The 72089-nt window shown below is 36.4% G+C and overlaps 3 protein-coding genes across 4 annotated transcripts in view; 2 read left to right on the plus strand and 1 right to left on the minus strand.

Annotated features, from left to right (window-relative positions):
• Nucleotides 1-3488: 3488 nt before the first annotated feature.
• LOC129247329 (uncharacterized) lies at nt 3489-6759 on the plus strand. The gene is given in 2 exon segments (XM_054886421.1): nt 3489-3596; nt 3652-6759. Coding segments are annotated over 2 exon segments (3216 nt in total).
• A 723-nt stretch (nt 6760-7482) lies between these two features.
• Nucleotides 7483-59333, plus strand: LOC129247330 (uncharacterized). Its single transcript, XM_054886422.1, has 7 exons — nt 7483-7858; nt 10768-12089; nt 13038-13630; nt 13694-13903; nt 38001-38296; nt 49165-49377; nt 57506-59333. The coding sequence occupies exons 1-7, from the start codon at nt 7483-7485 to the stop codon at nt 58963-58965; spliced, it is 4470 nt and encodes a 1489-aa protein (XP_054742397.1). The 3' UTR covers nt 58966-59333.
• Nucleotides 59334-69209: 9876 nt separating this feature from the next.
• The window catches only part of LOC129247864 (zinc finger protein 226), a 5804-nt gene continuing 2924 nt past the window's right edge, over nt 69210-72089 (minus strand). For both annotated transcript variants that reach the window (XM_054887222.1, XM_054887223.1), the window contains exons 4-7: nt 71342-72089; nt 71097-71282; nt 70700-71025; nt 69210-70554 (exon numbers count right to left, since the gene is read on the minus strand). The exon at nt 71342-72089 is cut by the window's right edge and continues 160 nt beyond it. In XM_054887222.1, coding sequence (XP_054743197.1) covers nt 70418-70554; nt 70700-71025; nt 71097-71282; nt 71342-72089 — 1397 coding nt within the window. In that variant the 3' untranslated portion in view covers nt 69210-70417. The remainder of the gene's footprint in view (nt 70555-70699; nt 71026-71096; nt 71283-71341) is intronic.

The raw sequence follows: 72089 nt of genomic DNA on the forward strand, positions 1-72089 counted from the left end.
CTATTTTCAACTACGCCGACTAATTTTTTTATTTATTAAGTCTACGGTTTAAAACGATTGCAAAAGTAATTATAATACGAAATTGTTACAACTAAGCATTCAATAAATTTGAGATTTAAAAAACAATTACTTTTGGTAGAGAAAGGTGAACGAGTAAGGACAATCTAACATCATAAGTAAAAGATTCGCTGTCTTGCTTAGAGGAGGCTTATAGCACTCCTCTGATAGCATTTTCTCTGTGAGTGTCTTGCCTTTGCTAGAACAAGGCTACGAATTTTGGGGGCCGATCTCATGAGACTTAGTAAAATTCGTTGTCCCAAACTGGAGGATATTTTCAAATTTGCCAAAGAATCTGGAAAATTCTCATGGGATTAGCTATCTCTGTCTATGTCTCTGTCTATGTCTCTGTCTCTGTTCTTTCTTATCTTTTTCTCTCTGTCACTTCTCTCCTTTCCTCCTTGACTATCTACCCTTTAACTTTCCAGAGCTTTGAATACAATGGCATGAGTGTTTAAGCAGTTACCATTCTCTCGGTGCTTCTTGGCACACCTTTTTCAAATTTGAAATTTCAAAAGGTTGGCACAATACGAATCTGTGGCAAGAGATGTAAAATCTAAGCGTAAGAAAGGGAGAGAGAGAATGTGCAAAAGGATGAGAACTTTGACCTCCTAAAATAAGCTCAGATGTTAACTTCAAAATCACGAATACACGTATATTTTTTTGGTTTGCCCACTGTACCAGAATCCATTATCGGAACTTTGTTGTTTTATTTTATTTTTTGATTTTTTTTTCTTTTTATTTGATTTCTTTTTCTTTTGTTTAATTTTTTTTTTAATAATTTTTTTTTTTTTTAAATAATTAACCTAAATTGGGGAATTCAGAAGCAGCAAAATTCAAAACTACAATAATGATAAGGAAATTTAAATTGAAATTCTACTCTACATCCATCTGCGCTACGTATTGTTTTTTCAAGTTCTTAACCTAGTGAGTTACAAACCCCAATTGAGCTGTGCGAGTCCGAATTTCGCCAAGCCAAACAAACAAACAAAATGCGCATCCGCTGTTGTAATTCCATTGGTGAAACAACATCAAGACGCATCCGACTAATAGGAGGAGAAGCTCGGCTAAACAACTAAAAATGGTGTAAACGCCAGTTATATATTTATATAGTCTGTTCTCAAAGCTTTTTTAACTATTCGGCTAGGCCAAGTATGTATGTATCCTAATTCATGCTACCTTCTTCCCGGGTTTCTACTGGCAATACTTAGCGTGGAAGAATAGATTTTAGATTTGTGGGGGGTTGGACAAGTCCAAGCACTCAGTCAGTAGACCATTGTACTACTGGAAGAATAGAGGAATCCAACGTAGTTGAGACACATTTTTAAACAATTAGCAACCTTGTGGACTATTTGTAGAATATGATGTTATTTATAATACGGAATATAATTTTGGGTTAATGAACGCCGACGCGATTCCGCTGTACTTAGATGGCGCTTTGTAAAGGATCACTTTTGGATCACATATTCATATATATTATAAAAAAATAAAAATGAGTCTCAATTTTATTTCAATTTCGAACAAGTAAGACCCAATTATACTATCTATCGGAACAAAATCGAAAGTAAACAGTGACTCTTTTAGAGTGCACCGTCACCTGAAAAAATCACACGTGGATTTCGACGTTCAAAATCCGGCAATTTTGCTTGTTTACAAAGCCTCTGAATTAGTAATCCCACCAAATTCGTTAGTTGCTGTAGCAAATTTTTCATTTACTAAAATGACCTCTGAACCTTGTCAAAGTTCGAACGAACCACACCAATTGCGTAGCCTGAATTAGTGGCATAATCTGCTTAAAGTATTTCGCCAACAACAAAGTGTACATGGATTTGTTTTTTTGAGTTTTTCTCAATAACTGCATTCAGTGCGTGACAAAAGGATAAACATCGCAGGGATTTCAAAGACCTATTTTGCACTTATCATTATGAAATAAAGCACTTATTGCGTACCCGCAAGGTCAGCGAAGTTCAAAGGCGTTGTATTTGTTTTTGCAAAAAATGTTTTCATACAAAATACAAATGCACGTGTACCTACACATTCACACTGAAACTTCAAGGCACGCACTCTTAGGAGCGAGTTGAGTACGAAATATTTTTAGTGCAATTCTGTATTCAAAATTCTGGGTCTTGAAATTCTACATTGTAAAGGCTTAGTTGATAAAATTCTTTACTGTGAAACGATACACTTACAAATTCTGAAAAGAAAGAAGTGCGCACTTCTTTTCATTATCTGTGCGGTTCTCTGAATTTTTATACAGACGGTTATCTTAATCCTTAATAGACCAATGCCGCCATGTAAGCGGCAAGGCAATGTTCCCTACTGAATCCAATGGCCGCTTATGGCGAAAAATATCATTTTATTATTTTTATACTTACCTTTTATGGTTCCCTTTTGCCGTTTTGTCTAACTCAAGGACGCGAAAATGCTGAAAACGGTTTTAAGATGGAGCCTTCCACATTACTCGCAGTAGAACTAGAAAAGCCTGCATAGAATATTCGCATCGAATAGACGTGAAATTAGATTTTTTTGCGATATTTTCACTTTCACGCCAGAGATGCATAGCTGAGAGTGCTTTGAAGCAGAAGCAGAAGCAGAGCTTTGGAAAGATTTTTAGAGGTCTGCTTTTTAGCAGACCGTTATTCGGCTCTGAGCAAATTTGACAGAATCAGCTGACGGGATGTGTTTACCAGGAAAAGGAATTGTGTTGGTGATATACACAAAAAGATCAGCCAATGACACTTCGTTGCCATCTGACCAACTTCTGATTCGGCGTGTGTGTGAATACGTGGGAAATGCTTGTGCAGAATTCGACTGCCGAATCTCCCAAGTGACGTAGCAGCCGAAATTTTGAATAATACTCGCAGTAATAACACTTTCCTCGGTCAAAGAGGCCGCCTTTGAATATGTTAACTTTAAAAATATTTGAAATTCTTTTGCTTTATGAAATTTCGGTTACACAAATTTGCAATGAAAATTTTGAAGAAACGGCGCATCTTACTCGCAATGTTTCTGTAGCTCAATTACCTGTATTTTACTAACAATAAAGTGTTTCATAAAAAAACTAACAAAGGAGTGTTAATGCTGCCGCGAGCAGCTGGCACATAATTAGCGACCCATAGCTGCCGCGCATACTCAATGTCCTTTGACAGCTCGCGGCTTAGCAACGAAACGCAGCATAACAAGTAGCCGTTCCGCATGTACTTATGTACCTACGTAGGTACGATCATTAAACCGGCCGTTAAACCTAATTTGTGGGCGTGGTTTTTCCTAACGTTCTTGGAACTTCGGTTGATGTTGGCGAATATCTTTGGAAAATCATTTACAATGGATTTTCGCTACGCATCCTTCACTTCCACGCTTGTGTTGATATTCTATCCTTTTCTAACACATTTGTATTTCAGCCACCTCACGATATAAAATGCAGGCACATGATGTCGCGACTCACTATGAAAGGGAAAATCATAGCAGACGGTCGAGCTTACGAAGTGTATACTTCTCAAAAAGAAGTACAAGAAATTCAGAAAAAACTCAATAATAAAGTATTAGTGAATTCGATAGTAAAAAAGTTGGAGAGCGGTAATTCATCGGCGCCAGGAAATCGAGCGCAAACAGCAGTTAAACAAATCTTATCGGCGTCTCAATAATTGAACACCACTGGGAGCCACTATGGCTCAAGAGGAGATTTTCGAGAGTTCATTTGAGAACGACCGTTTTTTAATGGCGCTTGAAGATGACAATTTATTTCGTCCACGCCAAATTACTGATCTGGATGCATCACAGAGCATTGAGAATGCCACGCAGTATAACGACGAGAATGTCAATGCAGATTCCGAACCATCGCGCGGTGCTACTCCCAACAAATTACCTTGTACGAGCACTTTAGCTGCAGCAATCGCACGTTTAAAAGCACAAATGTCTAAGCCCTTCGGTTCACTGCCTCCAGCGTATCCAAATTCATGTTGTGAAAACACAGAACCAGAGGTACCCACAAGCAGCACTAAAGATCTGCGAAAAAACAATGAACAGTGTGTGGTTGAGAAGCAAAAGCCAAAAGAAAAGACACATAAATCGAAGGATCAACGTCAGTTTGCACCACCAGTACCGCCAACGACAACGTCGAAAAGCAAAAAATCACAAAATCGTCAACGCAAATCAAAGGTTAAGCGATTGGCACAAAAGTTCAACTCAAAACTATCCCAATTGATGTGTCATGAGTCAACCGAGACAAAAGAGAACAGCGTAGATAACGAATCGGATGAGGAAGTAAAAGTTGAAGAGTTGCATACTAGCAAGCTGCCAGTTGTGCTCAAGCCTAATCCAGAACGGGGTAGCTGTTTGCCAAAGCAACGTGTCCCTCCACGCCAACTGCCACGTAAAATACGTGAACAACGCTACATCAATGAAATGAAAATCCTACAGGATTCACGAAAACGCTGCATTGACCCAGTCAGCTCAATGTCTTTCGATACGTTTGGACCACCGAAGAAAATACACCGCACTTGGACCGAACGCTTCCAATCAAAGGCGAGCTATCGGAACATGCTGATGGAACGTATGTTCTGCAATTGGATCACGGAGAAATATGGTGTCACTTTCGATATCCACTCAGTAGAAAACAACGAGGATTCTTTCACAAATGCTGACGAAGCGAATACCTTAAAATGTCCAGTCATATCGAAATCGGAGTTTTGTTTATTGTTTGGAAAGGCGATGGTGAAGTTCGATAGCGTAGAATCGCGAGTAATGCGACGAAACAGTACTCATAAAGCATTAAAAATAATTAATGATCCACGAGAGCAACAGGACACTAACAAAAGTGTTGAGATTGCATTGCCAATTAGCCAAATTGGCACTTCCATCGATGAAAAACTACCACATGAAGCCTCCAATCGAGTCCAAGGTAAGGTGAAACGTCAGGTGCCACAACCACCCACGGCAATTAATGAGATCCGAGAACAGCTGAACACTAACAAAAGTGTAATTGAAGCTGAATTGCCAATTAGCCAAACACAGGAACCCTCCAATCGAGTCCACGGGAAGGTGAAGCGTCAGGCGCCACAACCCTCCACGACAATTAATGAGGCCCCACAACAGCAAGACACTAACAGAGGAGTAATTGCGAGTGGAGCAGCGAATAACATAACATCACCAGATGGCACATTGCAGAGCCCTATAGATAGCTTCATTGATCTTGGCTTTGAGACAGGTTCAAATTATACGGAAAGTCCTAATCGTACAGCAGCACCAGTGATTACACCAAAACAAATGAAAAGTGCGTCACCGCCTTCCACCAAATTAACGCCCGAAATGGACAAACGTACGCAGCAAAATAACTTTAGCTTTTCGCCGTCGACAGCGGATAAGAGCTTGCAAAATATATCACTGCCAATCTTCAGCAGCAATACCGCCCGCATGATAGAACAGGAATTTATTAGTCCCATACGTACAGTTAACGGAGGCCGTCGCCGCTTGTGGCAGGCTAATGATTCACGTCAGAGTTCGCCATCTATGCAAGTTATCTGTGAAGATCCCTTGGAGCATGTCGAACCGTCGAAAATAGCGAACTCGCCGATTATCACTGAAAATAGCTTCTTTAGTACCACTTTCAACTTAATTATGGCCAACAACACCGAGCATCAAGATAAGTCATCAAAGTTTTGGGTATGCGCTGTGGACTTTAAAATTGCTCTGGATATATTCTACAGCCCACCAGATCGCCTAAACCTACTAAATCAAATATTCAGCCAAAAGAGCTGTGAGAGTCAGGATTTGTACTTTGGCATCGATGATTATAAATTCTCTATGCGTAATGCAATCGAAAAGACGGACATCTCAGCGCGCATACCTGCAGTGAAAGGCTGCTCTTACTATTGGTTCTGCTCCGGTGAACTGGCTGTGCCATTCAACGGTAAACGTTTAGCAACAGAAAAGATTCAACGTTTGTTCAGTTTCATAAAAGATTCAACGACAGATAATATGCGGCTACGTTTTGGCGTCGATAACTATGAATTTTCTAGGGCGTCTGAAAACAAGGGAAACAGCAACAGATTTTCAATGCTTGCTGGCCCGCATGAGAAACGCAGTTTTGCTAATTCGAACTATTCAAAAACAAGCAACCGATATGTCTCCGAAAATGGTTTAAAAATAGATCCTAAAAATTTACGCCATACCCTGGAATCGCCCCGCAATGCGACTGCAAAAAACAGTTTTCACAATGAAAAAATTGATATCGAAACCTTGGAAAAACTCTTCCAAGATGATGCAAAAAGCTTAGATGCCAAGATGGACAGACTGAGACTCACACGAACGATATCAAAAATGATAAATAACCTAAAGAAAATAAATATTGATTTAAAAGAATTGGAAAAACGCATGAAAATGTATTCGAATCACTCGGGTATGGCTAAAGCTATCCTACCTCACTCCAAAGAATCGCCGCTTTATATGCAAAAATTGCGCATCATAACCTGTGCCATCAACAGTCTTCTAAGCGAAAAGGGTTTCACGGCATGCAGCAAGGAGCAGTTGGAGGGTTTTATGCTCTTTCTCACACACTATGCCCATATTTGTTTGGAAAGTTGCAACAAGCACATGATAAACGTGTTGGACGCACTAGTAAAACACCATCAAGAAAATATAGACAAGGCAAATATTGAACTGGGGTTGGCTGAAGCCAATGGCAACGAGTTGAAAAAGCCTTAAATATCGATGTTAAATTTCTTGTAGATTTTATGACTCGTACTTTGCCTGTTGTTATTGACTTATTACCTTTGGTTTGGAAATGCGTAAAAACTCACGGTAAAAAAAAAAAATAAAAAAATTTAAGTTATAATTTGTGTTCCCAAATGGCGTTTAATTGAGCTCTACCTTAGAAATTAATTATTAACTTAATTTAATTAATCATTATTAGTAGTATTTTTATCAAATGACATTTTTTATATTTTTTGTTATCAATTTTATTATAGCTATACTCGTATTTAAGTTCGCTGTTTACATATGTACATACCTAACTTGACATAAAATAATACATATTTACTTTTAAATAAACTTAGGCTAAGAAAAACTGTAAAAACATGAACTCAAAAATAAAAGATTCACTTGTAAAACAAAACCGAAGGCACGCTTGCTTGTTATCATTATTTATTCTTAAAAATGTTTAGGAATTTTTAGTTTGAATTATTCGGAAAAAGGTGTCTGCATACCTTTTGGGAACAAACGAGTTGTTCGTTGAAATTGTTAAAGCTAACGATAGGTTAAAAAAGGTCCAGCAGATCAAATTTTCGTTTAGAATTAGGCCAGTTTTTTTTTTCTTATAACGATCCCAGCATTTTTGCCACGGACAACTACTATATTCTTACTTTATATAATGAGCCGAGTGCATAAAATGGTAGCTGCATTCTTAATGGTCAATGCCAAGAAATTGAAATGCAGCAAAATCTACACGATAATTTTAATCTGCACAAAAAATTAAAAGAAACCTCAGGCATTTACAAAGAACCAAATCATTCCTTTCTTGTTAACGAGAACAATGAAGATGTATTTGACACAAATGTGAAAAAGAAGATTTGGGTAAGATATATATCCGATGCCTTTAGTGACAGCATCAGACCAAACGAGATACCACTGCCACAAACAGTATCCGGGACACCGATAAGTAGAGATGAAGTAGTATCTGCGCTCAACAGCATGAAAGAAAGAAAAGCGGCAGGACCAGATGGAGTGCCGGTTGAAATCTTAAAACTAATCGGTGGTGACAATATTCAAGTTCTGGTGCAACTCTTCAATTATGTCTATGATACTGGTAACTACCCGCAAGACTGGCTTAAATCAACATTTATTACTCTTCCAAAAAAGAATCACACAAAACACTGCAGCGAATATAGACTTATAAGTCTTATGAGTCATTCGCTAAAAATATTTCTGAAAGTGATTTATCATAAAATATATCAAACTTGAGAGGAAGTAATAGGGCAATCACAATTTGGCTTCAGAAATGGCATGGGTACAAGAGAAACATTATTTTGTGTTCATTTGCTAGTAGAAAATTGCATGGACGTGCAAAAAGACGTTTTCTTATGTTTTATTGATTACGAAAAGGCATTTGATAATGTGCAGCATGAAAAGTCCTTCAACATTTTAAGGGCATTACATCTTAAAGAAAAGGACATACAAGTGATACAAAACTTATATTGGAATCAAACTGCACACATTGTTATTGACGGTGAAAAAACGAATGATGCACCCATTTCCAAAGGAATACGGCAAGGATGTATTATTTCTCCACTTCTATTTAACATATATTCAGAAGCAACTTTCCAAGAAGCCTTAGAAAACACTGAGGACGGTATTAAAGTTAATGGCGTATATATAAACAACATAAGATACGCGGATGATGACACAACTTTAATATCGGACAGCATGGAAGGACTCTAACGATTGGTCGATAGTGTGACAAGACAAAGCCAAATACATATACATATGGTTTGAAAATCAATGTCAATAAGACAAAATTTATGTCAATCAGTCGTAAGAATCTCTACAATAATCTCACACTGACAAGTAATAACATGCCGATTGAACGGGTTAATAAATTTAAGTACCTTGGCCGATATATTAATGATACTGGCGATGATTCAATGGAAATTAAATGCCGCATAGAAATGGCTAGAGCTGCTTTTTATAAATACTGCAGCGTTCTAAAAAAACATAATTTTAATTTAAACTTAAAAATACGTTTTGTTAGATGTTATGTTCGGTCAGTTTTGTTGTATGGCATAGAAACTTGGACGATGAAAGTTTCGGATATGAATCGCATAGAAGCACTCGAAATGTGGATACTAAGAAGAATACTTAAAATTCCGTGGACCGACCGTGTCTCAAACTCTGAAGTGCTTCGAAGAGTAAATAGCGAAAGAGAGCTTCTACGGTGCATTAAACGCAAAAAAACAGACCTGGGTCATATATGGCGAAATCATAAGTATACTCGTAATCTTCTGCAACTTATACTGTAAGGAAAAATTGAAGGAAGACGAGGCATCGGAAGAAAAAAATTATCCTGGTTGCGAAATATGCGTCAATGGATCGGAGTCCAAAATATCGGTCATCTTTTGGAAGTAGCCCGAAACAGAGACGCTTTTTCAAATATTATAAAAAAACTATAAAAATGTTTTTATTTTTGTGAGCATATTTGTTAAGCTTTATTGTATTCATTTAATTTTGTATGCATAGAATTTTATAGTTACATTATATTTTATACATGATTGCTTACATTCGGTAACGAATTGCAAAGAAAGAAGAAGATTCGTTTGCATCCTTACGGAAAAATCAACGCTCCAATGCCCGAAATCGATTATATTTTACACGTACTACTTTTGCTCTTTTGTTGGACGTTTCGTTTTATTCAAAACAAACTCGAAATTTTTTGGTTTGAGTGTGAAAATTTCAATCAAATTTCGAACAAAGAAGCGTATTAAAAACAAAAAAGCATTGTCAACCACCAAATCACAAAAAAAATCAAGGTGGCTATTTTACTTTTACTATTTAGTACTACTTTATTGTGTGTATCCAGCTGTTTGACGGTTAGCTTGAATTTCGCAAGTACTTTCCAGCGGCCCATTTAGAACTGTCTCCTTTTTGCTTTACAACACTAGGCCTTTTAGATTCGTCATCGAGCGGTGAAGAAGAGGTCTTATAGGTCTTATAATCGTACTCACTAACTTTGTTGTTGCTTTCACATGCAAATTTGTCTGCGCAGAACGAGCTGAGAAGTGGCGAATCGAAGCGCTTACTATTAATCAGGTCACATATAGTTAGGCGCCTTCAACTCAAACCGGTTAGAAGGTATCAACTCAAGTAGGATATTTTGGGTTGTTTACTTTCCACATAATACACTAAATTTCCTAGTGTTCTTTTACAGGTCGGATGCAAAAAGAATGCATCTCATATAGACTAGCTACTTACACTAGCTCTGGTGTAAAGCTATATTTTCTTCACACAAAGTATGAATAACTCTTAGCTAATAACTACGTAATTTAAGCATAAATACAAACGTGCATATGCAGTTTTGTTAGTAGAATACCGTAGCATAAATAATGCAGTTCTTTCTGAAGTCAACCTAGCGATTTTCCATTGCGATCACACATATACATACACAATAAATTTGGCAGCATGCAGATCTATTCATTTCTTTCTTTGTGATAAAAAAACCCGCAACCGATTAAATAAACGCCAAGGTTAAAAATATTTGAAATACTTTTTCTTTATGAATTTTCGGTTACATAAATTTGCAATGAAAATTTTGAAGAAACGACGAATCCTACTCGCAATGTTTCTGTTGCTCAATTACCTGCATTTTACTAACAATAAAGTATTTCATAAGAAAAACTAAAAAAACTAACAAAGGAGTGCTAATGCTGTCGCGAGCAGCTGGTACATAATTAGCGACCAATAGCTGCCGCGCATACGCAATAACCTTCGACAGCTCGCGGCTTAGCAACTAGCCGTTCCGCATGTACTTAGGTACCTACGTAGGTACTATCATTAAACCGGTGATGAGTCGCCGTTCAACCTAATCTGTGGGCGTGATTTTTCTTAACGTTCTTGGAACTTCGGCTGATGATGGCGAATATCTTTGGAAAATCATGTATAATGGATTTACGTGGCGCATCCTTCACGATTATTCTATCCTTTTCAAACACATTTGCATATCAGGAACGTGCGCTCGCGATATAAAATGTAGGCACATGATGTCGTCACTCACTATGAAAGGGAAAGTCATAGAAGACGGTCGAGCTTATGAAGTGTATACTTCTCAAAAAGAAATAGAAAAAATTCAGAAAAAACTCAACGATGAAGTGTTAGTGAATTCGATAGTAAAAAAGTTGGAGAGGGGTAATGCATCAGCGCAGCCGATTTTGATTGATACTGCATCGTTCAATCGGGAGGAACTGCAGGAATACATTGCCATCTCCAAGAAAATCGAGCGCCTCGTGCAGTTAAACAAATATTGTCAATCGCTTAATAATCCAACACCACTGAAAGCCATTATGACTCAAGCGGAGCTTTTTGAGTGCTCATTTGATAATGACCGTTTTTATATGCCGCTTGAGGACGAGGAAATATTTGGTCCACGCCAAATTACTGATCTGGATGCATCAAATAGCAGTGAGAATACCACGCAGTGTAATGATGAGCATGTAAATGCAGATGCCGGACCATCGCGCGGTGCTACTCCCAACAAATTACCTTGTACGGGCAGTGTAATCGAAAGTTTTAACACACAAATGTCAGACTCCTTCGGTTCACCGCCTCCACCGTATCAGGAACTCGATTCAGCCAAATCATGTTGTGAAAAGACAGAACCAGAGGTTTCCACCAGCAGCACCGAAGAACTGCGAAGAAACAATGAACAGTGTGTGGTTGAGAAGCAAAAGCCAAAAGAAAAGACACATAAATCGAAGGATCAACTTAAGTCTGCTCCACCAGTACCGCCAACGACAACGTCGAAAGGCAAGAAATCACCAAATCGTCCACGCAAATCAAATGTTAAGCAATTGGTGCAACTGTTCGACTCAAAAATATCCCAATTGATGTGTCATGACTTGACCGAGAAAAAAGATTCTAAATCGTCGATTGCAGAACTAGCCTTGAATAAGTCCCAGCAAGTTGAAGAGTTGTATATTAGCAAGCTGACTGTTGTGCTCAAGCCGACTCCAAAACAGGGTAGTTGTTTACCAAAGCAACGTGTTGCTCCACGACCACTGCTACGTAAATTGCGAAAGCGCTGCCGTGACACAGTAACCTCGATGTTCTTCGATACGTATAGACCACCAAAGAAAATACATCGCACTTGGATCGAAGACTTCCAGCCAAAGGCGATCATTCGGTATTTGCAGATTGGTTTGCTCTGCGATTGGATCATAAAGAAATATAGTGTCAGTTTTGATATCACCACCGTAGAAAGCAGTGAGGATTCTTTCAGAAATGCTGGCGAAATAAATACCGCGAAATTTTTAGTCAAATTGAAATTGAAGGTTGGTTGTTTAAAGTTGGGCTGTTCATTTTTGTTTACAAATTTTCGCTTTTTTCTGTCTATTTTATCTACAATTACGTTATGACAAATTACGTCTTTTCCCACTTGCACCGTATTATTAAATAACGAGGCTGACGCGGCTATAGAAAAAGTTCACATGTCTGCATGTAAGCGATCGCCGATTATTTAGTGTGAAATATGTACTTTGGAATATAAAGTAGCATCTTCAAAATCACTATACTCTTCGCTCAGACTAGAGTTGGTTTTTTGATTTCGTCTGAAAAATGTGAAGTACAGAAATGATTGCAGTTTTTCAATAAATTATTTTCTTCATGTGCCTGCTGAGTGATAGAAAGTGGCAGGGGTTCTCCAACACGGCAATGCACGGACTCATTCCGCATTACTTTTCAGGAGGTTTCTAGCCAACTACAGCATCCTATCGCTAGACCAGGGCTGAATTCTGAAGCTATGAAAGAGAAAAAGTCATTGGTTTTGAAAGACTACAAAGAAGCCCTCCCCGCACAGTTTCAAACAATGAAATATTTGCTTAAACCTTTTGGGCAATAAAGAAGGTGTGTGAATTGAAGGCGATAATAAGTAAATATTTATGTAGGAAATAAAGTATTTAATAGCCACACTTCAAATTCCATAAAGCCAAGACTGACCATTTCGCGTTGGTCTCTGAATTTTATTTTTTCCCATGCCTATGGGAATCGATGTGGATATATCTGTCTACATGGCTAACCGTCCATCACAGACCAGCTCACCATAGAGCACATTGAAATGAAGAGTGTACCAACGTAACAAAAATTTAGGCTATTAGGAACGCCCTCTCTTATCGAACCGCAAAATGTATATATTATTTTAAACTTAAACTTAAGACATTTGTATTCCTTCGCATATTACAATCGAACTAACAACCGTCTCTATCTCTCTGTTCTCCCTACAGCCACCCGAAAATGAGCTTCAGAAATCGCACGATCACAATTCGGCCGCCTTGAGCGAACATCAGTTGCGTGTGCAGGCCTCACTGCAGCGTCTCAACATCCCCGACTGGTTCCGACAATACAATCAGAGCACATCACGTTCGCCGGAAGGTAATACGGCTGCTTACAAACCGGGTAATTTCACGCGCAAACGCACCACAGAGTCTGGCCGTTGGGCGGGACTCAACTCGAAAACTACATCACTCAGTTCACTTGGCTCACAGCGTTCCGATCGCAGTCCACTATTGCTCAGTCCCTCGGCGCATAGTCATCATGGTGGACAGGTGGCGCAACAGCCTGGTGCCACCACCACGAGCGCTTACGGCACAGGCGGTGGTGCAGGCGCATTTTCACGTTGGTCCACCTCGCATTTGAATTCGTCACAAACATCACCCAGCGTGTCGCAACGTGGCTCCTTCACACGTGGCGGTCCAATCAACTCCAGTTTCATATCGGTGGCTAGCGGACAAAGTAGTGTGATAAGAAGTTCCTACCGGCAGCCATATTTGGGTTGGCGCAGTACGGAGAAGTTGTCACAGCGCACTCCCCATGAACGGTGAGTAAACAACTGAACTTATGACTTTAATCAACTTTAATCACCACCATTTTTCTCTTACAGCTTGGCTTCGTCATTAATCGCGCAACAGCAACGCACATCGCCCACACAAAGAAATGCTAGCGGCGCCGCGAACGGTGACAATGGCAAATTGCTGCCAGTTACACCGGAAATACAGAGCTCCATTAAGGAGGTCACATCGGCGATTGTGCATTATGTCAACGATCAGACGCAACAACAACAGCGCAGTAGATCGGCGAGTCCCAACTCGAGGTAGGCTGATTGAAAATAGAAAACAAAAAAACTGCAGCTGACGCCACGTCCGCCGTTATGTCATAACGTCACACACACCAGCACAAAGCTAAACACATACGCACACAAAAACAATGCCAAATGACACGTCAAAGTAATTGAAAAAAGTGTGTCGGCTTACGCAAAAGTTAATTTTGCATCCGTGTGTCCATGTGTGTGTGTAAAAATTCTTCCATTAGACGTATACGTATATACATAAATTTATAACTGGCTTTTTGTACGTACATATCCGTGTTCACATAGTGTTGACTAGTGAGGCACTCACTTCACAGGCTGATTGGTTCTAGAGTATTTATGTGCACTCACACCCAAAATGTATTTGTTTCACTAAGCTCCAAAAACAAAAACAACTACAATACTTAATCGCATATATATGTATACATACCTACTATGTAGCCAATACACTAAACGCAAACTGCAAGTCACAATTTAAACTTATGTGTCGTAGTATCAGCAAAAACCTGGGACCAGCACCAAACAAACAGCCAACCAACCAACCAACCACCAAAAGCACCATAATCTTTTTGTCATAATGGACGTATTACTTTTATACAATATTATTGTTGTTGTATTTCTCATTTAGCTACTTGTAAATTATGATTTTGATTTGATTCATTGATTAATTGGTTGATTGAAGAAAGAGATGAGATGAGATTTGTAAATAAGCCGTTTTTAGTTGAAGAGGTAAGCAGATTTTTTTTTTCTTAATTTAATTGTTTCCAATTTGTGTCTTGTGAATTTGAAAATCTTCTTTTACTTTGGTTGTCGTTTTTCTTTTAATTCGCATGCCATTAACCAAACTAATTTAAATTCATTCGATATAAAAGTGTGAACTAACTTGAGCGGCTATCTTAAAATATTTTTACGATAGAATTTAATAATATTAATTAATTTTAAGTACGAAAATCTTCATTGATTAAATAAATGGCGCGTATACTGCTGTTAGATGTTTGGTCCAGTTCCTCCTCCTATTTGTGGTGTGCGCCTTGATGTTGTTCCACAAATGAAGGGCCCTAAAGTTTTAAGCCGACTCCGAACGTCAAATGATTATTATGAGGAGCTTTTTCAAGGCAGCAATTCACTTGGGGATTTGCTATTACCTGCCGAGGGGCGAAAGCTATTAGGAAACATTTTTTCTATCATTTCATGTTCATGCATGGAGATTCGAACCTATGCTGATTGTACAGTAAAATTTAAGGCCGACATTTCCTTCCGAGAAGATGCAAGAACCACGTCTGGCTTTTCAATAATCAAGACAAGGAAGTGCACACTCGCTTTCAAATGCAGTACCTCTCTCAATTACCTCACATGTCTGCGCTTGCGTTCTGCAAATGAAAAACTCCATAGAGCCTTTGGCGAACCTTCTTCGCCGGAAACATTCGTGCCGCATATGCTGGGCCCGACAGAAAAGTGGAATGCGCCATGAGACTGTCGCCACTGATAGAGACTATGAAAAAGAGATGAAGCATCTGGAAGGACTGAGACACAGACGCGGCGATTAAACGCCTTCCTTCTTCGCGATACTTGATTTTAGTCTCGCGGCAAAATGTGATGGAAATAAACAGGTTGGCCTGGTTTCAGAAGGCCACTTGAGAGTAGTGTGCTATCACAGCGCCTAAAAAAGTATAATAATCGCAACTATCGATATCGCAATTAGCGATTTTTACCTGCGTGAGAATTAGCGATATCGATAACTATGGTTCGACAACTAAGAATAGCAAACACTGTTGGCATTTATGTTCAGTAAGGTTTGGCAAATCATCATGAATCGCTTAACGCTAGAGCAGCGCTTTCAAATTGTGGAAATTTACTTTGAAAAAAAAAAAAATCTGTTCGCGAAGTTCAAAGAGCACTGGCGGCATCATCGATGCTTAGCTGGAGCTGTCGTTAGAGTGAATGGCGAATGCTATCGAGCCATACTACTGAATTTGGTTTCCAAAAATTTATCCGCTTAACATAGACGGTACCTGGCTCCAACATGACGGCGCAACTTGCAATACAGCGCGCTTAACATTCGATTTATTGCAAAATCAATTTGGTGAAAACTTTCCTGAAGTGTTACTGTTCACTCCTTCGTGCGAATAAAAGCCTCTGGATTACTTCTTATAGGGCTATGTTAAGCCATTGGCTTATGCCGACCAACCAGCAATGCTTGAATCAATGGAAGCCAATACCGCATTTGACGCCATACGGCCAGATTTAATGGAAAATATAGTTAAATATTAGAATGATCGAAAGGATCATGTAGCTCATAGACGAGGTAGGCATGTGTCAGATATCAAACTCCAAAAATAAATGCCATGAAATTATCTAGCCGATTATAATATTGTAAAAAAAATTCATTCAAGAATATTTCTGTTTTGCATTATCATTCAAATTCTCAAGCTCTTATAAAAATGCCCGATATAAAGAAATCAGTGTAGCTATACGATTTCTTCCGGCATGTGTGGGGTCATTCTACATTGTCTAGAGGTTTCTAGCCAAGTACAGCATCCAAACGATAGACCATCCGCCTTATTCGCGCCATGCGACATTCTGCCAGCCTTAAAATGAAGCGGTTTTGATTAAACTTTCCCACTTTTTAATAAAAAAAATATTGTACATTCGTTATGTGGAGAAAATGCACAACATCTCAGCGAAGCAATCGTTACAATAACACGAATTTTGAACCACTTTATCTCATTTTATTAACGATTTTTATTAATTTTTTAGAAGCGTTGTACAACTGCACTTTGTATACCCTATGATCAGAAAGTACAGGGAATATTTAAATAAAACAAAGCAGAGTTAAATTTCAGGCAAATTTATTTTATCTCCTTCAAAATATGACCCGTCTGAAGCAACGCACATGCGCCAACGTTTAACCCAGTCCTCATGCACCCCTGGTAGGCCGACAAAGGGACGGCAATCAGCTCCTTCGTCGCATTCTCTTTGATCTCCTCTATCGACTGAAATCTCCTTCCACGAAGTGGTGAATACGGTGCTTGCACGATGGTATTTACTTGGTGTTTGGTCAAATAATCCAGCACAATTTGGGGTCGGTGCTATGGCGCGTTATCATCATGCAAAATCCAAGAATTGTTTGCCCACATTTCCGGCCGTTTGCGACGTACAGCATCTCTCAAACGCTTCAAAACAGATAGATAATATTCTTTATTGACTGTCTGGCCCGATGGAAGGTACTCATGGTGCTGTACGCCTTGGAAATCGAAGAAAACAGCCAACCCGGTACTTTTTGGTCGTAGGGTATCTAAAAATTTGATAATTTAACTTGGTTTAAGAAGCATTTTTCAAAATAATCCCTATTCACTATCCTTCAGGTCTGCTACCCTATTGCGTTTGTATGTCCTTCGAGAAGAATTCAGCCGAAGTAGGCAACACTGTTGCTTGTTGCTTCAGTCACTGTAGGTAAATCAAATTTTGGACGCAAGTCCTAAGATCTGCAGAATTTTGTTTAGCAGACGTTGAATAGACGAGATGCACTTTTGGCTAGCACATCCCTAAAACTGTATACCGTAAGTCCAAATTGGTCTTAATGTTTATTTATAAATAAGTAATTTGTTGTGGGTTGATATCTCTGAGCGCCTCCCAATGGTGTGACATGCATAACTTATTTAATTTCAAGTCAAGCATTCCAGCAGAGTTTGTTATGAAGTGTTAGGCCCAGATATTTGGCCTTGTCGACGTATAGGGATTATCGACGCATCGATGAAGATTGACTTATAAGTAGCTGTGGGAAATACTAAATGGCTGGCCTCCTTAGCCCATGTAGCAATAAGGTCAGCAGCTTAACAGCTTTTTGTGGCAAATTCGTTGCATTTTCGATAGTTTTATCGACTGCAAGTATGGCAGTGTCATCCGCAAATTTTGCAGTTACTTGCTGATTTGCCGATGGTAGATCGTGGGTATACAGGAGATACAGCAGAGGACCCAAAATGGCTCCCTGCGTTTATATTTTTTAGAGACGAGTATACATTTCCGTGTTTTACGCAAAGGTACCTATCATTCAGATATGACGGGAGCGTCGTGCGGTATTGTGTTGGCAGTATAAGTTTCAGCTTTTGGAAGAGCCCTTCGTGCCATACTTTGTTGAAAGCTTACGGATACATAAAAAAAAAGGGCTGAACACACATTTAGCTTTTTCATAGCGCCTAATCGGTGAATGGGAATCAGATGTTTGTTTACGTTTTAAATGTATTTTTGAAAAAGCTTCGACATTACAGGATACAGAGATATTTGCCTGTGAGAAGACACGTCGTTGGGTGATTCACCAGACTTATATAGCTTCGTACCTAAAGCTGAGGTACTTGTTAAATAAACTGACCAAATAGAAAATAAAATTTTTCGGCAGATTACAAAGAACTTCAGCCGTGATTAAATCAAGTACATGGAACTTTTCAAGCTTAATTTTTTTATTTCTTTACCAATGGTGTAATTGGAATAATAAATTCATCGGGCGCAGGGCACTTTTCAATAGGTTATACGTCATCGGTCCTTAGTTTAAAAAAAAAACACACGTAAAATTCAGAAAAATGCATGAAATTTTTATTTAAATCGATAGTACAGTCCATATAATTTAATGTTTGAAGATTATTTCGTGCAAATGTTGACCGCGACTGCGCTTCAAATGGTCCATCCGCTTAGTCCAATTTTGGCATACTCTTTCCAATGTTTCGGCCGGTATCTCACATATAAATGCTTTAATGTTGTCTTCCAATGCGTTAATTGAAGCAGGCTTGTCTGAATAGACATGAGCTTTAACATATCCCCACAAAAAATAATCTAAAGGCGTTATATCGCACGATCTGGGTGGCCAATTGACAGGTCCCGAACGTGAAATACAATGTTCATCGAACTCGCCTCTCAACAAGTCCATTGTTACGTGTGCTGTGTGACATGTGGCACCGTCTTGCTGAAACCACATGTCACGCAAGTCAAGCTCTTGCATTTTGGGCAAACAAAAGTTGGATATCATTTCACGGTAGCGCTCACCAGTCACAGTTACGTTACGATTCGCAGCATATTTGAAGAAGTACGGTCCAATGATACCTCCAGCCCATAAACCGCACCAAACTGTGACCTTTTCTGGATACTTTGGTAGCTCTTGCAATTCTTCTGGCTAATTTTCAATACAAAATCGACAATTCTGCTTATTTACGTACCCATTGATCCAAAAATGAGCTTCGTCGCTGAACACAATTTTTCGATAAAAAAGTGGATCTTCGACCAACTTTCCAAGAGCCCATTCCCCATAAAATGGAAGAAGCGCGTGATAAACTTTCTTAACAGAACACACATTTTTATAATAAAATTCGATGATTTGCAAGCGTTGTTCGTTTGTAAGACGATTCACGGTTAAATTATAGACCAAACTGAAGACGTTTGACAGTGAAACAAAAGACGAAGCGTGCGTCAGCTGTTTAAACCAACTGTTTAAAAAGATAATAGCTAAAAAATCACCCGTTAGATTCGATTTTTGCTCAGTTTCTCTCATCATTTTTAACACGAGCGCGCATTGAGTTGGAAATTCATTGAATGCATCATTTGAAAATGTCTTGATCGCTGTGTGTAGCTGCTCATTTTTTAACTTCAATTTCGTTTTAATCTCTGGAGTACTGGTTTGCTCACAGCGCTTCCGTAGTTTCTGTCTCCGAACTTCGAATTCCCAACTCCGAGCGGTAAAGGATATTTTATGAGAAGCCCTTTCATGGCAGAAATACACTCGCAAGCTTGCCATTGCCTGCCGGGAGCTGCCGCTATTATATAGAAAAAAACGTTTTCTTTTATTTTGATGTTTTCATGCACGGAGATTCGAACCTACGCACTTCCGACTGATAGTCACGCCCCTCCCCATTCAGCTACGGCGGCCGCCGGCAATGAAATTAAAGCTAACCAAAATTGTAGCCATAACGAACTTAGTATTGCTCTTAAATTGTGTGAAAACTTCTGAGCGCCCAAAAGGTCATTCTTCCAGACACTAACATTTCTAGTTCTCTACGCGCACACTGTCAGCGAAATTTATCGTTTGTTGCATAACTGCAAAATTCAATTACTCTGCGCATCACCCAAACCAAACCGGCAGGCAAAAAGCGTCAGTCGAATAGCCAAAAAAAGGAGTGTGAAATATTCGAAAACGAAAAGTATGTGCAGTGAGGCTATGTTGCAAGTATTATTTTCCTCTATGTGAATGTATGTATAAGTATTTATATACATACTTCTGTATGTGGTCGTGTTCGCAGCGAGCGACAGGAAGTAATTTTGCTTAGCAAACGCCAGTGCGCTATTGGTTGCATGCAACCACAATTTATGGCGGCATTACCGAAATATTGTTAAGAGTGATAAAGTAGTCTAGCAGTTGTTTGAATTTTGTATAAATTGCATTTACTTTGCTGGCGTGAAAATACTTTGTTTTGAGCGTTGAATTCGATTATTTTTTAGTAATTTATGTAACGCAAAAAGTTTCGTATTCACTTTGATGTGCACGAAATTTGCCAAAGTTTCAAATTGTAGATGAAAGGGTTTATATGCACCCGCAATATGTGTAAGTATGTATGCGTGCGTTACTCCCCAGAAATTTTGCCATTTCAATTTAATGCGATTCACTCGGCTATGTAGTCTTGCCCTAATTTTCGGTCATTGCCCTTCACTGCCTCCACGAGTAGTGCACAGTTCAGCAATTTTTTCACTGGTTCAATGGCTGCAATAGTTTTGCATTTTTCTCTTACAATAACGACTATTTTTTTTTTTTTGTTGCTTTTGCAAGCAAGAATAAACACAGAATACAAAATTAAAAACATATGAAATGTAAACTGAGCGGCGATTCGGTTGCGGTCACGGTTTGCTTGTAGTTTGTGAAAATTATTTATTTGCCGTAATCGAAGAAAAAGCAAAAATTTGTTTGGCATATTAAATAAATTAACTGATAAGAATTTAATTACTTTACCATTTGTAAGATAATTTTTTAAATATCTTTTTTCATTCATTTTACCATCAACATAAAAACGAAAAGTTTCCAATGACTACAAATTACGATTGATTGTTGCACCTTTTTTTTTTTTGTTGACTTTACTAAGCTTTTGCTTCCGTATGAAAAAATTTTAAAAAGGTATTTTGTATTCTTTTATGGAATAATTAATGCGTTGCATTAAATAAAATTTCTTATAATTTTTTCCAAAGAAAGAAAAACACGAATCATTCTTTTTATATGGAGAACATGTGCAATATCGGCAGAGAAAAAATTATGAAAAATCAAAGGAACTTTTAAGCTACTTCAAATTTGCACTTTGTTGTACTAAAATTTATTAAGCTACTAGTTGTACCCGGTGCGCGCGTTGCTACGCCAACAACTAAAATAAATTTAAGAAAAATAACTTTCAAGAAAAATCAGTACACAAATATTGAATTCGTTCTAAACCATTTTATTGATTTTGTTTATTTCGATTAAATTGTGACATTACAAAGTTTAGTTTCAATTTCACAGTGCTGTGGGATACGCAATATTTCTTGTTTTTCCATCTGGTGCGTAGACGAATAAATCAGAAGGTTTTCCTACACGTGAGCAAGCCCAATAGAGCTGTCCATGTGAGAAGCATGGATTCTCCAAATTAAACCCACACACTTGTAACTATTGTCCTTGTGCTTTGTTAATAGTCATTGCGAAAGCGAGTCGCACCGGAAACTGTAAACGTTTGAATTCGAATGGCATATCTGTCGTGATCATTGGGATACCTGGCAACAGTTCGTCTTCACCTATGAATTTTCTAGTCAAAATGGTTGCCTCGATAACATTGTTCATCATTTTCTTGACTGAGAGTCTGGTTCCGTTGCAAACTCGAGGCGGATTTATGTTTCGAAGAAGAATGATGGGTACGCCAATTTTCAATGTACGAACGTGCGGATGCCTAGCAAATCAAGCGAATTGAAGAATTCAGTTGGATAGTTGGCAACCTCGTCTTGATTCTCCACAGTATCGTTGGACTTATATGTTGTCGTTTCACTGGGTACTCCATGCTGAATGATAAAGTTGACGGTATTGGCATCGATGTTTTTGGCTGCTAATATAGCACGCGTACTGAGCCACTGATGGTTTTTGTAGTTTTGTGCAATGTTTGGGAAAATTTTTTGCACCAATTCGTCGATGCTTTCTGTGATCTTACAGAAGTTTGCTGGCTGGGTGACACATTGTGTAGATTCATTAATTTCCATTCACCCATTTCCAATATCCAATAATTGTTTTGCAAAATTTCTAGCCGATGCATCCCGCCGAAGTTGCTACTATGCAGCGCCACCTGGTGGCGAGTGGCATCAATGAGCATATTCTAAAAACCTTCTCCGTGGAAAAATACATATATACACCAATTTTTATAATAATCGGTCCAGTAGTTTTTGAGTTCATCGATGACATACAGACAAACATTCATTTTTATATATAAAGATTTAAAAATTGGTTTTGTAAACTAATGTTTTTTTTTCACAATAAGCTATACTTTCATACAAAATAATGAGAATTCAAAAAAGAACAGCAAAATAGTCAAAATTGGCGAAAATATAATAGTAGCGCTATTTTATATTGGAGTGTTAAACTGCTAATTTCGCTTTCAAACCAAATTTTTAACAAATCTTCAAAATAACTCCGGAAGTTAAAAAAATCGTTTATCAAATTTATTTCGTAAAACTGTTTAATATCTTTCCCTTTTTGTCGATTATATAAAGTGGGAACAGCATCTAGACGCACACCACAAATAGGAGAAAGAGTTCGGGGTGTAAGCGCCAATTAAAAAATCTTGCTGCTAATCGAGAAATTAAATTTTTGCAACTTTTGAATCTCCACTTCAATTTTTGAAGTGATAAGTGCTAAATAAATTAAAAAATCTTCTAATAATAAAAAGCAATTAAGCAGCGAATAACTTTTTTTTCAAAAACAGCCTTTTCAATATTACCTTTGTGTGCCGCGCACGTTCACATGCACCGAAAGAAAAAAAAAACCTCAGTCTGTTTGTAATTTCGCTTTTGTAGCTCTGCTTATGAAAGCCAAGGCAATTATTAACTCAACCAACCGCACATCAAAGCCATTGAACCATTTCATAATAGAATTCACAGCGCTGCCATTCGATCCGATAATAAAAATTGAATTTTAAGTGAATTTCACATGTGCATGTGCGCTGATGCATACATATGCAGACACACATATACATATGAGAATTTAGCACATATACGTACTAGTATTTGCACAGTAAAAATGTATGTATAAACATTTGTTAATATGTAAACACGAAAATTTTTGTAAGTAACTGGTGTGAACTGCTAAAAAATCACATGAAATTGGAACGGTTTTTCGTATACCTTCCAGATATGTAGCATGTGTTAGCACAGATATATACATATATATGTATGTACGTATATCGAACGTTCTCCCTTAGCACCAGTTGTGCTTCAATTTTTTTATTTTTTTGCTTTCCCTGCAATTGCTGCAGCACGACTTCGGGCTTCAGCTTTTGCAGCGACAACCAGTTTAGTTGGTCATTGAAATGGAAGCTTTATTTTTCAACGTCCTAGATATCTTATCTCACCAAGCAATTTGTTTTTTATTGCAATTTTCGCTTTTGCCATTTTCACATTTTGCATAAACTAGATTTGCTTTCTTCATCACGAGCCAATGGATGCTGGCTAAGTGGCACTTTCGTTGCCCCTTAGCTTGAATTTATGGTGTATAGTATCATATTTGTTCCCATACATACATATATGTATGTACATAAATGTGCAGGATAATATGAAAGTGCATGCATATTTGCCACATATTTGTATGTATTAGTCGATTTACACTTTGGCTTTTGATGCACATCATCCTGCTACCGGTCAACAGAAAAGTTACACTGGAAAAAAATTAAATTGGGACAAGTTATTATTAGTTGCTTTGCTATTTCAATAGGTAGATATACACACAACTACATGCCTACACACCTACACATGCATACATGTACATACTATAAAATTCATATCACTCATACGCCCTGTCAGCACATCTGCTACTTGGTTCATTAGGTGACTGCTACTGCTGCGTTAGAAATCAACAGCGCACAGCGCACATGCTGTGAATACCTTACGTATGCCCACATATTTGTTATTTTTGCGCTTTTGCTGATGCTTGCGTTTTGTTGCAAGTTACGTTGGCATTGCACGTTTTTTCGTTGTTTTTTTTTTTGCAAACAAGAGAAATCAAGGAAAAGTAAACAATACATTGGGTACCCTAATGTAGTACAACTGCAGTACAATTGCAGTGAAGGTGCTCCTGTTGAGCACACAAACATTTACGGAGCTTCCGTGCTCACATTCACGCTGTTGCAGCAACAACCAGGAGGCACATGCGCGTTGCGAAAAAATCAAGTAAAAAATCGCAATACTCGGAAGTAGCACAAATGCAAAAAAAGTATAGCGCAAAGGAGCCAAGAAATCAAGTGTTGTTGAGGCAAACAAGAATCAATAGCGGGTTGATATAATTAAAGGTTGACTGTTGGTCGGGCGAAGTAAATGCAAGCTTTTTATGCACTTAAGTTGAAAAATGTTGCATAATAAAAACCACCATGGATATACTAAGTAGAGTTTAAAAGGGAAAAGACCAGCAGTGTTAATGCAGTTTGCAGTTTTGCAATTCACGATTACATTACAGTTGAAAGAAATTTTGTTGTTGTTTAAACATTTTTCTTCGCATTTTTATTATTTTTTGTAGATGGAAGTGTGATATCACAAGAAAGTAAATGATAGTCAAAGTTTTTGCTATTAGCGGATGCCAGTCATCTATTTATTTATTTAAGTAGCATAGATTAAACCTTTGTTATGTTACATATATTCAAAATTGACATAACATAGCACTCAAGAGATTTAAAAAAGCAACTCTTGGAGGCGAAAAATCGAGGGCAGCATAAGTATTAATGGAATTTAATTCATGTAAAGCACGAGTAAAGGGAGCAGCACTGGCATACTTAGTTTTAAAGTCTTCCCCATAAAAAGAGTAGATGACCCTACGAGATCGCTGAGCAACATTATATCGAATCCTTTTCAACAAATAAGGGCAATCAATGACACCAGTAATAATATTATGACTAAAGGAGGGGCACAGTATAGACCTACGAATTTCTAAGTACTTGAGATTTATAAGCAAAAGACGAGCAGAATAAAGTTTAGAGATCGAAGGGCATAGAACACTTTTTTGCTCACGACCGATTCTATTGATAGCTTGCCGACTACAGAATTTCCAAATAAAAACAGCATATTCTACTTATAAATGAGGCCTAACAAATAATGTTTAGGCTAACTTGGTGGTATAGGGATCAGAGAACTTAGTGGTACTCGGTCTGACGAAGCCCAACATGGAGAATGATTTCGAAGTTATGTAATTTGTATTGATATTAGAGGATAATTCGTTATCAAAAACCACGCCAAGGTTCTTAAACTCACTAGCACCCTACAGAAAGCAAGTCGAGACACACACGCATGCTTGGACAAGTTCAGCAAAAGACATGAACTCTGACACCACAAGTAAAACCTATCCATATTGACTTGAAGATTAATGGCAATAACAAACATACGGGCGGTCGCCGTTGCCGAATGGGTTGTTGCGGGGCTACCATTCGTAATTTACAGAGACAACGTCGGTTCGAATCTCGGTGAAACACCAAAATTAAGAAAAACATTTTTCTAATAGCGCCTGCGCTCCTCCGCAGGCAATGGCAAACCTCCGAGTGTATTTCTGCCACGAAAAAACTTCTCAAAAAAACCGTCTGCCGATCGGAGTCGACAGAAAACTGTAGGTCACTTTACTTGCGGAAAAACATGGAGACGCAAACAGTCAATATACGCCAATCCCTTGATTTCCACTGTACTTGAATTACACGATTTCGCTTTTACACGGTTTTTAAACCACAACAAAAAACTTGTTTGGTCTTATTCTGCTAGTTTTGTGACATTGTGCCATTTTTCAATATCATACGGATGCATATACTTTTCTAAAGACTCTTTCAAAGTTACCAAACGCTTCCTTTTCCAAACATTAAACGCAAATATTAAGGAGGTGGCATTGTGCGTGAAGAAGAAGAAGAAAGAAACTTCAAAGTCATTTCTTCTGATTGAGTTCTAATAACAGGCAATTTTTTAGTTTTAAGAATTTATTTCGTAATAGTACTTCAACTTTATTAGAGCCCTCTAATGGCAATAAAAGGAAGACCCAAGTAAAGTAAAACAGTCTGTTTGGACAAAAAAATGTAAACAAACTAAAATCTGGACAAGTCTCAACATCCATAGCAAAAGAATATGAACTGAATGAGGCGACTGTTAGGACAGTAAAGCGAATGGAAGCTTCTATTCGAAAAAGTGTTGCCAGTGGAACTACTGTGAGCGCAAAGTTGTCCACGTATCATCGAGATGATTTAATAGAAGCAGTAGAAAAAACTCTAGTAATTGGCACAGAAAAAATAGTAAAAAACGTACCGATAGATTCTAATTCGCTCAGATATAGCACAAAGCGCTTAACATTTTTAGCTCCTTAAAAGAAAGCTGGTTTGAAAGCTAAAACAAGGCACCGTCTGAATCAATCCGTTCTCATTTTGCACGGTTAGGTCTTATAATGGCTAAAGACTACTGCCTAGCAGTATGCGCAGTTGCTCCATCTTGTTGAAACCACAAATTAGGATACTTCTCCGTCATTGGCCGCAAAAAGTTTTCAATCAATGTTCTATAAGAAGCTCCTGAAATCGATTCCGGCGTTTCATCCTCATTTTCGAAGAAATATGGACCGATTAACTCTAGTGGCCATAACACCGCACCAAACAGTACATTTAGATGGGTGCAACTGTTGTTTGTGTTTTGCCCTTGGATTTTCAGAGCCCCACAATCTACAGTTTTGTTTGTTGACATAACCATTTAATTGGAAATGCGCTTCATCCGACATCAAAACATTATTTAAAAAATCAATTTGTGTGGCTAATTGTGAAAGAATAGAAAAACTCGATCATTTTAACGCGTTGTGTTGTACTGTAGGGTTCCATAATAAATTTCCAACTATTCAATTATAACCTACAGAAAGAGAAAAATAAATATGTCAAAAAATAAAAAAGTTATTTGTGCTGAACATTAGTAGGTCTTAGTTGGCCCACTACTTTAAATCGATTTACACGGTTTTCAGGTTTATTCAGCATACCTGTCTACTTTTTATAAACTCTGTGTCGTTCTACCTGGTTTCGTTTTGCATGATTTTTCCAAGAACGTGGCTACCGTGCAAATCGAGGGATGAGTGTATAAAAAGAAACTTTGCTGATTAATTTAAAGTTCTTAATCTCAATAGCTTTCTATAAAACTACGTACACTTTCAGTCCAGAGGAAAACCAATATACGGACTAAGTCCGGCTGATCTTGATTTCTGGTTTACAAATAAATCTTTCATTCAGCGACGAAAATTTTTGTAGCGAATACGAGACTGAACTCACGCGAGCATTGAAAGGAATGCATGTACATAAATATTATACATAAATACATACATACATACATATATATGGGCATAGTTACGCTCTAAAGAGTGGCCAACGGGTTCAGCAACTGCCTCATTGGCAGTTGTCTACCTTCCACGTAGACATTACTTAAAGCAAAAGGAATTACAAGTAGTTTGGCCATTGAGAACTTTCTACGGATGCAAAGAAAATGCATAGTCGTAGTAGAATGACGCATAGCTCTGAGCACAAACACATACACATATAAGAAAATTCACATCTACACAAGGATGTGATGGCTCGTAAAATTCCGTGTACATAAATGCGCAATGAACCCAACCACAAAACGCAAAACGCTAAACAATAGCGGACTGACAATAATCCAAAGCAGCATCCGCCGCCAAGACGGAGACTAACCACAACGTTCGCAAAACAAGTCTTCGCATGATTATACATAATTTCAGGCGCCAGAGCCGGTTTTGCAACGTCATTTGATTCCTAGCCTTCTGAAATTCTCTTTATCAAACCAATACATATGCACGCATATACACACATACACATAGATAAACATGTATATTGGATACTATTTGTGGCTGTAGTTGTAGTTCAACCACTTCAGTAGTCACCTCTACACTACACATAAGGAAATGGTGTATGTGTATGTGCGTTAGTCACACAAATACTATTGCATTCAACAGACGACATTGCGGTATTTACGAGTACATATGTACACATGTAGTTGTTGCTGGGTCAACATATCTATATTCCTGTATGTCTGGCCCCAAGTATTTATGTATGGATCAGCGCCTGAAAGTACATATGTACGTGCATACATACATACATACATATGTATGTGTTTGTGTGCAGAGGTTAGTAGTACATATTACACGGTTTCATGCGAATTTGGTTTCATTGCTGCCTGCAACGTGTCAGATGTTGGACGTGTTCTCTTGCGCAACGGGAGTGAAAAGCCAATTTAAAGTTTATGTGTGTGTGTGTGTTGTCTTTTTTGAAATAAGAAGGTAAATAAAAGTGTTAAATTTAATGCAATTAGCGTACAATGCCGTTGCAGAGCAGTAACTGAAAAGTTTTACTTACCCAAACTAAGCCATTGAGTAGAAGAAAGTTGCAAAAGCTGCGCCTGAAGGCAATTCTTGTTGAAAGAAGGAAATCGGAGCATACATTTTAGAATTGTTCAACGAGGAATTTGGGTTAAAGTAAATAAAGCGAGTGAGTTATTTTCATTGTGTTAGTATTGTATATAAATATCAGCAATTTTTAGTAGAGAATAAATAAAAAAAAATGTATTTAACTTTTTCTTTATTGTTTGTGTTGGCACATTTAAACTCTTTGCTTCCATATTGTAAAGCAATGATAAGTTTATTGATTTCAAAGCTGTTTATTTATTTTGAAATTTTTATTTTTTATGTCTATTCACATAAAAAAATGGTAGACTTAACTTTGACAATATTCGCCGTGCTTGCACAAAATAACTGTTTAAACCCAAAAATTTCTGCTCACTGCCGTGCCCAATTTTCAATTATTGTCATTATCACTTTCCTGTTTTATTCAATACTATCTCAGGAAAAATTATGTGAGCATATGAGATCTTATTTCGTAGTAAAAGCTATTGATTGCAATAGCAAGTTTCGTCAAACCATATGTTTTCGAAAATTATTAGTCACCGCTTATTTGATTCAGATTCGATTTTTTTTTTAATGTTTTATATTTCATAATATTTTGGAAAAATGGAAAAACAGAGTATGCGAAAATCTTATTATAGTTATTTTGCTTTATTTTATTTCCCAACATAAAATGCAAAAAAGTGTCCACTCATTTCATTGTAATGCAAGCAAAAAACAAAGCATACAGCGCATTCACACCGCAGCTTAAATGATGCAACTTAAAAAAGGAGCGACTAATATATTTCTGATTTTTTTAATTTTAAGGTGTTTAGTGCTTTGTTGGGTATTCTTTATTATCAATTACAACTTGAAGTTTACGTGGTCAAACAATTTTATTGTGTACGAGTATTCTGGACTAATTTGGTACCGCTCTTCAAGTATCGCATTTTTTAAAACATTTTTAAATTTGAAATTTTAAAATAATTAAATATTTGTTCTGGATGTCATATTTTCTTCTATTTGTCGTCAAAACCGCACACAAATTTTCGATGACTTTCAAATTCGTTATTGTGCAGAAGTTTCAACAATTTCCCAACAACAACAAATGTGGGAGCATTTATATATTTACCTTTTTTTAGTAGATATTTGTGACTTGCCCTAAGGGTCGTTATCTTGATAAACGTGAAAGTCATCATCAGTTTGTAAATTTCTAGCGCTTTGAACCAAATTTTTTGCAGAAGTTTTAAATAAATACATTGTTCCTTAGAGAAAAGTCAAATTTCCTACTCCATTTGATGACATGCCTGCCCAAACGAAAACGTTGCCACCGCCGTGTTTTATAGTAGCTCGCAAATTTTGTGGTTCGAGCTCTGTATTGGCTCGCGCCATATAAAAGGTCCGCCATCTGATCCAAATAAGTTTATTTTTACCTCGTCTACAAGAAGGAAGGTCCTCCAAAGTGCTGGAGTCTTATTAAGATGGTCACACGCAAGCTACAATCTTTTACTTCTACTCCTTGTGAAAGACTTATTACGCGATATTCACCATTTAAATTTGCTTCCCTCAGTACACTTCGAAGAAAAGTTTCTGTAGGGCAAGTCTTACTTAAATCCTTTCTGGCCATTTCAGTTAACTTTGGAGCGATTCTTGCTGGATTTTTCCTCACTTGGCGCACTAACAGCTGAAACTCTTTCTCTGTGAAAGTTTCATTTGGGGCCTGTCGTCCCTTTTTTACCTCACGATTTTCATGAATAAGGCGTTCAATAAGGTGCTGAACTGTTGACGAACTTAAATGTACAATTTCAACTATTTTGCAAAACCACAATCCTTTTTTTGAAATGCTCCAAAGCTAATTTTTGAAAATATCAAGAATAGAGTTACCTGAAACCACTAATTTTTGCACACATTCGAAGTTTCTTCACTACAGCTGACTACCAAAAGTGTATATATTTTTAGGCCAAATGCGTCACTTCAATTGTACCCAAGTAATGTTGCCTGTTACTGGTAGAAGAAAAAAACTTTCGCACATATTACCGTAACGCAAAGTTGTGTGCTGTTGGTTTTATAAAGGGGTTGTTTTAAAGGGGCTTAAAGGGATTTTATGAACCTAAAATGATAAAAACCCCAGCTGTATTTTGCATGCCCGTAAGCCAAGAGCCTCACGTAAAATTTTCCAAGTAGTCGAAGGGCAAAGGAGCAGCAAGCTATAGGAACGACGACTAATCGACATTTCGGCATCTTCTTCAGTACTTGGCTCTATGAACTTCGCGAAAAGATTTAATTTAATTTATTTAAGTAAATTTCCACCTTTTGGAAGCGTGGTTCTGGCGTTAAGCGATAGAAATATCTGTACACAAAATATTGCATTCCTATCATTAGACCTTCGTACGAAAGTGCGTTCATATTACTGGGCGTCGACTGGATAAGTAGTTAAAAGGTTCTTCCTTCCCCACTCGTTCCGAAAACATCGCAATAAATAACTCAAATCTTAGGTAGGTAGATCTGGTGGCTGTCAATATGACGCATTTAGACCTGCCTTAGGTTCGCTGTGATACCACTAGAACTTCTTCTTTACACTGTGGCATACCATCCTGCGGCTTTAATAAACGAGCTTAACTTCGTTAGTTGAAAACGCACTACATCCACTAGATCTGTTAAAACTGCACTACCGAGCGTGTAAAGCCTTCTTTTAGCTAATCCTTCATACTCACAAAGGAGCTGCCTAATAAGTTTTATCCTCTCCTGATTATAAGCTTCTACAATAATCGTAGTAAGGAACTCCCAGGCTTCTAGCTGGTTAACTATTAAGCAATGACTGATCAAAGTTCTTGTAGCCTCTCTGTTTGAGATTTAGCAAGCATTTTGAACGACCACTGTTGAGTTGCGGCCATGTCAATTTGCTTAACTCACATTTTATTAGGTTTTGCCATTTTTAATTTACTGTTCTAGTAGTTTCTCTATCTACTTAAATCCTAGTATGTTCTGAGAATGCTAATAGCTTTGTGAGTGTTAATGTATGGATTTAGCACTTCAACAGTGGATTGGAAACATTTCAGCCCACAATGACTCTGAAAATTTTGCACAGTCTAACTTTAATATTTCATATTGAATGGGCCGTTTTCTCTAGCTCTTCTTCTTAATAATTCAAACCATTGTCATAAAAAACTTTTATTATAGGCTTTAACAAAAACTAAAACACCGTAATTACATTTTCTAAATTAGCAAACTTTTTTATATCACATTTTGAAAACTTTTATGCCTTCTCAATTATTGTTGTTTGCCAACCAATCAAATAATAAACGCACGCACACATTCGTAACTGTTATTATAGGCCTTTATTTGTTTTGATTGGGTTGTACACCAAAATATGTACATTTGTATGTATGTACTTGTGTATCGGTGAATAGAGGCTGGAGCACGGCACACATACACACTTGCATATATACATGTGTGTAACCGCATCTACGCCACGGATGAATCATAACCCAATAACCTGGTTTCGGAAAATGTGTCTATGCTTTTTATTGGCATAGGTTAGGGTAGAAATGTGTGTTGCCAATGTAAATGTGAAATAAAGAGAATTAATGGTTCAGACTAAAGAATGTAGAACAATGACTACATAAAGTACGATTTATGGGCACTTTTTGAGCGGAAGGCCCAGTTAGAATGGATTTTTTCACAAATAGAAATATAAATATTTTATATGAAGTGTAAATACTATATATGTAAAGCCGCATGTGTATGTATGCGGCTGTAAGTGTGCCGGTGGATGAAATTGAAATTGAAATTTGAAAAAGTCGAGCCAGGGAGAACCACGAGATTTGGTGGCTCCTAAAACACTCAGGCTAAACAGCCCATTGTATTTAGAGCCGGTGGACAGTTATTTGCAGCCATTAATATGCAGCCATACAAAAATTACTTTACCCATATTTGCATATATGTGTATGTATATACACTGTGTTCCAAAAAAATGTATACACATAAAAAATGTCACGTGACTATAAAAATGGTACTCGCATATGTATTTAGATGTGTTACAGATTAAAAAAAAATACATAAAATCAATATAGGCAGATTATCTTTGATTAGTCCTCACCCAACAATCCAGTGGCGAGAGGTTTGAAGAGCGGCAGATTTTCATTGAGATACGCTTAAGCTCTCATATCACGACATAGCAGGAAGGTTCCGCAGCTTGCTGAAAATAATAGTCCTCTTCACCCCCAAACTGCTCTCGCATACTTTTCTTGACATTTTCCTCAGCAAATTAAAGTAAGCGGCACCAGTCGCAGGGTTATCCAAAAAGAGTGGCACAATTAAATCTCGCGCAATGTACGCACACGTCACTCCTGGTAAATTGAAATGATATTCTTCTGTAACACGAGGATTCACTAGTGTCGAACAGCTGCTTAGTTTAGATGCTGTCTCATCGCTCCTAGTAATCGTAATAATCTTGTGGGAAAACCACGCTGGAGAGAATTCAGAAGGTATGGCGAACATCAGACCGTTAACCAGCGCTCAGAAATTTGGAGGAAACAACTGATTTGCTTAGGTAACCGAGGTATTGGCAGCGGTTTGTTTACAACAAAACTGAAATTGTGTTGGTGATATAAGAAAAAATAAGTGCATACACTTTTTATGTTACTTCGTTGACGACTTAACCTTAGATGACAAGATGCGAAAGTGTGTTTCTTTTATAACTTAGAGAAATTGTTTTTGTGGTCGTTCTAGTCCTTAACGAGGTAACTGTCTGGAGAGGCAAAAATGTGACTACCTTGAGAGAAGTCTATGTTTACTCCGATAGCCAAGCGGCGATTAAATTTCTTAGTGGGGTTGTCACTAATTCCATCATTGCTCGCAAATTCCACGAGAAGACATTATCACTCGCTTCCCTCTTGGTATGGAAATTGCAAGCATCAAGCTACAAATTATGTGGTACAAGCGTATCACCTCAGCCACCACGAAATGGGTAACGCTCTGAAAAAAATTTGGTCAAAATGGAAGGTTAGGCGCTCAAAGGCGCAAAGTTGAAAACTCATTGTGCTCCGACGCATCCTCGAACCCAATTAAAAGTTAACTTACAAAATTCTACTTTGGTCATTTTTTCGCCGAAAAACAGTATTACCATACAAATAATTTATTAGCTTAAAACTTATAGCTTATTAGCTTAGCTTAAAAAAAATCAATATTTTACTAAATTTACTCTTTATATTCATTTTTATTTTTCTCTGTTATTTGAATATAAATTTCTGCATTATAAATATGAGCTATTTTCGTCAGTTATTTTTGCCGCCTTATTTCTGGCAGCCCGCCATTTCGTCTATTAGCTGTTCATCAGCCCAGGTACTGGCAGTGCTGCCAAGTTCTCAAATGAGCTTCTGGGCGCGCTCTCATATAAAATGAGAGAGTTCCGCATTTAGTCATCTGTTATCTGAGAAACAACTGATTCGAAGAGCGTCAGAATATGTGTGAAGCGAACGAACACTATGCTGCTGCCAAATCCCCTATGACGTGTCAGCGAAGTTGGCAGATTGCCAAACCTTTTAATCCAACATTCATTTTACTAAATACCACTTTTAACTTTCTATTTTCTGATCATAATCAGCTTAATATTAAAAAATATAATCCTTTCAATGTGCATTCCTCAAAATTCACTGAATACTTGATGTCGATTTCGAATTTAATAAATATTCTACTTTGCATTGCCCAACTGGTTTTCTTGAAGTACACGGTAGGGTTTCCAGTTTATCCTGTTCTTTTCCGGTGCTTGTACATTTTCGTGGTGTCCCAGAACATTTGTGAACATTTTCAAAAGTCCTTTAAACTTATCCTTAATGCGAGTAATGGCGAGTTTCGTTGGTAGATCTCTCTGGAGGAAGCTTCATCGCTACATCGCATTTCCACTTACACTACATTCTTACACTGATGGTACCATTTTAGGTTAGGTTAGGTTAGGTTAAACCGGCGCATTAAACCTTTTGGCCCCTAGCGATACCAAATGGAGACTGACCTTTAATATGACTTAAAGTAGGATATCAACGCTTTTAGCAAATTTAAAATAAATTTACTTTTTTTCAAAATAGTCTAACATCAATCGTTGTTTCAAGTAAATTGGTTATCCTTAGTAAGTGGTTGGGTTATGACTTTGCATTGTGTATAAATTTTTCTTGGCCACTCTGTAACTACATAGATAAATATCGGTATCATTTTACAATCTTAGTTGCAACGTACGAGTGAGTATTCACACACAATCTCTTATTTTGCTTCTTTATTTACACATTAATTTCTATTTCGTGTAGCTGCAAGCACAAGTAAATATGTATCTTCACACACACACATACATATAGAGTGTTTAGGTAGGCTGAGGCAATTCTTATTGATTTTTTGCACCCACTCCCACAAGCATTGCCAGCGCATTCACTTCACGAAAAGTGCAAACGTAAGCGTAAATGAAGCTTTTGTTGTAATTGTAAATTGCAATACAAGAAATACTCGTAGAACAGAAGCATAAGCAAGGGAGCGTGATAAACATCTGATTGTTAGCCGGTGGGCTGAAGGTTACGCACTTACTTATTTATATATTACATACGCACGCACTTGCATGTAATAGCAGAGGACAAGGAATTCAAGTTGACAATGAGAAGAATGAGTCAAATGTGAAAGTCTTGTAAAGGCAGTAAAATATTTAGTATGTAAAAGTGGAATAATTACTTAATTTTTAGCAGCAAAATTTTTAAGGACTTTAGAGTTGAGTAGGAGGATTTTTAGATAGAGAGAACTATATTAATTGAATTTATTTTAGTACGCGCAAATTACTTTTTTAATATAATTCATGAATTTTTCCTAATGTTGTAGATGTGATGTGTTTTATGAAAGTATTAAATATTACTAAGGAAAGCCTTGGTATAGGAAAGTGATATCATCTAAAAATATGAAAGTGCTGAGTATGCAGCTCCCACCAGAAGGCATTGGCGCTAGAATATATGACCCCAAAATCAAGCGTTCTGTGCCGATCTCGGCCATTTGCAGTCGGAAGAAAGATGCAAACGCGCAATCCAACCCAGCTCTATCTTAAGTTTAATAAGAGAACGGGGTCTGAATGAGGTGCTGTGATGAGTAGAGAGCACCAAAGGCCATGAGGTCGAAGTGGAAATCTCCAATAAGTCTAAATCTAATAAAATATGTTGCTTTTATTCGAGTAGAAACTATATTTTTACACAAAATTAACGAAAAACGAATGATATGGAACATATCGTCCCCTTAGTATAACAATAGCCTATGTGCTCATAGGCTATTATTTTTTTATTGAATTTTTGAATCCTCCATCGTCGATTTTATATGTGGTCAAAATTTTGTCAAATTCTAGTTCCACAAAGTGGGTCAAAACGTCAGTCAAAAAATAATAAATATTTACAGACATAACGAGATTTGAGTGAGAGCTACTTTCGACAAAAAGTTTGAAATTCATTTTCTCAAAACATCAAAATAATAATATTAAATACTAAGGGGACGATATGAAAGGAGAAGCAGTAAGATAATAATTATCAAAATTTGTAATTGATATTATAAATTTTTTGTTTTTAATTCGGCTTTCGTCACTAGAAAGTTTTATCTCAAGAAATGGTTAAGTAAAGGGTGATTATTAAGGGTCGTTATTAATATGGTTTTGATTTTCAAGTGCCTTTCACGTGATGTATTAATTTTTTCTGGTGGTTTTCATTATTCCGAAGATCTATGGCTTCCCTCTGGGTTCTATTAAAGGCTGGGAGATCTCTCTTTAGCGAACACTAATTTAAAGGCAAATTTTAGTCGCAATAAAAAAAGGAAAAAAGTCAAATTTTAATAAAAACGCTTAAAAGACTATGACTTTGTTTTGTAAAAACGCAGGAGTTTAATAATTTTCAATTTTTCAATTTTAATTTTTTTTTAGTATTTAAAAAAAATACTAATTTTCATTTTTACTATTCTGCACATAACTTACAATTATTTAAAATATGAACGAATTTCAGACCATACATTTTTTTGTGCTGGCTTGGCGTAAAATATCCCGAAAGTCTTTTTAGGGGGCAGATACCTGTAAACGCCCATATATTCCCTGATTTTCATTAAAATTATTTAAAATGAAGCAGTCAATATATTTTTTTCAAAATGGGCATACAGATTATTTATACATTAAAATAATATAAAATTTTTTATTTTTATTTTAATCATTTAAAATGACGGATGTACACTCAAATCTTTCAGGAAGGTCGCAGCGGGGCTTCTCAATCGGCGGACATTGTAGTATCGGCGTCAGTGACCTGAATACAAAAAACCAAAATTTTTTTTATTTATTGTATTAATCGCATAATTTCTATGAGAATTAAAAACAAATGAAAAAAAAAATCGCGCAATAAAATGCTTCAAAACAAAAATGAATTTTGGGGCGAATTTTCCTACTATTTTTGCTTCGAAATTATTTTTTCGAAAAATTCTTGAAAACTTAAATTCACATAGAAAGTGATATCATAAAAAACATGTGTGCAAAATTTCAGGGAGATCAGTCAATAACTTTGTACGCAAATTCGAAAAATATAGTTTTGAGAAAAACGCGTCTTAAGGTTGAATACAACGTAACTATACCTCTCCCAGCGCTCGAACGCAAAGAAAAGAGTCGTCACGGTTAACGATCTATAATATAAGAAATACTTAAATTTACGTTCTAAAATTTTTTTGACATATTCCTAAAGGATTATTATACCATTTTATGAAAAAAAAATGTTTTTCGAAATTTTACAAGTATCTGTCCCCTTAAATGCCAAATATGATTTCTTAACATACCTTTTGCCGCTAAACTTTACGAGTATATCTTAGGTATAAGGAGCTGTAAATCATTCGAAGGTACTTCGCTACTGAAGGAAAGAGAATTAATTAAATTTTTAATTACTTTGGTATAAACCGAAAAATTAATCCAAAAAATGGCATTTACGCAAAGGCCAAAACATGCACACGAGCAGGTGTCTCCTAAATGTATGCTTTGATATTGATGCTGATTTGAAGAAACTTGTTAAGCAGCGGTTTAAGAATAATATACATTATTTATATAATATATAAGTAGATATTTAGTTTTAAATATCAGCCATAAAATCCTCATTAATACATTTCATTAGCACTGCGTGGTGTAAAAGTTCTCTTAGAAAACAGCTAACACTCTTAAATCAAATAACCGCATTTTACTGATTGGCAACCCTACTCTACTTAAAATATAAAAATCTATGTAATTATGTTCCCCTACAAAATCTACCAGGAGTATAACAACGCACTGATGCACTAATTACAACTAACTCAACTAACAGTTACTGTTAATTAACAAATTAATATTTTTACATATTTCCACTTGTAAATTTTAAACTAATTAATTTTCTTCTTTTTATGCTCTTTTCTTTCCCTTTGCTATGCTATGAATTATGTTAATTCTAGAAAATGTTGGCTTGAATCCTCATTTGTTGGTATACGCCCACTGGACTCACCACAAACACCGGTCATCGAGAATACAGCAACAGCATTTAGTAGCGCTACCAACACCAACAACAGCGTCAGCAGCAGCCAGTACAACAACTACAATTATAATTACAATTACAATACGAATAATTCATCATCAAATACATTAACGGCAATAACAACACCAAATAGTGTTGGTGGCATTGGTATTACCACAGCGATCACCACAAATCCACATGTGTTACGCATGAACGGCCTTAGTATCGTTGGCGGTGGTGAGTCCACAATTATGATTTAGGCAACTAAGCGAATTCTTCATATTCAAATACATACATACATATGTAGCTATATATATATAAATATTAATATTTAAACTTAAACGTATGAGCGATGAATTGAGATGCTTAAAATACCAGAAATACACACACACACACACAAATGCATTTGCATCAACACCTGCCAAACGGTCAGCCTTCTTTCGCATTAATTATTTACGCGCGAGTATGCAGCGCGTAAATATTCGCATAAGCTAACTTTTCTTATTGCAAAAATGTATTCTGTAGTGGAAGAGTAAAGAAAAAGTTTAGCTTGCAAATAATTTTCGTTTGGTTGGTTTGGTAGTGTGAGCCGATTGGCGCAAAAAACAAAAAACAAAACCGAGTTGAAAATAATAATCATAGTTGTTTAGCATTTTAGATGTCACCGAAAAAATATAATATATACATACATAGAAACTTATATGTTTTAGTGCATTTCATATAAACACACATACATATTAATAATTTGTAGCATTGCAAAAAAATCAAAATAAATTGTTATACTTAGCAACTGCAATTAGCATGTAAAAATTTAATTTTTACATTTTTAAGTGCACACAAATATATACATACGTATGCATTTGTTTAATTTTAAATTTAAAAATTTAATTTTTTTTTTCATATTACTAAAATTAGTTGACGGCATCCTTGTAAGCTACAGATGCTAAGAGTAAAGTAAAATACTAGAATCCAATAGCAGCTAATAACGCATTTTTAAAAATAGTTCGCACCACATCTTTTCGGTTTATGCAATAAGCATCAATTTTTTGTCTTATGTTGTTTTTAAAACATATACTCGATAACTTTTATGTTAATGTTTATATATAAAAAATATACTTAAAATTGTATTTTGATTGTATCATTTCACCATAAATTTTACTTTAATTTCGATTTATTGTAAAAACTTCAAAAAAGATTACCAATGTTGCAATATTATATTTTAATAAATACTTTTAAATTCGAAAAATTAAGAAAAAATCGCAAACCACTTTAAACGAAAAAATTTTATCATCCATTTGTTATGCTCAAAACATTGTTTACATACATATATTCGTTTATTATGTACCACTATTTCGTTGAGCTTTTAATTTAAATGTACTCGTAAATAGTTTTTGTAGTCGATATAAAATTACTTTGTATTAAATTTTAGTTGTAAAACTTATGATTTTCCTTTTTATAGCTTTTAAGTTTCGACGATGACAATTTACTTGCATACATACGCACATATATTACAAATTAAAACTTGTTTGTAAAACATATCATCAAAGTGAAATAAATACATATTTACGTCCGAAAAACAAAAGGATGAATCGTTTTGTAATGTTCATAGGTCATAAGGTAGTGCATAGAATGAAGAAGGCAGCGTGAAAAAATCTTTAACTTATAGAAGTTAAATTCTTGCACAATAAACTCATAGAAAATTTGTGCAAATGTGGCAGTTGCGGTGAATCTAGGGGCCGAACAAAATTACTACAACTTCTTCCGAGTAAAAAGCGTCTTGCAAAAGTGACGCCTTGTCAGTAGTGAATAATTCCTAGACGATACCTTTTTCATGGCATCTTTCACATTCGGCAAGTAGACAGCTGTACGAGGGTCAATTGAAAAGTTGGTGGAAAAATAAAAACTACTTAATTGTTTGTGGTAAACCTTTTTATTTACCGCCACAGTCTCCCTTCGTCCACTCTTTCCTTTCTGGAACGGAACTAAATGCGGAGCTAGCTCTGGAAACGCAGTCGATATGGGCACACTCAACCTCTTACAAAACTTCCAAACTTATGCTAGGACTTGGAATAGGTAAACTATAAACTTTATTTATCACTCTCTAGAAAAGACTGCAAAATATTGGTTGGAGTGCTGACGGTACACCGTCTCACCCCATATCACGCAAGCAAAATGGGATTAGTTCAGAGCGATGCGTGCAACAAAGGCAACGAATTGAATGTTAAGGTGCTTGGAATACCTACTTTGCCACTGCCCTGCTCTTTGTATGATTCGGCAAATGTGCCTAGGATCAACATATTATTCACCCTTCAATAATATTGCTTACAAAAAGCTGAACGTCTAGTTAAAGCTCGCGAAGTCGTGCATTAAGAATCAAACATCAAATACTGATTCGACTCCAAATACAGGGTGGGTCAAACAAGACTTACTAATGTTTGCCTAGCAGTATGCGCAGTTGCTCCATCTTGTTGAAACCACAAATTAGGATACTTCTCCGCCTCTAGCCGCAAAAAGTTTTCAATCAATGCTCTGTAAGAAGCTCCTGAAATCGATTCCGGCGTTTCATCTCCATTTTCGAAGAAATATGGACCGATAACTCTAGTGGCCATAACACCGCATCAAACAGTACATTTAGATGGGTGCAACTGTTGTTGGTGTGTTGCCCTTGGATTTTCAGAGCCCCACAATCTACAGCTTTCTTCCTAATCATGAAGACTGTGGGAACTGATCTGGAATTAAAATATTGCCGATATTTACCCTGCGTTAAAACAATCGATCGTGGACAAGAATAGAAAAACTCGATCATTTTAACGAGTTGTGTTGTACTGTAGGGTTTCATAATAAATTTCTAACAATTCAATTATAACCTACAAAAAGAGAAAAACAAATATGTCAAAAAATAAAAAAGTTATTTGTGCTTAACATTAGTAGGTCGTATTTGGCCCACCCTGCACATAACAGTGGTCACACAATGGACACTAGAGGTATAAGTGAAACCTTTTTACAGATCAGCCAGCACTACCTAACCTCCTTTCGTCCAACGCTGCTCTAGTTTGTGAATCCCTTCCGAATAATAGGATTTGTTCAGGTCTGAAAAATAGTCATTCGTTTCAGCAATCAGCTCCTCGTTTAAAATCGTTTTCCCGTCAGTCATTTCTTCAAATTTGGACACAATTTGCAGTCCGAGGGATCTGAGAGAGCCAAGTATGTAGAATAAGGGGATGTGAAGCGAGTTGGAACCCTATTTCCATTAGTTTTGCGACCGCAACTGCTGCGGAAAAGAACTTTTTTGAAAATCACTCGACTTCTTTGATTCAAACGAATGCGCCAAACACAAAGAAATAGGCCGATCTGGCTGAAACTGGCTGTGCCAAGAGATGCTACTAACTCACAAATTAAATATACGATACACTAGCAATTGTAAAATTTCTATGCCAACCATTTCAAGCATAGATGGCACTAAATTTTTTCCCTTTTTGCCTTCTAGAAAACGCTTTCAAAGTATTAAATTGGGAACAGCTCAGTAAGCCATTCATTGTAGATGCCTTTTGTTAACGGTGTTCACGGACCAATCAATTACCACTACCATCAAATTATTTATAAATTTTACAGACCTGAATAATTTTTCAACTCTATGTCGACTCCTTCAAAGTAATTTCGCTCAGTTAAAATACATTTAAGCCACCATTTTCTACTATTCTCGAAATTGTTGTAAAACTAGATTTCCGAAATGACTTCAGTTCACGCAGTTGTTTAATACTTTGAACCCCATCTAAGTTTTCTTAGGTTTCCACGGGGGACGGTAAGTAACTTGTCACTGTCAAATCTTTGCGCAGTCTTTGATCCCTTACCATACAAGAAAGCATTTGATTTAACTGACTCCTGAAGTGCCTTAAGAGGTGTAAGTGCCTTAACTATAACTAAATGAAGGTTCCTCGAAATACAACGAAATACATTCAACGTTGGTCACTACGCATAGAGTCGGGAGAATATCTCTTCAACACTTAAAACTCATACTAAATTACTTTCTATCATCTTCTGCATGCTCTCATTTGCTCTCACTTTTCACTAAATTTCATGCTTCACACCAAAATTGGTTTCAACCGCCGATTCTTGTTAGTTTTTGGAAAAATCCTCAAGAAGAATTGTATATAGAATTTCGTTTGCGCAAACTTCTAACTAATGAATGCATTTCTATACTCAGGTTACTAGTGCGTAGGTATAAGTAATTATACAAAAGCACTAGTAATTTACTCAACAAATTAAAATACTAAAATTGAGCATCGAAATAAAAATCTGCAAACGAGCGAACTCCATGAATTTTCTATTTTGGCTGAGTTTTAAAATAGACTAATTCGGTATTCTAAATTAATTTAAAAGCCAGCAGAATTAGCGAAAGGCTATTTGATTATATGACAAAAGAATGAAGAATTGAAGTTCATCGAAGAAATAAAATTTAATGTGCAATTTACAAATCGCAATTTTCTCAAACTTTCATTAGCTATTCGGGCTTACATTTAAGAATTTGAGACCTAATTTTCCTATAAATTTAAATATGTACATACAGCTGCGTTCACAATAATAGCAGCCCGACGTAATTATTTATTTCAGTCTACAGAGGGATGTCTGACAAACTAATATGATGAGGCCTTACCAGCCAGTGATTGTTCCTTTTTTCTTACCTTTTAAGTGGAATAATTATTTATAATATTACTCTTGTCAATAAATAAATAAATAAATGAAATTGACAAAAATATTAAATTTATATTTCTTAATATTAAGATTAAAATCTATAACATTTCTGTAATTATTACGCAATCAGGCACATCGCACAGTAGGCTCATTCATTGAGTTTGTTAGTTGAATGAACAAACAAGCGATTAGTTCGAACAGGTGATACTGGAGGCTAAAAACGAGCAATTATCGTGTCAGTCAAAAAAAGATAAGGCGAGATATGAGCTAGGAAGAGATTGGTCAACTCATTGCAGTTAATGTAGCATTTGGTAAAATTTTAAGCAAAAATTAATGAAAAATAGATTCTTTTATCAGACAATTCTGCAAGTTTTAACTTTTTTTCGCTTAATGTTTTTTTTTTTTTGTTTTTGTTGGAAGGACCTACGGTTTAAAGCCGACTCCGAACGTCAGATATATTTTCTGTGTCTTTATTTTTGGTGTTTCACCGAGATTCGAACCTTCGTTCTCTCTGAATTCCGAGTGGTAGTCACTCACCAACCCATTCGGCTACAGCGGCCGCCACTTTTCACTTTATACTAAATTAAAAAATCGCTTTTTAATTAATTTTTTTTTTTTGTCATCATAATAAAGTTTATACAACAACAAAGGCCATACAAACCATAGTTTTAAATTCAGTAAAACATAAAAAAAAATCAAAAAATGTACCTCAAAATTTCAAAGTTTTTTAGAAGAACTAGAATTTTTTAGAAACATTTCGAACTTGCAGTTTTACATCCCATGAATTTTTGCAAAATAAAGCGCAAGCTTGAGGTAGCTCAAAAATGGCGTTGATTTTTTACAATTTTTTTACTGACGGCTTGAGATTTTCTCCATAGAGAACAAATTTCGGGCACTCGTTATATAAAAGAGCACAAAAGAAAAATCATCAAAAATCAACGAAAATTTTAATTTACTTAAACGAACGCAACATACGAAAATTGAATGGTCTGCAAAGCTGCATACCCAGAACTTTTCTAAAGATTCGTATAGAGGCCTTAAATGATTGCCTGCGACTTCAAGAGGACTTAAGAGGATTGAAATCTAGGTAAAATGATAACTTCTTACTTCTTAATGCCGGTAAATGCCAGTACTTGTCCTTCAGTAGACGTTACGATTTATTTCGATTACGAGTTGGCCACTACCACCCTCACAAAATGTATGAAAATAATGATATCTGCAACGAAAATATCGTTTTGTAAACATACATCCATGATTGCCAAGTCTAGGTCTGTACTCGGTTTTGAAATAAGAATGAAGAATTTGTATATTTCTCTTGTAAGAGCAATCCTGAATATTACAACATTATATGGGATCCATTCTATATGGGTTCATCTTTGAGAATTGAGAAGGTCCAGAAACGTTTCACTAGATTTGCCATTCGTTCTCTTCGTTGGCCTTGTAGTTTGCCTGCACATAAAAGTAGATCCCTTTTGTTAGCATTGCCAGCATTAGAAATGCGATGGCAAATTTCGTCTGTAATGTTTATAAGGGGCATAGAAAGGAATCATATTAAATGTCATTTCTTACTGGGGCTAATACTTTTCAATCGTCCTATTCATAACCTCAGGCTCCGCAATATGTTCCCTTCACCTCATCACAAGACCAAATTTAGGTGTGAAGAACTGCGTACACTTAGCATGTATAAGCCAGTCTAACCGATTTTGTAAAATTTTAGACAGATTCTCTAACACACGAGAGTTAAAGAAAAAAGTCAAATCTTAATCTGGAAATACTATTTTTGGATTGTGACTAATATACCTCACCGTGTTGTTTATTTAATCTTTAGATAAGAAATCTATTTGAGTTGTACTTTACTTAATGAACGAATGAAGAAATAAGAAGTTTAGAAATTTGAAGAAATTGTTGAATTTTTTAAAACTTTATAGTATTTGTTGTAGTATAAATGTTAATGGAACATCTCATCATCGAATGTCCGGGGTTGACGCATAGAAGGAAAACGTTTTTAAACAGGTTCATGCTTATAGATGAAGACCTACAATCACTCCCTCAGAAGGAGCTGGTACAATTCATAAGCATACTTAACAGTCAATAGACAGCATAAGGTTCACAATAGATCAATATGGTCGCAGTGCTACCATTAGTATAAATGTTAATACTATAAAAAAAATAAAAAGTAATTAAACAGTCAAAACTCTGCATTATCTCGCGCTGCAATTATTGTGAGCACAGGTGTACATATCAAGTCATCAGAAAAAAAATCACTACTTTTTCACAAGTTTCCTCTTTCTAAACAAATTCCATCAAACAATTTTAAAAGCATAATTCAGTTGAATTAACACTAACTACCGCCCGAAAATCCTGCCATTAGCTGAGCCTATAACAACTCTTTTTCACGCCTACATACACATGAACAAACGAGTGCTAATAAACTAACGATTGAAGCAAGTCATAAGTCATCGATATGCATACATACATACACTGATAGTTAAAGAATGTCTGTTATTAATACATACAAAATGTTGCTAAACTCATTTCACAAATCGAGTAAACCACACATGTCAACTTAAAAATATTATATTAAATATGTTGTAAAATGTTTTTTATTTTATTTTTCATTTTTTAACTTTCAATTGAAATGATTATAATAAATGTATACTACATAACTACAGACGAATCGTTATAATTTATTAATTTTTATAATTATTTTAACATTAGAAGAGTCCATTTATTGTTTGTTTTATGTTTTATTACTATATTGAAAACAAAAAAAAATGTTCGCATTATTTATAATTTTTCACTGTTTTACATTTGTAATTAACCGCATCTGTTTATAAGCATAGCGAAATATTTCCAACTATATTTAGTTATTGTTTATTTTGTGATTAACCCGTAATTAATACACACATACATACATATCATGAACTTAATCTTTCGCAAAAAATATCACATCTATTTAAAATATGAGTGTGTATGTAAACATGCCTTTATGATTTGTATACACAGTTATATGTATATGATTATTAGATAACTACTTTTAAGTGCGCTGCTATATTTACATAAATACCATCTAATTTTTTTGTTGTATTTATGTGTAAAAACTTTATATTATTATATATTACTTTATTAATAAAAGTATTTTCATATGCCACATACAGATGACGTATGTTTGTATATGAAAGTTTTGTGTCTATGTATTTTGTTTTTGTTTTATTTGCAAATCATTGGTTTGCTATCAAATTTTGTTGAGCTAATAACTTGGTAAGGCAGATGAGTTAGTTAGATTGGGCCCCACGCTCCAAATTAGTCAGGACGAGGTCAACATGCCCATGCCCTAGGCAACATGTAAACTCCTAATAAGCAGACACACAAATTTCAACTGGAAACAGTCACACACCTGCGCTATCACTAAACAAACGTGTGCCCGAGCGAAGCATGGGACGCACTAAGAGTCTACTTAAATTAAGTAGGAAGGATTTAAGAATCGTAGTAGGTGCCCTATCTGGGCACTGTCTAATAGAAAGACATGCCAGTAGATTAGAGGCACCATCCAATGACTATTGTAGAATCTATCAGGATATAGAAGAGAAAAAGGCAGTCGAATATTTTCAATGCGGGTACATGGCTCTGTGTGGAAGACGGTTGAGATTACTCGGCCTCGCTTTGCTGGACAATACTGCCAATGTTGCAAATCTTCAACCAGTTAGTATAAGCAGCTTTTTAAAGGCCACACAATGATTGTGAGAGAACCAAGTAATATAAGGATAGGATAGTTCCGGTGGTATCACAAGGGTCTTCTAGCTGACCTAGCTGCCTCGAAGGACAGCCACTTTACCTAACCTTACCTAATCTAATAATTTGGCCGTCTATTTCTTCTGATAACAATCAGCAATCATTCGGAGGAGGCGTACGAGCTACGCAAAAGTTACCACCATATTGCATCCTCAGAAACGTATGGCTACTTTTTAGATTTGGACAAATCCTATTATTCGGACCAACAATAACATCTTTGGACGTAGTGTATAAGTCTAAAAGGAGAATATGTCGAAAAATAAAAAGATTACAGACTTTTCGAACGACACTCATATACCACTACAAGAGGTTATCTTCAAAATTGATTGGGTGGGTATAAGGAGGTGTCCCTTGTCTCTCTCCCAGTAAGCTCAGCATACGTTTGGCGACATCACTGACATGCGAGATTGTAGAGTTTCTCTGATCACAGGTGATTCAGAAGCGATCAAAGCCACTACTCGAATTAATGATTGGCATCTTAATCTGATGCTGTTCAATGGGAATCCATGCGGTTAGTCTCAACATAATTTTGAGTTCCTTATGCGCTAATTATCTGCAGGCTGTTGAGACGCAATCAATCATCTCAGCACTCATTTCATCTTCAGCTGCACTGCACTATGTGTCTTAGATTCAGACGCAGCATGAACTATTCTCCATACATTTTTGGTGGATGATGCTGAAGGGGAAATTCTTGGGCTAATATAAATATGCGTTTTTTCTATGTGCGAACCTAAAGTTTTGTGTCACGTCCGAACGGCAGATGGTAAATTGTATGAGGAGCCTTTTCATGGCGGAAATACACATAGAGGTTTGCCATTGCCTCCTAGGATGCTATTAGAAAAAAGCATTCTCTATCATAATTTGTGTGTTTCATGTACACAATGAGTTTCGAACCCGAGCTCTTCTGAATGATAATCACGCACAAACCATTTCACCAGCCGCGGTTATTTCTATAGCGCAATATGTCACGGCACCGAAGATTCAGATGTCTTAGCAGTCAATTTTTTACCTGAGGAACTAAGAGCCTTGTATTTGAGCTGCCGGTAGCAGAGAACGTTTCATCATGTAGCATTCCTAGCTCTCTCTTTTGTTTCGGGTTGGTAATTGTTGTAAGAATTAGGCTAAGGCTTTCGTGCACTGCGAGCAGATTTATCTATTGTGCGCCCCTATGCTTAATTTAAACTATTTATTATTGCAAGGAATCGCATCAGCTCCTTGGGAGGGCGCATTTGTAAGTTTTCATCCTCTAATAGGAACGAGCCCAGGATTCTGGTTCTTCTTCACAATCGTTGATTAAGTGTTCCATGAACTCCTCTTCATCACAGCAGAACCTGCGTAAACTAGCGCTAGATAGTCCAATTGAATTGAAATTGCAGGCAAAGTGGCCTGTAAGTGCTACACAGAGTAATCTAAGGTCCTTTTTATCCAGGGATAAAGCAGATTTTGCTCTATTGGTATTAAAGTTCAGGAACTTTTTGGACTGATTAAAGCCATTTGTGCCATTCCAGTATTCCCTGGTTTTTATTTGGAACCATTTTTAGGTTGTTTTTTTTTTAAAGCCGAAAAATGGGGTTGGTCCAATAAGTGATGTGGGTTTAAAAGTGAAAAATTAAACGACCTCCTTTTACCAGTCCAACTGAGCTCCCACCTTTTCGGGGGCGACCATCTAACTTTACTTTATTTGATTTACGTTTGCATTATTTTGTTATTACTATTGATCATTAGTTTCTATTGGTCCATTTGTTTTTTTTTTTTTGGTATTTTTATATGAAGCTTCAGTCACATCATCTTGAATAGCTTAGTTGCACTTGTAGATTTTAGAACTGAATATTTTTAGCACTTTTAGCTTTTAAACACTGGTCTATTCACCCATATGCACTTAGAGCTCATAATTACTTCATGTTTTTACGACTATCTTTCCTTCACACAATTTCTCATAGACATTAGTTGCATTTCAGTGGCTATGTTACAAATTTTCTCTACCGCTTTCCTAGAAACACCCTTTCCACGCTTCAGACTACTCCCACCAATTAGCGTTTCCCTTCTTCCTCACGTATTTACTTGCGATAACAGTACGAAAATTCTCAATGTAATAATTAAAATTCGAGTTTTTTAAAATTATTTTTGAAATACTTTTTACAAATTTATGAAAAAGAAAATAGAGCAAATTCTCATTGAAGCAGTCATCTTTAGTACTCTGGCGCTACATACACAAATGTATTTCATATATTGCTAACATTTATTATTGATAGTAGAATATTTTTTAGTCAAATTTAGTTAAGCATAATTTAAGGCTAGAAACTGTAATGATTTCCAAAGAAAATCAAGCAAACATTTTTATAAATATGCGTTTTGTATTCTTGTTTCTTTTTCTTTTTTCACACAAACATTACTATTCCCATGAATTTCGAAAAAAAAAATCCAAAATTCGAAACATGCATCAACTAATGGCGATCGACAAATATACAACACATTTTATGAAAAAAATAAAAATAAAAACCTAATTAACCCAAACCTTCCCCATCCTTCACATCCAAATAACAAATAAAACAAAACTCATTTTTAAAAACTGTCTGCCATTAAAAACGAAAAACAAACCGTATCGAATATCTTAAATTTAGCGCCAGAACGCTCGTTGAGCACCGCATCGCTAGAAGATGTCTTAGCCTCACTATTAGGACTGCCATCGTCGTCAGCGTCAAGTGGTGGAGTGCAGGGCGTGAACGTGGGCGCTGGTGCGGGTGCAGGTGTAGGCGCTAGCGTCGGCGTCGGCGTCAACGTCAACGCGGGGCCATCCTCCACAAGTGAACCGTACGCTAGGTCCACGACGACAGGTATGAACCTGTAAGTTTTGTTCCATCACAAAAATATACTCGTACATACTCGTATATACACATTTACCTACAATCCACCCATATATTCAAGATCATGATCGTGCAAATAACCATCAGCGGAAACATTGAAACTAGACTGAAACTAACAAAAAAAAAATAAAAACAAAAAAATGTGTATTTATGCAGTGTTTTCATTAAGTGGCGTACTCGTACAATCATAAAAAGTTCGAATGATATTTTAAAATTTGTACTATAAAGAAACGTTTTCGATTTGTTATCATTGTGTTGCTTTCTATGTGTTAAGTAATACTTTAATATAGTGATTTATACTTAAAAAATATATAATCAATTTATAACTTGTCTTTTATTTGTTTTGTTTAAATCGAAGTATGTGAACAAATATTTAATGTACAAAATGAAAAGAACTTTGGAATGTAGCTTTTTTTTATTTTAATTTTTAGGAGTAACTAAAAAAATATCTGAGTTATTATTAAGTACTTACGGAGTTTGTTAAAAAGTACTTAAAGAATTTGTTAAAAAGTACAGATGTTTAATATTCAAGCGATAATAAATTTTGATCGTTTATTTTTTGCTATGATTTTTCGAATTGATTAAAAATATGATTTCTTTTTAAGGGGTAGGCATTTGAATGACAGACATTTTCATAGCGTGAGAACAGAATCTCCGATTTCGTCCAGCAAAAGGTTGTTTATTTATTTATTGACATGAAATACAATTATAACTGGTTATATTGCGCAATCAAGGCAACTAGCAGCAAAAGGTAACGGCCTGCAAAAGCTTAAAAAATAGAATTTTAACAAGACTTGGTGCTCCGCCCATGCCTAGGTGCATAAAAACTGAGACCAAGTTGATGTAATAAAAATTTCAAATAAAATTATAAATAAAGGGTCTTTTATAAGTGACGCCTAGATATCAATGGTAAATATCTTCTGGACGGTACCTACTTTTTTGTACCATCTTTGACATTTGTCAACTAGACAGGTTGACAATTTCAACTATGGATGGCAAGTGTGTTAAAATTATAAAAAAAGGGTCTTTCACAAGTGGCAACTAGATGTCAGTAGTGATTAATTCCTAGGCCGTACATTTTTTACGTCATCTTTGACATGTGCCAATTATAAGAGGTTCACATATAAGTAGATTATCTACTTTTCAGAGCTTAACTCCTAATCCGTAAGTAAAAAGTGAGATTGGCCACACAAAATTTCTCTCCCTAAATACGGGATTATAAACTAATATCTGATTATGAATATACTTTTTGATGCACAACCCTGTGTTATCGATAATTATTATTACGAATGTAAGGAGAAACGTCAACGTAAAAACTAAATAAAATCCACATAGGAAAAGAAAGGACATAATTCCAATAAAATTTTTGTTAGATATTAATTCTGCATTCATATTACAGAAAAAAACGTGTGTCCATAATCTCTTCCGCCGGTTATTGCTTACTATAAAATGTAATATCGGATTTCGCATTCGTATTAATGCCATAATTTTTTGCAACCACAGGTGACATCGTTTACTGATTTTCTCGAACTGTCTATTACTAGCAGCAAATTGCGAAATTAAATTAAGCATTGCTTCTCCTTGTCCTTTCTTCATATCGTTAATAATAGGTAATTGAACAAACCAAAAACACTAAAATATTCCACCAAACTGATTTCCCTGAAGAAAACCATTTCAAAACAATCTTGACAGCTGATTGTTAGTTGTTCAGCTAATCTGCCAAATGTGAACGAGTAGATTAATTTTTGTGGATTTGTTGCTAATCATTGCATATGTGAACGTATTTTTAGACAAGTGGACAATTTTAACCATGGATAGTTTTACATGACACAATGCGTTAAAATTATTAAAACTTATTATGAAAATGATCGATCTTTAAGAGCAGCATAAGGCAAAATTCGTGATTTGTTATTTATTTGATGGAAATAATCATCAAAATGAGTCGACAATTCAAAGTTTGGTGCAAAATTTTCAAGAAACAGACTCTGTTGAGGATAGAAAAAGAACTGGCAGACCAAAAACTGGGCATTCTATTGAGAACTTTACTGCTGTAGCGCAAAAACGTCGCCGACCAACCTTCAACAATCGATATCTCGACGTGCTCAAAAATTAGGCATTCATGAATCGACTGTGTGACGGCTTTAGCTGTAGACGTATTCAGGGTAGACATTTAAATCATGTAATTTTGTTTTATATATATAATTGTTACGAGCTGTTTTGAACGAAAATAGTGTAAAATTAAAAAATTCTAAATTTTTACATGTTTTATTTCAAAACATCTAGGCGCACCTTTTGAAAAACCGTTTATTACTGGCACTATATATACTACAGATGCAAATTTATTCGGTTTTTATGATCCCAGAATTGTCGAGATGTCGTTCTTACAAATTCGTAATTTCGGGATTAGTCCCGGAATTTAGATATGCGTTATTTTACAACAACTTATTTGGAAAAAATTGCGGCAATATTGTTTGAGAAGCTAATTAACAATACATAAATGGGTTTTAGATGCAAAGCTGTCATAAGTACTTAAAGACCACAAAATTTTCTTGCCAGATGAATTCAACATTGGCAAAAACATTATTTTTTATACTTTTTTTCTATTTATGGCCTACCTCCGGGTTACTTATTTAATGAAATTACCCTTTTTTGGATAGCTAAAAAAATTTATATATTTTTTCATTATATATTTTTTTTTAATATTCTTATAACAGCTTTTAAAATAATTTACAAATATTTTTTTGTGGTACGAGAAGTCGTAAATTCGAAACTTTATCAAGCAGTTATTTTTAGCTGTCAGTGCTTGGTTCAAATTCTATTGACGTTTTATTTTACTTAATCAATGAAAAAATCAGGCCCTTGAACTAGCATTTAAAAAAAATTGGACGTACCAGCAAAAAAAAAAGTTTAAAATTTTTTAAAATCGAAATCTCGAAAACGATTTAATTGTAGGCATCATGCCATGTAACGAAATTGATCGGAAATTACCTATAAATTAATGCCCTCAAGTACCTGGGACGACTTTCCCGGTAACCCTGTATGCTTTTGTATTTAATGTGAAAATTATTTCAAAACTTACAAAACAAAAGGCTGTATTTAAATGTATACGCACTTAATAATACTTCAGAGTGAAAATATTTGACAAAACAACTTAAGGTGTATCGAAAAATATTAATGAAAAAAATTGAAGAACGTAGGCGAAGTCTTTGGACTGCGTTGTGTGCGAAACAAAGACTGGTTTCAACTTAAAATGATAAAGACAGAATTTAATTCTATTATTTGTATTTGAACATACCTGAAAATGATGGCCATCCACTCACATTATTTAAACATTTTTTGATACAACACTAATATTAATATACAGTTATTTGAAGAGTTGAGCATTAAACACAACAACACAGCTGATTTTTAACATAAAGGTGTTGTAAGCGCGAAGCGCTTTTCAATGCTGCCTTTTTGCTAGAAGAGGGAATTTTTCTCTCTCCATTTCACATGCTTCATAAGAGATTTCCAATACCGAGATTTTTGGCACTTATCAAAGAAATTCAAAATTCCGGGATTGACATCCCTGGTATATACCTATGAAACCCGGTTTTTTTAGTATTAATATTCACTTCTTTTATTCGGAATGAGTATAGAATATTTTACTGAAGAAAACCCTTGTTATTGCGAGCCAACCAGGCATGGAGTGCTACTCTGCTACTGATGAGTGTCCCATTCGACTTTTTTTAGTCAAATAATCTAACCAAATGGAGCTGGTTTGTTATTTGGTAGATGTGGCAAGTGACCACAATTCACATTATGGCCCAATTTGAAAACAGTAGCAAAAGAGGCCTGGAAGTGGCTGTGGCTGTCAAACTATAAAACTTCGGTTTGCCTAAATACCTGACACGAATCCCCGGCACAAAACTGCAGGTTGACAGATTTTACATATCTACACACTCGGCATTTACATATCTTTGGAAACTCGGAAAGGCCTTTGACAAGATTTCTGCATTTAGGTTTTGTGAAAAACCTGGCCAAATAATGGCTTAAAAGTGGCACATTATGTGCTGTGCTGTTTTCTATTTCTCTCCACAGTTACTGCATAAGTCAAAGCCCCACTCTACCATTTGACCTTCCTGTTATCTTCCTAATTTGTTGAAACTTTTCACTCATTCAGAGCTGATAATAAAGCAAATACTCGTAGAGCAATATAATAAATAAATAAAGCCCTTGGAAGCCTCATACTGAAGAATGTCTTCGACTTCATTTCCAAACACACATTCACGGTGGAGAGAATCCAAAAGGTGGGGTCAATATCCCCTTTCAGTGATTTTGAAGGCTTCGCTGACGCAACAGTGGATGTTTAAGCGGTTTGTTTCCGCCACAACTGAAAAGTTCTTGATGATATAAGAAAAAATCAACGCAATGAATCATTGTCATCTGAACAACGACTATTTGGAAGAGTGTAAGAATAGATGTGAAATGAGCTGGTACAATTCTGCAGCCGAGTCCCCGGTGATGTGGCTGGGGGTTGGCCAAACCTGGTAATCTATCAAGCATAATAGATTCCTTCAAAATCTCTGAGAGCCGGTTAATGGTCTACATTCTGTTCACCATGGTAATCTATAATCCTTGTGAGCGAACACAATTCTGCTGCCGGATCCCAATTTGTGATACCGTAAACATAACGCTATAGCCTTAACCAGCAATAGTCGATTAGTCATGCCGTAACCATGCACAGCTGATATTGAAGTAGAATTAATGAAACATTTGTCAACATGAGCCAATTAATTCTTCGTCGTTCATTTCAAATATTCAAATTTTTATCGCAAATATCAAAAAAAATTTAAAATATTTCACAACTGCTTACGGTTACTGAGAAAAATCAAACTTCAATAAATACATACGATTACGGTTATGGATATGCCGTTATGATGCGCCACCTGTAATCGTTTACAGTGATGTCCATATTTTTGACCAGAACAGCTGATTGCTATGGTTACGGTTATGGCTAAGGTACGGCAGCACTAATTTAATTTCAGCTATATATACTATACATATGTATATCGAAAATGAGAACTTGTGCAGGAGAGAAAACGCCAAGTAATATCAATTACGAAGCTCCATAAAAAAAAACACAAACAGAGGACATCGAATTCGAAATTTCATGAGCAAAATTTCGACTTTTTTTAATCAACCAACTACCCTAACAGTTCCCCTTGCGATAGAAGACCGTTATTGAATAAGCCAATTTTATTTATTTATTTTTATTAATTTTATTTACTTCTTATAATACATCACCTCTTAAAAATTTCTTTGACAGCCTCCTATTACCAGCGTATATGTTTGGTTAAAGATACCCCGTCGCTCCTCACTACAACCTGCCTCCTCGATTGCCCATTGCTGAATCAGTAGTACATATCAGCGCAATCACAGAATGGGTTGTTGTTGTGGGGATCAATCGTTGTTTCCTCGCTCGGGTGTAAGTTCGTTGATGGAAGTGGAGTGCAGTAAATGTCCGGTTCTCCAAGATGGTTTACGAATTGAATCTTTTTCTTGCTGCCCACCTCGTTTTCTGCTAGTTCTTCTTCTTCTTCTTCTGACAGTGGAGCTGCACATTCTTCACAAATACTCGTAGAAGAATCATCCTCATCCGAAGTGTGTGAATTCCATTCATCCTCATCTGAAGTGTGTGAATTCTCTTCATCCTCATCCTCATCTGAAGAATACTCCTCAAACGGCATTGCCTCCCAATTGACCGGCGATACGAAACTCAATATCTTGGAGAAGAGCTTTCTCCAAAAGCCATGAAATTCCGATGATGATTCAGAGTCTGAGGATGAAGAACTAGTATTGTGCTCCTCAGTCATTGCTGATATGAAATATTTCTTTACTTTATAATAATTTGATATTTTCACTTTTCCTGCGCTAGCAGTTGTTTTGCTTACAAATTTTCTTTTGCTAATGAAGACTCCTGTGACAGGCTCGCCTTTTATTAGCTGTGTTACCAGGTAAAAAGCTGAGATCCGTGCAAATATGGGTCGCTTAGAATATTTTCTTAATTACCACAAGTTTGACGCGCGCCAATCACAGTTCACCTAAGTTGTAATTGCCTCGCCGAATATGCGAATTCGAAGGCTTTAGCCACATAAATTTTAAGCATGACTAATTGAGGATCCTTTTTGTTAGTTGGGCACTGTATAGTTAGCCTTGCATTTAACTAAGCTGACCTACCTACCTTTGTGTGGGCGAACCCATTCACGTAAAACAAAAGGATATTTGGTGTTCCGCGATCGCGGAAAAATATTTATGCACACGTGCGGATATTTTTGAGTAGGATAAATGATGAATAGCTTCAGCAAAAGTATAGAGCACATACACATATATATATTTATATATACATATATAGATATGTATGTATGGATTTAGGTTGGGTTTGTTCCATTATTGTACGCATTGTTTTTCTGCGAAGCGCTCGTTAAACCTGTTAATGCAACTTCAAGGCTGAATGGATTAAATATTAGTTGAATAAAGGATGTTTAAGAATTGCATTTATTGATATTTTCATAGATGCACATAAAATAATTACTAGTGATAAACTAAAAAGTACAGATTGCTCAAAAAATATGAAATGGAATTTTTGCAAAAATAGTTAGAATAGAAAGTAGAGGGTTAAGTAATTTTCAGTAATATTCAAAGTAAATAATAGTTTAAAAACAAGAAATACGAGAGTCACATACGAGGGTCGCTTGGAAAGTCCGCGCAATATCAGTTAGACTTCCCTTTACGGAATGGTTGATATATCGGATGTGTATCTCATTCAGAGGCGTATTATGACTGCAATACTAAAATACTTAAAAGTGTGTATTAAATAATTTTATGAAATATTTCGACTTACGGTTTGTAAGACTAATTTCATAACCATATATTACTTGCTTTAACTCAAGTTAGAGCGTAGGGCCAATTTCATAACCAGCAAAGTTCATTGATTCTATACGATCTTTAAGTTGGTAACTTTTGTTGGCATGCAAAATAAATATTATTTTTAATTGGATTTGTAAATAATGATACAATAAGATAAAATTTGTTTCTTTTTTTAAGTATTCTCTGACGAGCCATTGTTTTTAGGGCCGATGATATTTATTTTCGACAGTAACGGAATACCCATTTCCAGCATTCTTTTATAAAAAGAGAAATTATTTACGTCTAACGGTACTTGAAAATCAAAAAAAATTCTATTATTTGGACTTTAATTTAAATTTTCATCTAATTTAATAATAATAATTGTTTTAAATTTTATAGATTAAAAATAAAAAAATATATAAAATAAATTTTATAATTAATTATTATTTTAATTTTATGACCCTTTGCTCCTCTTTGGAAGTAATGAGATTTAGATGTCGATAGAGGGATATTTTTGTATAAAGTTTTTTCGCAAATCGTTTAAAACTGTTCCAGGCGAATCATTGACATGTACATATGTATATAGGTGTATACTCTCAGTACTCATCCCACAGATATAATACCTTAATTATATTTATGTACAGTGGAATAAATCATTAAAATTATGGTAACTACTTATAAAAAGAAATAATAGGAATTGCATAACAATAGGCCAGTTAACGCTTGTTTGTGTATACGCAGCTACACATACGAGTACGTGTGCTCCAACAACAAAACGAGCTAAAATTTTGAACGAAATATAATTTTTTTTGTTTTAATATATGAATATCTTCTTCGAATATGTAACTTTCAATTACTTGAATATTTATATGATTTTTTTAAATGTACATAAAAATGACTCCAGCGTTGTAAAGCAAGTAGTACGATTGAATCCTTCCAAGCATGTCAACTCATTCCTCTTCGTTACGATATCCCTACTCGTGCGCTTACCACTACATCTCCAACTTTTTACTTATGATACCGTTAGAAAATTTTCATTTGCCTTTTGTTTATACATTCGTATGTACATATGTAAAGTTTGGACACTCTCGTTGGGAATGCCTTGCCGTTGTTCTGTATTTGGAGTTACTTAGCAACATTTTCGCTGTTATAAGCGGCACTGCTTGCTTGACAATCGTTTCTCCAGCAACATTCTTCTTCTCTTTCACAGGCGATTCAGCTAGTCAGTCTCTGGTCACTTTCCGTCATATGCCACAGCAGCTACAGCAGCCACAAAACCCCCAGTCCCAGTTACAACTACAACAATCCCAACAGCAACTCTTAGCGCAACTACAGGCCGAGCAGCAACGCTTGCGGCGACGCAGTGAGGGCGATGCACCGCAACAACAAAAACAACAACAACCATCACTCCACAACCAAAATGCCAAAACCAACTCGTCAGTCAGCAACACCATCGGTCTACCGACGCACACCAACGCTGGCAACCACCCAGCCGACAGCAACGCGACCGTTATCGGTGGAGGCGGAACTGGAAGTGGCAGCGGTGTCATCGGCACCGGGAACGCCACTTTGTCGACGCGCCGTGTCTCGCTCGGCGACAGTTCCGAGTCCAATAACAAGACCACATCCGAGTTGCAGATCAAGTGCCGCAACACCAAGTGCGATCGTAGCGCCACGCCCGCGGACGCCAAAAAGTATTACAAGTCATGCCACAATTGTACCCATTTATATTGTTCGCGTGAATGTCGACGCGCCCATTGGGAGAAACACCGCAAGGCATGTCTGCACTCACGTGCGTCGAATTTGTGCCGCCAAGTGTTAGCCACATGCAAGGACGATGTGGACTCGCAACGCCATCTCAGTTTATTGGCACGCAAAGGCTTTCTGTCACAGGGTCGCGGTGTTGTGCGGGTGCTCTTCCGTTCCGCCGAGGCGGCTGAGAGTTTCATCAAGCACGGCTTTCAGTGTATGGGCGAGGCGTCCTATGTGCGTTGGCCCGATCTGATGCCCGCCGAAATGGGTCTCGAGCTGTACTCGGAATTGCTTAAGCTGAGCACCGAATACAAGCCTGACTCGAAGATGCTCATCTATGTGGCCATATGTGTGGTCAGCGAAGCGCCGGGCATGGGACAGGCGCCAGTACGCTGGGAACGCCAGCTGGTCTCGCGTTGTGCCAAACTGAAACTCTGCAAGAGCATCCTAGCCGAGCTGGAGCAACAGCTACAGGCCCTCCAACAACAACAGCCACAGCCACCGTTAACTGTGGTGGCTGTGCCAGAACCCACCACCGAGATACTCATACTCACATTCAATCCCAGCTTACGTTCGAATGCCAATCAAGGCGAACTAATACTCTCAAATATATTGGATATATTGTCAAGACGTGGCGTACTATTACGCAAACATTACCCAGAGATTTATCAGCGCCTACAAACCTACACCGATGGACAAACAGAGAAATTCAATCCGGTAACACTACATCCGCGTGACTCACAAACAGGCAAGAGCTTCGTCTGCATCATTATGCCAGTACATTCGTCCGACAGCGACGTTATCAAGTTGCCGTCTGCGTCGGATGGCGGCAACCGTGTGACCACCATTGATGTTGGCTCACCAGCAGCTTTGGCACAACTTGATGACGACGAGCTGCTTACCCGATCTACGAGTTGATTTTTAAAAAGCAATGGTCGAGGCAGTACAAAGAAACGCTCATCATCGGCGGGCGCTGCCAATTCGACGGCGTCGGATTTGTTATTATTGACAGCAACAGCGGATGGAGCCGCCGGCTCTTTAACGTTGGAGAGCACGCGTATGTAGAGTGTGGGTGTGGGTGTGGGTGCGGATGTGGATGAGACTGGAACTAGTTTGCGGTCGTATCGGATCGAAGTATGCAGCTTGTATAGTAATTAAGAAAGTTTATTGTAATACTTATAACTACATACATACACACACATACGTATATATAGTCTTATAATCAATCTCTCTTATAGCCTGAAATACGCATACAAAGATGCTTCCCTTTTCGCTACACTTGAAAAGCGTATTCGCATGCATACAAATACATATTTAGACACAACAAACATGCAACAACATAACAACTTGTGTCGTACATACACACATACATTCAAGCTCTATTAGAAATTTAGAAACAATTCTTCCATATTTCTCTCATATCATTCCATTTTCAAGGACTCGAATACTATTTGTTACATCTTCATAATAACATACCAAATTATGTATGTATGTAAAGCGCATACACATGCAAGTACAATATAACTCCTTCATACTTATATTTAGCTAGATAATATTTAATTTATGTGCTTTCTTAGTGTTAAAACTATGTATGTAAGTGAGGAATTAATGGCGATTATAAGGCAATACAAATTTGGATCAAAAATAACCGTACATTAACAGGTACATACATGCATACGGACATTGTAAAATCAAAAAAATTAACAGAATTAGAGGAAAGAAATTAGAAAAATTTTACAGAAATCTATTAAGGCAAGTCGCAGTATTTCAGACCTTCGATTGACGTTAGAATTGTTGAAGAATGATGAGATTTCCAAGAGAGAAAATGAGTGAAACGTTTGAAAATTCCAAAGAATTTCAGTTTAAGGAGACAACAGCGACTCACCAGATGTTCAAGCCATACAACTCGGCCTGGGAGCCGCTTAAAATGAAGCATCTGTATCCATTTATTTTGTCTGGATCGCCGAGAACGAAGTGAAAATATCATCGCTAGTTTACGAGGTTATTTCTGAACTTCAAGAAATGCTTAAAGTTGAATAGCCCCTTTTAATCGCCCACAATTTGACTCCTTGAAACTGTAGGCTTAAAACTGTAGGTCCCGCCATTTGTGGAACAACAGCAAGACACACCGCACAAATAGGAAAAGCAGCTCGGTCAAGTACCTAACAGGGGGGCACGCGCCAATTATTTATTATATTATTTATTTATTTATTTATTTTCATATCTGAAATAAGAAAACTAAGCATTCAAAAGAGTCAAAGAGTCTTTGTTGTACCAACATAACCAAAAACGGCGTTATCTCCCTTTCCTTAATATACCTTTCGATAATGTCTTTGCGAATAACAGGAAGTTATATAATGGCTTATAATTTCTTCATGTTATGCACAATCGAGTCGTATTCTAAGCTTCAGCTAAACAAATTTCTTCAGGTGACCATTGTCTGGTAGACAATGTGAAACTCAGAAAAAGTTTGCTCTCCTATACTCGTAAGAATCGTCACAAATAGCGTCACAATACTACCTAAGTCTTTTCGAGATGTTAGTTTCAAGCATTTTGCTCTACCTTTTGCATTAGCGCAAGCGTTCTGTTGAAAGTAGACTATGAAATTTACAACGACCGATGCCACAGTACCAACCAAGATTCAAGAAAGCGTTTTGAAAAATACAAAATATTTTTATTGTCATAAGCACGCGTTCCCGTCATGTCAAATATTGTATAAAAATAAATATTATTTTCGCTCCTATTAAGATCCTCTAAGTCACAAAATATGCAAAAGCACTCCAGTCCATATAGTGCATACGGCCATAAACGCTTACGTTGTTACAGTACAACTATTTTTAACCAATCGTACATATGAACTTCGTATGATTCTGCTTAAAAGTTTCGAATGCTTGCCCGAAAACAAGGTTAAGCTTACCAAATTTTTAAAAAGAAGAAAACTCCATACAAGTAAAGCAAAACCGTTTCCTCTTTTGTTCGTGGAAGGTGAGAATTTTTGCCCTTGGAAATAAAGGCAGAATTGCTTACTGAACCTCCTCTACACACAAACATAAGCTTGTGCTCTTTGGGTGAACAGATGGATAGGCACTATCGGAGTTGGATGAAATTGAAGTCTCGGGTCATTCAGCGAATGAATGCAGTTTAATGGCCGATGGCTGGATATTGAATGGGGAGTATTTTTACTTACATAACACATGGGCTGAAAAGTCCCGGTCCTAACAAAACGCTTCATTTATCATTTTTTTAACGCTTTATTTATCAAGACAATTTGCATCAAGAACAATGCGATCATTCCAGCGCCGCTTTAACATACCACTTTTGTAGAACGATTAATCTTTTGCCTCAAAATAGGCTTAGGTTTCGGCGATAACTTCATCTTTCGAGCAAAATTTCTTAGCGGCGAGCATTTTTTTAGCTTTGTGAATAGCCAGTAATCGCTGAGAGCCAAATCTACCGAATACGGGGGATGTGGTAGCAATTCGAAGTTCGATTCATGTAGCTTTGCTATTGTTTTGATTGGCTTGTAACGTTCTTGTCTTTGGCCAACAGTGAGCAAACACCGCACCCACTTTGAATAGAGCTTTCTCATAGTCAAATGCTTATGCAATATAAAGTCAATGCGTTCTTTTGATATCTTTACGATGTCAGCTAACTCACGCAACTTTACTTTTCGATCAATCAAAACGATTTTGGGGTTTTTGGCATGCTTTGCTCTATTTTTCTAGTGGAAATTTGCTAGATGGGATTTTGCTAGTTTTAATTTTAAATCACAATTTTCCCCCGAGTGGTAAATAGCAAATGTGGCCGTCGAATGAGTTGTGCTCGACTACCATGCGATAGAGCTGGAGTTCGAAGCCCACTGTGTGCATGAAGCCCCAAACGATAGAAAAGGTTTATGTAAGAGCGGAAAGCAATGGCAAAGCTCCAAGGTTTCCAAAGCTCCATTTACCATTCGAAGGCCCCATAAAACTGTTGTAGGTCCTCTCATTTGCGAAATAACAACAAGACGCGCACTATCAATAGAAGGAGGCGCTCGATGTAAGCGCCAATTATATGCATATACAGGTAGGTAGGTAGGTAAGATGGCAAGAGTACCCCAGGTACACTACAAGTAGCACTTACGTGCCGTTTTGATACCATAAAGTGGACCACTACCTGTGAAAGGATTAAGGTAGGAGATAAGCCCGTCTACAGCCATCCAGTGCTGTTGATGTAGCGGAGGAGAGAAAAGGGATCTAGGCTGGAGAATTTCATCAAGTCATCCCCAAAGGGGACGCTGAGGAATCTCAAGCGCCTAGCCGCCAAGGCCGGACATCTGCAGAGAAAGTGTTCCACAGTCTCTTTCTCTGCAGGATCCCCACAGCTTCTGCAATGGGGGTTGTACGGAATTCCAAGCTTCTCCGCGTGAGTGCCGATCACCCAGTGGCCAGTGATCACCGCAATGAGTTTGGAAATTGAATGCCGGGGAGTTCCCATCACCTTATGCATATACACATTTCTATATAATTTATTGCCCCGTTAAAAATAATTGTGGAAAACCAACAGGTATACGATTCCACCCGCCGCAAACTTATTTCTTTGTATGCGAAATGGTCTGCAAAAATTATTCAAAATATTGGCGGATTTACTGACTACTCATGAAAGAAATAAGCAAGACCACAAAGCGGCCAGAAGAAAGCTTACCAAAATCCTTTTTTGTTTACAGGCGTCCGATACACCTATTATTTTGTCCAGCTACTTTGCGTACTTTTTAAGATGCAATACGTTTTCGGTCCTTCATTCCCAATTCATTTACTTTTAATATTCAAACTGGTGTGATTGCAGTGAAATGCCATATTTCTTTGTCGTACTTTAAATAAAAGTGAATTCGCCAGTCATTGAAAAATATAAGTCTGCATTGACTTTATTTTTTGACCATGGAAATGAATTTAAGCCGTTCTAAGAGACGAACTTTGCAATGCAGAAGCAATGAACTGAGGTGGGAGTCACTCACCATAGCTTTCCATTTCACTCAAGGCTTTTGGAAATCTCGACTCGAACAAGGCGATAATTAAAACTGTAATTAGGACGCTTAACGCTAAATAAAGAATAATAATAATAGTAATGAACAAATTAAGCAGGAGTACCGAGGAGTTGTTGACAGATGCCTAAGCTTACAATGTGACGTTTCTGAGCTGTCATAATTGACACACATTTGACGCTGTTAAAATTATATCAGGCAGCTTCCAATGAATCGAAAGCACTATTAAAGGATAATTAAACTAGGCGTAAAAGAAGAGAGAACTAGGATGGAGAAATCATATAGAATAAAATGTTTAATCAAAATGTAGGTAATTGGAAGAATTGAAAAAATGAAAATCGCGTGTTTTTTTTTAATAACCAAATAAATGCTTAGAATTGTGTACAGAGAGGCGCTTACAACAAATAAGTTCCACGGAAAAATGTAATTCATAAAATTCACTGTAAAATATAAGTTAAAAAACAAATGCTTTGAAAATCGTTACAAACAAAAGCTTAGTCTGTAATCAAACAATTCTAACAATTCGCAGCTAAAGTAGCGGAAACTAAACAATTCACTGGGAGCTTACAGATATTTTTATGTTGTGTAGCAATTAAAATATAATGCTTTAACTAAAATCATACTCATGCTTTCCCTATCACGTCTACTAACTAACAAATAAGCTGGTATTAAAAGAACAAAAAAAAAAAAAATATTTGAAAAAAAACTTATTTAATACAACTCTTAGATATTTACGTATTTTTAAGCAGCTAATGGCCTTCTTTCGTGAATTCGTTTCAGTCACATGCACACACACTGCACATACACACACTTGCATACATCCAAACATAAACTAAAACAAAGAAACAATAACATTAAAAATTCCTAATTAGTAAAATTTTTTAAAATTATTAAATTTATTTACCTAAGTACATTTTAAGTAAAAACTTATAAAGTTTATTAAGCGTAACTATTGTCTTTAGCACTAATTTTGTTTCGTGGTGTAGCTAAGAAGTGTGCGGGTTAACTACATACGTAAATGATTTTCAGAAAACAAAAGGATTGATTAAATTAAATTATAAACTAAATTTATAATTATAAATTTATAAATAAATTATTTAATAAATTATACCAAAAAACAACTCTGTACTTTCATTCCAAATTCACAACGAAGGTAAGTTGAGTGCAAAAATCTGTACTTAATTAATTTAATTAAACTGAAAACACTAAATTTAAGTAAACCCTAGCGGAGGAAAAAATAGCCATATTTTGGAAGTCTTTTTCGGTGCGTTTTCTAACAAAAAAAAATAATCGAAAATTCTGCGAAACAGATAAAAAAGTTTTGAAATACCTCGGCGATCCTGTTCAGAAAGTTCCCGGGATATATTCAGAATATAAGTTTATTCCTCAAACGTGATATTATCGTAGTCCCAGCACTTCCGCTCAACTGCCTTCATACTTTTTCCCACCATGCGCTCAGCCACTACCAATACAACAACTGGTTGTGCGTTGGCTGGCTGACGGACTGGTTGATGGCGGCGCACACTGGGGATTTTTGTACAGAGATGCGGAAAAAAGTATACATCCCAAAAAATATTTACATTTTTACTACTAACGAAGTTAGTCTAAAAACTATTTTTTAAAAAAATCAAAAAAAAAATTTTTTTTTTTTAATTCATAAATTTTAATTTTTTTTTTTATTAATATAAGCCAGCAAATATTTACGCACAGGATACGTGTAAGTTCATAATTCTGAATTACCCTCAAAATGTCAAAACAAAATTAAAAGTGTTTCGTTATCATTATGCACACACTAGAAAGCGTTTAGTTATTATCATTGCCAAAAAATAATCAGTGGCGCCTGGTGGCACCTGCAATTGATTAAAACTGAAAGAGACGTTATTAAGCAACACGTTGATACTAGTTTCTGACCATAGGTAAATGTAGCTCAACTTGCAGATCCAAGAATATGAAGGAATATGATTTTTTTTTTTGTAAAATTAATTATAAATAGATAATCAAATGCTTTACAGCCTTTGTTCTTACGGCTAAAATATATAAAAATATCGTACCCTAAATGAAAAATAAAAAATTGGAAGTCGGCTCAAGCAAAAAGAAAAAAAACCACCTTGGGCTTTGAAGTTTTTTCTTAGTCAGTTCAATACTATAAAAAAATTATACTTTTGACATATCTATAAAAAAAAAACTGTAAGTCGGAGTTTAGTAATTGTTTTTGATTTTATTGTTGGTTCTATTCTGGAATTTAGAAATACCATTAAACATTGCGTAGGTGGTAACTTGACTTTTTTCCGCAAAATCCCCAGTGTGCGGCGCTGATATTTTCACTTGTGTGTATTTATTTTAAGCTTTGGCAGCTACCACTGACGCGCCCACAACATGCAATCGGCTGAATAATTTTTCACTATTAATTTGCTTTTAGTTACATTGATTCTTACAGTAGTTTGCTTGATTTTATTGTAGTATTCAAATTTCTCTATTTCTTACCTGTGGTTGTGTTGGCGTACATCAAACGAGAGTTCCGAATGCAGCGATTTTATTTCAAGGATGGCTAGAAAAGTTCCTACAGATTTACTATTGGTTGCGATAACGGCAAGTACCTGTAACACTTAGGACTACTAGTTTTCGGCGTCAAAAGTCTTAAAAATCAGAATCCTACTCTTCCCCACGACATTCGGTTCTACATAACCAGAACGACCCGGCCAAGGACTATTACTTCTGCAGTATTCTTCGTACATGTATGGTGAATGTTTATGCTACTACAACAACAATTAGAATCTCTCAACCAGGTCATGAGAAGACGTATTTCAAGCAAAATGTACGTACAGCTCAGCGAATTCTCTGAAAGATTTGGGCGCTAATTTTGTAAATAAAGGAGCTGGACATGTTTGCCGGAATTTTAGGCTGAGTGTGACAGCATATCGCCTTAATCAAAAAGTTCCCGGAATATATGATACATACGAGTATAGAAAAAATACCAGTTTATTCCTCAAAAGTGATATTATCGGCTACAAAGCACTTCCCATTAACTGCATCGCACTTATGCCAGCAGCTCTCGAAACATTTCTGGAACTCTGGTATAGCCATCAGAACCGTCTTCAATTTTTTCTTTACTTCCTTTCGACTGCTAAAACATATTCGTAGTGGCATTTTGACTCGATCATACAAAAAGTAATCGCGGGGAGCCATATCAGGTGAATTCGATGGTTGTTGAATGCTATTCGTTTCGTTCTTGGTTAAAGTTTCACGGATGATAATGGCACTGTGCGACCGTACGTTGTCATGGTGCAAAATCTACGAGTTGTTTTTCCACAAATTCTTTCTTTTCAGTTTATATTTAGCGCATTTTCGCAAAATAATAATGTAATGGCTTCATTGTTTTTCACAATATTCTCCTTGGAAGTCAATATATTTTTCCATTCGCTTGAACCAATTTTCAAAGCACTTTTGCCACTCAGAATTGGATACCTCCTCCGAGCTCTATAAGGCTCAAGTGTTCGTGAACAAAGATAAATTATTACGCGCCAAATCAGGGCCGCAAGGCGGATGTCCCATTAATTCGATCTTTTGAGTTCCCAAAAACCCTATTTTGTGCGCCGATACGTGAGAGCTCGCATTATCTTGGTGACGGATGATTCGTCTTCGACGATTGGTTTTCCTTAATTCTCGAAAATTTCTGCCAAACATGTGGTTGCCTGTTTTATAGTAATTTTCTCTACTGGTACAATTGCAACATGACCAGATTCTCCGAAAAACAGGAGACCATTTGCTTTAAGTGCTTCTTCCGCGATCCGCGAAAAACTTTTGTTGAATTAAGCTCATCATGCAACACCCATACTGCCGATTGTTATTTTGTTTCTGCCTATATGCATACATAGATATAATATTCGGCAACTGTTACGATATCATGGACGTGCTTTGAACCACTAAGGCTGAATTTTTCCAACATTTCTTTACACCAATTGACACGAGTGCTTTTTTGAGCAATTGCCAAATTATGCGGTATCCGCGTTATCAATGAGAACAAATTTTCTTGACGATATTGAATGATGTGCGTACGATATTGATAATTGCCTCTATCTCGCACTATGTCACATGTCAATTTTGCGTTAACAACTGACGCACAGCATCGTTTTTTTCTGTCCTACCAATCGTTTTTGGATGGGCTTCATTAAATTCATCGTACAATAATCGACGGCCACAACTTACAATTGTTGTACTCGTACCAGCCTTTCACAGTGGCTAAGTGTAGTGCTTCAGCGTCTAAAATCCTAATAAATCATCGCACGAAAATCTTGGCGTTAACTCGCCTTCCTTCTTTTTGATGAATTCAATTTTTCAACTCACTGAAAAGCGAACAAATAAGGCTCGTAAGTGAAAACGATATATGTATGTAAATTTATGCTAAAAAATACAAAGCTTTTCGACAAAAAATCGACTTACAGCTCATCACACGTAGTGTTGCAAAGGCGCAAAATATCAAAGGCAGCATTAAGCTTTCTTCCACAGAATAAGATTTCCCAAGTGGAATAATAAAGGAATAAAAAAGCTTTAATCCTGCAGCGCCGAGTAAAAAAACAAAAATGCAAACACTACTAAAAATAAATTAAGCGAGAAAAAATATTTTGTTTGAGTTATCTATACTAATATTATAAAGAGGAAAACTTTGTTTGTTTGTTTGGTTGTAATGAATAGGCTCAAAAACTACTGGACCGATTTTAAAAATTCTTTCACCATTCGAAAGCTACATTATCCACGAGTAACATAGATTATATTTTATTTTGGAAAAGAATAGGGTTCCGTAAGATATTTGGATTTTTCGGACACAAACTGAAAAAAATCTTATAAAATAAAGTCAACTTTTTGTGTCTGTTCGCTAACCGGCCGTGTCTTTGCACCGAATTAAACCAAACTTACGCACATCGTTAAGTAAGTATTGAAAATGGGTTTCGTAAAGTTTGGTTGTAATTCGGAGCACTGGCAACGGGTACAGCGTTCTTTTGAACCAGCCATAATGTCGCTTACTTTTTTAACGCTTGGGGCAGAACTAAACTGTCAAATTGACAGTGTGAGTTACAATGTGTCAATATTTCTTTCTGATTTGGATGCCATAAGGAAAAAACGTAAGTGCAACATGTAAAAATTGTTTGTGAATTTTTTTGGAGTGGATTTTGGAACAGTGAATAATTTCTTACGAAATTTGAGAATTTAATGTGAAATCCGAATGAAATTATGTGTTCGTGGAAAAAAAATTTTTTTCGTTTTTTTTTTTTTTTTTGAAAAATATATAATGGTTAAAAAAGCTCCAATGCTTAATAAAACATATAAATTGAAACGAAAAATTCATGGATGATCAGGAAAAAAGACGATTGTTTATTCATATGCGTTGATTTGAAATTTAAAAACAATCTTTTTTTTTCCTGATTTTCAATTTATATTTTATATTTACTCAAAAACAAATAGAAAAACAAAAAATATTGTTTATGTCAAAGCGCTTGAATAAAGAATAAAGAAATAAATAGTATGAAAACCATATATTTTCTGTTCTAAACCATATCTATTCTATTTTAGTGTGCCCAGCGAAGGGGGCCGGGTTTGCTAGTATTTAAATAAAAGTAGTGTTGATATTAGACAACTTGATACAATTGATTTTATAAAGAAAATAAGAACGAAACCTATATGAAAATTAATTAAAAAAACATGCAAAACAACAAAAAAAATAAATAAAAAAAAACAAAAAAAAAAATTAAAAAATAGAAACCACAAGATCATTAGGAAAATCAAATTCTACTTTTTTAACCATTTTCCAATTTACTAAATTTTTTATTAAAAAGTTAAAATCCACTTTTTTTTATTTTCTAGAAATTCACTTTTGATTTATTGTTTTATACGTATTTGATTTAAATTAGCTTAGTCCAATATTAAATCGCTATTAGTTTTTTTTTCTGGTCATGTTTCGGGCTGCTGTTTTTTTTAATTATCATATCAATCCATGTGACATTCATTAAATTTAAGCAATAACGGCATATACCATATCGAATCAAGTGCGTCGCACTCATACAATTAACATCAGTATAGCACAAATATTGCCTTGTCATTAATTTAATTTTTACTTTTTTTTTTTAAGTATTATTGGTATGCTTCATTTACTCTTTAAAAAATTTATTTATTTATATTATTAATATATATGCATATAATTATATTAATGTATACACTTAAATTAGAAATAATTAAAATAAGTCGGTAATTATCTTAATAGTCAACTAATTGTAATGCGACGTCGTTATTCAAATGACGCCCATTTGTCGCAAGAATTTCTGAGCAGTAAGTAAAATTACATACATTTATATTATTGGCTGAGGTGAAGTAAACATAGTTGGGTCGAAATGTAACTTATTCCAAACTTTTAAACTGGCAAAGTATTCAATTCTTGTCGGCAAATGAAAGTAGTAGTATACAATTTTTAGATAAATATGTTTCAACAAACAAAACATTGATAACTATTTCTTTTGAAAACCAAATTTATATTTTATATGCCAGCACCAAAAAAGTAAATCGTTAATCAAGGAATTTCCTTTAGTGTACTAAGTGACAACAAATTACTAATAATAGATTTTCGGTCAACTGTTTGCACAAAAAATTAGTTCAAGTTAATTTGCCAGAAAAAAATTTTTTTAGGCACAAAATTAGAATAAGTAATGTTACGTTTTACTTCAAACAAACGCAATAAGCTCTTGTGTGCTCTTAACCCGGCGTGCATTAAAACCACAACACAAATCACTATACACAAAAATAACTGCCATAGCTTTCAATTGCCTTTCACTGCTACTGCTGCTACTTGCGCATCCACTATGCGTGTGGGTAACCACTTCCCGCAGCCGTCGACGTAATAGTTGCAGGTGTTGCAGCCACAATTATTTCGCCCGTAGCTGTATGTTGCTGATAATAGTAGCTCACAGTTTGCAATGGCGGACGTGCGGCTGTAGTTGTACCAGCAGCGGTACTGCTGGTATCATGCAAATAAGTAGTATTATAATGTTGCTGCCTCATATTTGACTGTTGTGGTTGCTGAAGTTGCGTTATGTGATGTTGCTGGCTATTGCTATTTGTTGTTATAGTAGCAGCACCACCCACTGCGCTTTGTTGCTGCTGTTGTGCTGTTGGTGGTAGTGTAATTGTTGTTTGTTGCTGCATGTTTGGTGGTGATTGCTGTTGATGTCCTGCTGTCAGCGTCGTATTCGCCGTCGTTGTCGCCGTAAGTGTAGGGGTTGTTGAAGTAATGCTCGTATGTAATTGATACCTCTGCGCAGCAATAATTGCGTTTGTGGCAACTGTTGCTGTTGCCGCTTTTGTCTATAAGCCTGATATGATAACTTCATGTTGCGCGTCATCCTCCATTTCGGGCATTTCCTGTTTGTGTATCATTACAGTTTGGCCATCTGTGGACTGTTGCTGTTGTGATTGCGTTGGTTGCCGCGGTGCAGTTTGTCCTAAAACAATTCATAATTTATGTTAATGTCGTTTCATTATTTTAAAATCAACGTAAATACAAATAAATTAAATATATTTCGGCTAACAAAGTTCTAGTTAGAAATATACGATATAAATTAATTCAAAATATTTAAATAATCTCACCATATTTAAGATGAATGCCTCTATGCCGCTTTAACGCAAATCGGTCAGCAAACGCCGCCGAACAGATGTCGCAACGGAATGGTTTCTCGCCGGAATGCACCTTGGCGTGATTTTTCAAATGTGCCGCCTGTGAAAATGCCGAGCCGCAAATTTCACACTTGTACGGTTTCTCACCCGTGTGTATGCGCCGATGATTCCACAGTGTAGCATGGCGCGCGAAGCCTTTGTCGCACACTTCACACACGTATGGCCTTTCGCCACTGTGCGTACGTTCGTGATTCTTGAGATGTGGTGATTGTGAAAACTGCATGCCGCAGGTTTGACATCTAGAAGACAAAATATATAGAAAAAAATGTTTAGATTTCCGTGTTTTCCACCATTTCGGCTATACACTTACTTGTACGGCTTTTCGCCGGTGTGTATCCTTGCGTGATTTTTCAAATACACGGCTTTAGCAAAAGCCAATCCGCAAATGGTGCACTTATAATTCTTTTCTCCGCTATGTAATTTCTTGTGTGACCACAAACTCGAATAACGTGAAAATGTGCCTCCGCAAATGTTGCATGTGAATGGTTTGGGATTTCTGTGAAGAAAAAGGAAATAAAAGTAAAAGGATTTTTTAATATTGCAATACGCACTCACTCTGTTTTTGCATTAACAGCCTGCTGCTTAGTCGCCGGCGTACCTGTACCCACAAACACTACACCAGATCCATTGCACTTTTGACACTTTGTCACCTGTTGTTGATTCCGTTTCTTCACTGGGTGATTACTGACCGCAGTAGATTGGCCACTTGTTTGCTCTTGCTTCGGCGCTATATTTGGTTGTTGGGAGCTTTGTTGAGACTCTGGACTCCCCGACACAACCTGCACTGGATGTAACTGATGATGCGTCAACATACCACTTTGCGATGTGAGCGAATCCATTGGGGAAGAGTCCGTACTACCGCCGCCTACAAATTCATTTATTTCGCATTTTATCTCACCATCTTGTGCAACGAATATTTGTGTGGGTGCGATTCCTTGTTGTGTGGAGATCTCTTGGTCTGAACGTATACAATCCTCACAACGCACCAACTTGGGACCTTTGCGTTTAGCAGGTTGTAACATTTGATTGCCACATGTAATACATTTGGATTGTGTGAGCTTCACCGATTTTAAACCCGCGATGCTTCCAGAACTCACCGCTACTTCACCACCTGAATTCTGTGCTGTAACATTGGTAACAGTATTATTATGCTGTTGTTGTTGTTGTTGCTGCTGCTGTAAGACGGTTGTGGCGGGCTCCAACGCTTCGGTCGCCACAATTTGTATCTGTCCCATTTGCCCATTTTCTGTTATTATATTTTGCGCCTGCACTAATCCCTGTGCGTTCACAACTATCGTTTCTG

This window comes from Anastrepha obliqua, chromosome 5 (assembly GCF_027943255.1).
Source record: "Anastrepha obliqua isolate idAnaObli1 chromosome 5, idAnaObli1_1.0, whole genome shotgun sequence".
NCBI lineage: Eukaryota > Metazoa > Arthropoda > Insecta > Diptera > Tephritidae > Anastrepha > Anastrepha obliqua.

Coding starts and splice junctions, on each gene's coding strand:
- LOC129247330 (XM_054886422.1), top strand. CDS start 7,483: ATGCAGCAAAATCTACACGATAATTTTAATCTGCACAAAAAATTAAAA. Junction 12,090..13,037: donor TAGTCAAATTGAAATTGAAG/GTTGGTTGTTTA, acceptor TTCTCCCTACAG/CCACCCGAAAATGAGCTTCA. Junction 38,297..49,164: donor CCTTAGTATCGTTGGCGGTG/GTGAGTCCACAA, acceptor TCTTAAATTTAG/CGCCAGAACGCTCGTTGAGC.